Consider the following 72,089-nt stretch of genomic DNA (forward strand, 5'->3'; position numbering starts at 1 on the left):
ACCCAAATTTCATTAATTTCTGAAAAACTAATAATTTTACTCCCCATACAGATTTTATTTTGATTCTGTAGGGGGCGCTGTAATGCCGATTTTCAAAATTTAAATGTCAGTGTGTCCAGGAAGGAAGAATTAATCAGTGTTTAACATTTGGTTTGGATTGGAGTCATTATGTAGAAATGGCAGCCATTTATCACACTGAAAAAATGGCAAAATTTGACATCAAATTTGCGGCGTTGCCACGCGGAAACCGTAATCTGAAGATTTGTGAATTGGATAACTTTTAATTGTCTACTCGTTTAGATGGTGTCCACCAAATTTCAGCTCATTAGGACAAGCGCACGATCAAAACGAACATTTTGTACGACGTCCTGGAAAACGCTGACTCAGCATTTTTGAAAATTTAATCCCATATAGCTGCTTTCCTGCTGTTTTGAGGACGGGGTCATAATAATATTTTTTGTTTGTCCCGACAACACGCATGTGTATACCGAATTTTGTGGCTGTACGACAAAGTTTTTTGCGGACCCCCTCCCATTGACGCAATGCATTTTGGGTTTTGCAGGTGGCGCTGTAGAGCCAATTTTTAAATCCCAATATTGAAACACATATTAAAAAAAATTTTTCACCGGAACTGAATTTTATGCAAAATTTGGTGAGTTTTCGAGCATGTTCAGGGGGTCAAATTCCAGTTTAAAGAGCAGAAGAAGAAGAAGAAGAAGAAGAAGAAGAAGAAGAAAGAAAGAAAGAATTAAAGCCGCGAGCGGCGTCAAAAGGCCCTCGCCCGCCGCTTACCTGACCCGCCCCGTTTTATTCTTTCAGTGATGTTTGTCAAATTTGGCACATTTCCATGGCAACAAGTACATTTGATTTGATGGGAGATTTTTCACTTTGGCCCATTAGAATAACATGGGGAACTTCAGCCATCGCCACGGCAACACCGTTGAAATTACAACATGGTTACCCTTTGCTTTTCTGATCGGGACGACATGACGGAATTATCACCCAAATTCCATTAATTTCTGACAAACTAATAATTTTACTCCCCATACAGATATTATTTTGATTCTGTTGGGGGCGCTGCAACGCCGATTTTCAAAATTTCACTGTCAATGTGTCCAGATAAGAAGGGTCATTAAGTGTTTCGTATTTGGCTGAGATTGGAGTCATTATGCACGAATGGCAGCCATTTATCACACTGAAAAAATGGCAAAATTTGACATCAACTTTGCGGCGTTGCCACACGGAAACCGTAATCTGAAGATTTGTGAATTGGATAGCTTTTAATTGTCTACTTGTGTAGATGGTGTCCACCAAATTTCAGCTCATTCGGAGAAGTGCACGATCAAAACGAACATTTTGTACGACGTCCTGGAAAACGCTGACTCAGCAATTTTGAAAATTCAATCCCAGCTCGCTGCTTTCCTGCTGTTTTGAGGTCGGGGTCATAATAATATTTTTTGTTTGTCCCGACAACGCGCATGTGTATACCGAATTTTGTGGCTGTACAACAAACTTTATTGCGGACCCCCTCCCATTGACGCAATGCATTTTGGGTTTTGCAGGTGGCGCTGCAGAGCCAATTTAAAAATCCCAATATTGAAATTCATATTAAAAAAAATTTTTCGCCGGAACTGAATTTTGTGCAAAATTTGGTGAGTTTTCGAGCATGTTCAGGGGGTCAAATTCCAGTTTAAAGAGCAGAAGAAGAAGAAGAAGAAAGAAAGAAAGAAAGAATATTAAAGCCGCGAGCGGCGTCAAAAGGCCCTCGCCCGCCGCTTACCTGACCCGCCCCGTTTTATTCTTTCATTGATGTTTGTCAAATTTGGCACATTTCCATGGCAACCAGTAAATTTGATTTGATGGGAGATTTTTCACTTTGGCCCATTGGAATAACATGGGGAACTTCAGCCATCGCCATGGCAACACCGTTGATAATACAATATGGTTACCATTGGCTTTTTTGATCGGGACGACATGAAGGAATTATCACCCAAATTCCATTCATTTCTGATAAACTAATAATTTTACTCCCCATACAGATATTATTTTGATTCTGTAGGGGGCGCTGTAAAACTGATTTTCAAAGTTTCACTGTCACTGTGTCCAGGAAGGAAGGATTAATCATTGTTTAGAATTTGGTTTGGATTGGAGTCATTATGTAGAAATGGCAGCCATTTATCACACTGAAAAAATGGCGAAATTTGACATCAACTTTGCGGCGTTGCCACGCGGAAACCGTAATCTGAAGATTTGTGAATTGGATAACTTTTAATTGTCTACTCGTGTAGATGGTGTCCACCAAATTTCAGCTCATTTGGAGAAGCGCGCGATCAAAACGAACATTTTGTACGACGCCCTGGAAAACGCTGACTCGGCAATTTTGAAAATTCAATCCCAGACAGCTGCTTTCCAGCTGTTCTGAGGTCGGGGTCATAATAATATTTTTTGTTTGTCATGACATGGTGCATGTGTACACCGAATTTTGTGGCTGTACGACAATGTTTATTGCGGAACCCCTCCCATTGACACAATGTATTTTGGGTTTTGCAGGTGGCGCTGTAGAGCCAATTTTTAAATCCCAATATTGAAATTCTTATTAAAAAAAATTTTTCGCCAGAACTGAATTTTGTGCAAAATTTGGTGAGTTTTTGAGCATGTTCAGGGGGTCAAATTCCAGTTTAAAGAGCAGAAGAAGAAGAAGAAGAAGAAAGAAAGAAAGAAAGAAAGAAAGAATAATATTTTTTGCAAAAACAATATGCTTTTTTTTTTTCTGCCATTATTTCGCCCACATGTTATATATTTTCGGAAAGGTCTCGACAAGCCCGACGCGTCCGTGAGGTGTTTGAGAGTGCGAATGTCTGTGGTCGAGCGCTACGCGCTCGACAATTCATGTTTGTGTGTGAGAGTGTGTGTGCGTTTTTTGTATTTGTACACGTGTGTATGAGTGCATGTCGGTGTGTATGTGTCTGGACATGTTGGCCTATGTCTGAGGTCGAGCGCTGCGCGCTCGACTTGTCATTTTTGTACGTTTGGGGGTGTGAAAGGCCTGTGGTCGAGCGCTGCGCGCTCGAAAAATCGTGTGTGTGTGTGCGTTTTTGTGTTTGCACACGCGTATGTGTGAGTGCGTGTCGGTGTGTGTGTGTCTGGACATGTTGAATGATGTCTGTGGTCGAGCGCTGCGCGCTCGACTTGTCATCGTTGTGTGTTTTGAGAGTGTGAAAGGCCTGAGGTCGAGCGCTGCGCGCTCGACTAGTCGTTGTCTGTGTTGCAGAAACAATAGGCCCTTCGCCCTTGGCAGGCCAGGGGCTCGGGCCTAAATATTTTTTGCAAAAACAATATGCTTTTTTTTTTTCTGCCATTATTTCGCCCACATGTTATATATTTTCGGAAAGGTCTCGACAAGCCCGACGCGTCTGTGAGGTGTTTGAGAGTGTGAATGCCTGTGGTCGAGCGCTACGCGCTCGACAATTCATGTTTGTGTGTGAGAGTGTGTGTGCGTTTTTTGTATTTGTACAGGTGTGTATGAGTGCATGTCGGGGTGTGTGTGTCTGGACATGTTGGCCTACGTCTGAGGTCGAGCGCTGCGCGCTCGACTTGTCACTTCTGTACGTTTGAGTGTGTGAAAGGCCTGTGGTCGAGCGCTGCGCGCTCGAAAATTCGTGTGTGTGTGTGCGTTTTTGTGTTTGTACACGCGTATGTGTGAGTGCGTGTCGGTGTGTGTGTGTCTGCACATGTTGTATGATGTCTGAGGTCGAGCGCTGCGCGCTCGACTTGTCATCGTTGTGTGTTTTGAGAGTGTGAAAGGCCTGAGGTCGAGCGCTGCGCGCTCGACTAGTCGTTTTCTGTGTTGCAGAAACAATAGGCCCTTCGCCCTTGGCAGGCCAGGGGCTCGGGCCTAATAATATTTTTTGCAAAAACAATATGCTTTTTTTTTTTCTGCCATTATTTCGCCCACATGTTATATATTTTCGGAAAGGTCTCAACAAGCCCGACGCGTCTGTGAGGTGTTTGAGAGTGTGCATGTCTGTGGTCGAGCGCTACGCGCTCGACAAGTCATGTTTGTGTGTGACAGTGTGTGTGTGTTTTTTGTATTTGTACACGTGTGTGTGAGTGCATGTCGGGGTGTGTGTGTCTGAACATGTTGGCGTACATCTGAGGTCGAGCGCTGTGCGCTCGACTTGTCATTTTTGTACGTTTGAGTGTGTGAAAGGCCTTAGTCGAGCGCTACGCGCTCGAAAATTCGTGTGTGTGTGTGCATTTTTGTGTTTGTGAACGTGTGTGTGAGTGCATGTTGGGGTGTGTGTGTCTGGACATGTTGAATGATGTCTGTGGTCGAGCGCTGCGCGCTCGACTTGTCATCGTTGTGTGTTTTGAGAGTGTGAAAGGCCTGAGGTCGAGCGCTGCGCGCTCGACTAGTCGTTGTCTGTGTTGCAGAAACAATAGGCCCTTCGCCCTTGGCAGGCCAGGGGCTCGGGCCTAATAATATTTTTTGCAAAAACAATATGCTTTTTTTTTTTCTGCCATTATTTCGCCCACATGTTATATATTTTCGGAAAGGTCTCGACAAGCCCGACGCGTCTGTGGGGTGTTTGAGAGTGTGAATGTCTGTGGTCGAGCGCGTAGCGCTCGACAAGTCATGTTTGTGTGTGAGAGTGTGTGTGTGTTTTTGTGTTTGTACATGTGTGTGTGAGTGCATGTCGGGGTGTGTGTGTTTCAACATGTTGGCCTGCATCTGTGGTCGAGCGCTGCGCGCTCGACTTGTCATTTTTGTACGTTTGAGCGTGTGAAAGGCCTTGGTCGAGCGCTGCGCGCTCGAAAATTCGTGTGTGTGTGTGCGTTTTTGTGTTTGTACACGTGTATGTGTGAGTGCGTGTCGGTGTGTGTGTGTCTGGACATGTTGAATGATGTCTGTGGTCGAGCGCTGCGCGCTCGACTTGTCATCGTTGTGTGTTTTGAGAGTGTGAGAGGCCTGAGGTCGAGCGCTGCGCGCTCGACGAGTCGTTGTCTGTGTTGCAGAAACAATAGGCCCTTCGCCCTTGGCAGGCCAGGGGCTCGGGCCTAAAGATTAAAGCCGCGAGCGGCGTCAAAAGGCCCTCGCCCGCCGCTTACCTGACCCGCCCCGTTTCGTTCTTTCATTGATGTTTGTCAAATTTGGCACATTTCCATGGCAACAAGTAAATTTGATTTGATGGGAGATTTTTCACTTTGGCCCATTAGGATAACATGGGGAACTTAAGCCATCGCCACGGCAACACCGTTGATATTACAATATGGTTACCATTTGCTTTTTTGATTGGGACGACATGAAGGAATTATCACCCAAATTCCATTCATTTCTGATAAACTAATAATTTGACTCCCCATACAGATATCATTTTGATTCTGTAGGGGGCGCTGTAATGCCGATTTTCAAAATTTGAATGTCAATGTGTCCAGAAAGGAAGGATTAATCAGTGTTTAAAATTTGGTTTGGATTGGAGTCATTATGTAGAAATGGCAGCCATTTATCACACTGAAAAAATGGCAAAATTTGACATCAACTTTGCGGCGTTGCCACGCGGAAACCATTATCTGAAGATTTGTGAATTGGATAACTTTTAATTGTCTACTTGTGTAGATGGTGTCCACCAAATTTCAGCTCATTTGGAGAAGCGCGCGATCAAAACGAACATTTTGTACGACGCCCTGGAAAACGCTGACTCGGCATTTTTGAAAATTCAATCCCAGATAGCTGCTTTCCTGCTGTTTTGACGATGGGGTCATAATAATATTTTTTGTTTGTCCCGACAAGGCGCATGTGTATACCAAATTTTGTGGCTGTACGACAAAGTTTTTTGCGGACTCCCTCCCATCGACGCAATGCATTTTGGGTTTTGCAGGTGGCGCTGTAGAGCCAATTTTTAAATGCCAATATTGAAACACATGTTAAAAAAAATTTTTCACCGGAACTGAATTTTGTGCAAAATTTGGTGAGTTTTCGAGCATGTTCAGGGGGTCAAATTCCAGTTTAAAGAGCAGAAGAAGAAGAAGAAGAAGAAAGAAAGAATAACAATTAAAGCCGCGAGCGGCGTCAAAAGGCCCTCGCCCGCCGCTTACCTGACCCGCCCCGTTTTATTCTTTCATTGATGTTTGTCAAATTTGGCACATTTCCATGGCAACAAGTAAATTAGATTTGATGGAAGATTTTTCACTTGGGCCCATTAGAATAACATGGGGAACTTCAGCCATCGCCACGGCAACACCGTTGAAATTACAACATGGTTACCATTTGGTTTTCTGATCGGGGCGACATGACGGAATTATCACCCAAATTTCATTCATTTCTGACAAACTAATAATTTAACTCCCCATACAGATTTTATTTTGATTCTGTAGGGGGCGCTGTAACGCCGATTTTCAAAATTTCACTGTCTATGTGTCCAGGAAGGAAGGATTAATCAGTGTTTAAAATTTGGTTTGGATTGGAGTCATTATGTAGAAATGGCAGCCATTTATCACACTGGAAAAATGGCGAAATTTGACATCAACTTTGCGTCATTGCCACGCGGAAACCGTAATCTGAAGATTTGTGAATTGGATAACTTTTAATTGTCTACTTGTGTAGATGGTGTCCACCAAATTTCAGCTCATTCGGAGAAGCGCGCGATCAAAACGAACATTTTGTACGACGTCCTGGAAAACGCTGACTCAGCAATTTTGAAAATTCAATCCCAGCTCGCTGCTTTCCTGCTGTTTTGAAGGTGGGGTCATAATAATATTTTTTGTTTGTCCCGACAACGTGCATGTGTATACCGAATTTTGTGGCTGTACGACAAAGTTTATTGCAGACCCCCTCCCATTGACGCAATGCATTTTGGGTTTTGCAGGTGGCGCTGTAGAGCCAATTTTTAAATGCCAATATTAAAATTCATATTAAAAAAAATTTTTCACCGGAACTGAATTTTGTGCAAAGTTTGGTGAGTTTTCGAGCATGTTCAGGGGGTCAAATTCCTGTTTAAAGAGCAGAAGAAGAAGAAGAAGAAGAAAGAAAGAAAGAAAGAAAGAAAGAATAATATTTTTTGCAAAAACAATATGCTTTTTTTTTTTCTGCCGTTATTTCGCCCACATGTTATATATTTTCGGAAAGGTCTCGACAAGCCCGACGCGTCTGTGAGGTGTTTGAGAGTGTAAATGTCTGTGGTCGAGCGCTACGCGCTCGACAAGTCATGTTTGTGTGTGAGAGTGTGTGTGCGTTTTTTGTATTTGTACACGTGTGTATGAGTGCATGTCGGGGTGTGTGTGTCTGGACATGTTGGCCTATGTCTGAGGTCGAGCGCTGTGCGCTCGACTTGTCATTTTTGTACGTTTGAGCGCGTGAAAGGCCTTGGTTGAGCGCTGCGTGCTCGAAAATTCGTGTGTGTGTGTGCATTTTTGTGTTTGTACATGCGTATGTGTGAGTGCGTGTCGGTGTGTGTGTGTCTGGACATGTTGCATGATGTCTGAGGTCGAGCGCTGCGCGCTCGACTTGTCATCGTTGTGTGTCCTGACTGCGTGAAAGGCCTGAGGTCGAGCGCTGCGCGCTCGACTAGTCGTTGTCTGTGTTGCAGAAACAATAGGCCCTTCGCCCTTGGCAGGCCAGGGGCTCGGGCCTAAATATTTTTTGCAAAAACAATATGCTTTTTTTTTTTCTGCCATTATTTCGCCCACATGTTATATATTTTCGGAAAGGTCTCGACAAGCCCGACGTGTCTGTGAGGTGTTTGAGAGTGTGAATGCCCGTGGTCGAGCGCTACGCGCTCGACAATTCATGTTTGTGTGTGAGAGTGTGTGTGCGTTTTTTGTATTTGTGCACGTGTGTATGAGTGCATGTCGGGGTGTGTGTGTCTGGACATGTTGGCCTATGTCTGAGGTCGAGCGCTGCGCGCTCGACTTGTCATTTTTGTACGTTTGAGTGTGTGAAAGGCCTGTGGTCGAGCGCTGCGCGCTCGAAAAGTCGTGTGTGTGTGTGCGTTTTTGTGTTTGTACACGTGTATGTGTGAGTGCGTGTCGGTGTGTGTGTGTCTGGACATGTTGAATGATGTCTGTGGTCGAGCGCTGCGCGCTCGACTTGTCATCGTTGTGTGTTTTGAGAGTGTGAAAGGCCTGAGGTCGAGCGCTGCGCGCTCGACTAGTCGTTGTCTGTGTTGCAGAAACAATAGGCCCTTCGCCCTTGGCAGGCCAGGGGCTCGGGCCTAATTAAAGCCGCGAGCGGCGTCAAAAGGCCCTCGCCCGCCGCTTACCTGACTCGCCCTGCTTTATTCTTTTACTGATGTTTGTCAAATTTGGCACATTTCCATGGCAACAAGTACATTTGATTTGATGGGAGATTTTTCACTTTGGCCCATTAGAATAACATGGGGAACTTCAGCCATCGCCACGGCAACACCGTTGATATTACAATATGGTTACCATTTGCTTTTTTGATCGGGACGACATGAAGAATTTATCACCCAAATTCCCTTCATTTCTGATAAACTAATAATTTTACTCCCCATACAGATTTTATTTTGATTCTGTAGGGGGCGCTGTAACGCCGATTTCCAAAATTTCACTGTCAATGTGTCCAGATAAGAAGGGTCAATAAGTGTTTAAGATTTGGTTGAGATTGAAGTCATTATGTAGAAATGGCAGTCATTTATCACACTGAAAAAATGGCAAAATTTGACATCAACTTTGCGGCGTTGCCACGCGGAAACTGTGATCTGAAGATTTGTGAATTGGATAACTTTTAATTGTCTACTCGTGTAGATGGTGTCCACCAAATTTCAGCTCATTTGGAGAAGCGCGCGATCAAAACGAACATTTTGTACGACGTCCTGGAAAACGCTGACTCAGCAATTTTGAAAATTCAATCCCAGCTCGCTGCTTTCCTGCTGTTTTGATGACGGGGTCATAATAATATTTTTTGTTTGTCCCGACAACGCGCATGTGTATACCAAATTTTGTGGCTGTACGACAAAGTTTTTTGCGGACTCCCTCCCATCGACGCAATGCATTTTGGGTTTTGCAGGTGGCGCTGTAGGGCCAATTTTTAAATCCCAATATTGAAACACATATTAAAAAAAATTTTTCACCGGAACTGAATTTTGTGCAAAATTTGGTGAGTTTTCGAGCATGTTCAGGGGGTCAAATTCCAGTTTAAAGAGCAGAAGAAGAAGAAGAAGAAGAAAGAAAGATTAAAGCCGCGAGCGGCGTCAAAAGGCCCTCGCCCGCCGCTTGCCTGACCCGCCCCGCTTCATTCTTTCATTGATGTTTGTCAAATTTGGCACATTTCCATGGCAACAAGTAAAATTGATTTGATGGGAGATTTTTCACTTTGGCCCATTAGAATAACATGGGGAACTTCAGCCATCGCCATGGCAACACCGTTGAAATTACAACATGGTTACCATTTGCTTTTTTGATTGGGACGACATGACGGAATTATCCCCCAAATTTCATTCATTTCTGATAAACTAATAATCTTACTGCCAATACAGATTTTATTTTAATTCTGTAGGGGGCGCTGTAACGCCGATTGTCAAAATGTCACTGTCTATGTGTCCAGGAAGGAAGGATTAATCAGTGTTTAAAATTTGGTTTGGATTGGAGTCATTAAGTCGAAATGGCAGCCATTTATCACACTGAAAAAATGGCAAAATTTGACATCAACTTTGCGGTGTTGCCACGCGGAAACCGTGATCTGAAGATTTGTGAATTGGATAACTTTTAATTGTCTACTTGTGTAGATGGTGTCCACCAAATTTCAGCTCATTTGGAGAAGCGCGCGATCAAAACGAACATTTTGTACGACGCACTGGAAAACGCTGACTCAGCATTTTTGAAAATTTAATCCCAGCTAGCTGCTTTCCTGCTGTTTTGACAGCGGGGTCATAATAATATTTTTTGTTTGTCCCGACAACGCGCATGTGTATACCGAATTTTGTGGCTGTACGACAAAGTTTATTGCGGACCCCCTCCCATTGACGCAATGCATTTTGGGTTTTGCAGGTGGCGCTGTAGGGCCAATTTTTAAATCCCAATATTGAAACATATATTAAAAATAATTTTTCACCGGAACTGAATTTTGTGCAAAGTTTGGTGAGTTTTCGAGCATGTTCAGGGGGTCAAATTCCAGTTTAAAGAGCAGAAGAAGAAGAAGAAGAAGAAGAAAGAAAGAAAGAAAGAAAGAAAGAAAGAATAATATTTTTTGCAAAAACAATATGCTTTTTTTTTTTCTGCCATTATTTCGCCCACATGTTATATATTTTCGGAAAGGTCTCGACAAGCCCGACGCGTCTGTGAGGTGTTTGAGAGTGTGAATGTCTGTGGTCGAGCGCTATGCGCTCGACAAGTCATGTGTGTGTGTGAGAGTGTGTGTGCGTTTTTTGTATTTGCACACATGTGTATGAGTGCATGTCGGGGTGTGTGTGTCTGGACATGTTGGCCTACGTCTGAGGTCGAGCGCTGTGCGCTCGACTTGTCATTTTTGTACCTTTGAGCGTGTGAAAGGCCTGTGGTCGAGCGCTGCGCGCTCGAAAATTCGTGTGTGTGTGTGCGTTTTTGTGTTTGTACACGCGTATGTGTGAGTGCATGTCGGGGTGTGTGTGTCTGGACATGTTGTATGATGCCTGTGGTCGAGCGCTGCGCGCTCGACTTGTCATCGTTGTGTGTTTTGAGAGTGTGAAAGGCCTGAGGTCGAGCGCTGCGCGCTCGACTAGTCGTTGTCTGTGTTGCAGAAACAATAGGCCCTTCGCCCTTGGCAGGCCAGGGGCTCGGGCCTAATTAAAGCCGCGAGCGGCGTCAAAAGGCCCTCGCCCGCCGCTTACCTGACCCGCCCCGTTTTATTCTTTCATTGATGTTTGTCAAATTTGGCACATTTCCATGGCAACAAGTAAATTAGATTTGATGGAAGATTTTTCACTTGGGCCCATTAGAATAACATGGGGAACTTCAGCCATCGCCACGGCAACACCGTTGAAATTACAACATGGTTACCATTTGGTTTTCTGATCGGGGCGACATGACGGAATTATCACCCAAATTTCATTCATTTCTGACAAACTAATAATTTAACTCCCCATACAGATTTTATTTTGATTCTGTAGGGGGCGCTGTAACGCCGATTTTCAAAATTTCACTGTCTATGTGTCCAGGAAGGAAGGATTAATCAGTGTTTAAAATTTGGTTTGGATTGGAGTCATTATGTAGAAATGGCAGCCATTTATCACACTGGAAAAAATGGCGAAATTTGACATCAACTTTGCGTCATTGCCACGCGGAAACCGTAATCTGAAGATTTGTGAATTGGATAACTTTTAATTGTCTACTTGTGTAGATGGTGTCCACCAAATTTCAGCTCATTCGGAGAAGCGCGCGATCAAAACGAACATTTTGTACGACGTCCTGGAAAACGCTGACTCAGCAATTTTGAAAATTCAATCCCAGCTCGCTGCTTTCCTGCTGTTTTGAAGGTGGGGTCATAATAATATTTTTTGTTTGTCCCGACAACGTGCATGTGTATACCGAATTTTGTGGCTGTACGACAAAGTTTATTGCAGACCCCCTCCCATTGACGCAATGCATTTTGGGTTTTGCAGGTGGCGCTGTAGAGCCAATTTTTAAATGCCAATATTAAAATTCATATTAAAAAAAATTTTTCACCGGAACTGAATTTTGTGCAAAGTTTGGTGAGTTTTCGAGCATGTTCAGGGGGTCAAATTCCTGTTTAAAGAGCAGAAGAAGAAGAAGAAGAAGAAAGAAAGAAAGAAAGAAAGAAAGAATAATATTTTTTGCAAAAACAATATGCTTTTTTTTTTTCTGCCGTTATTTCGCCCACATGTTATATATTTTCGGAAAGGTCTCGACAAGCCCGACGCGTCTGTGAGGTGTTTGAGAGTGTAAATGTCTGTGGTCGAGCGCTACGCGCTCGACAAGTCATGTTTGTGTGTGAGAGTGTGTGTGCGTTTTTTGTATTTGTACACGTGTGTATGAGTGCATGTCGGGGTGTGTGTGTCTGGACATGTTGGCCTATGTCTGAGGTCGAGCGCTGTGCGCTCGACTTGTCATTTTTGTACGTTTGAGCGCGTGAAAGGCCTTGGTTGAGCGCTGCGTGCTCGAAAATTCGTGTGTGTGTGTGCATTTTTGTGTTTGTACATGCGTATGTGTGAGTGCGTGTCGGTGTGTGTGTGTCTGGACATGTTGCATGATGTCTGAGGTCGAGCGCTGCGCGCTCGACTTGTCATCGTTGTGTGTCCTGACTGCGTGAAAGGCCTGAGGTCGAGCGCTGCGCGCTCGACTAGTCGTTGTCTGTGTTGCAGAAACAATAGGCCCTTCGCCCTTGGCAGGCCAGGGGCTCGGGCCTAATTAAAGCCGCGAGCGGCGTCAAAAGGCCCTCGCCCGCCGCTTACCTGACCCGCCCCGCTTTATTCTTTCATTGATGTTTGTCAAATTTGGCACATTTCCATGGCAACAAGTTAAAATTGATTTGATGGGAGATTTTTCACTTGGGCCCATTAGAATAACATGGGGAACTTCAGACATCGCCACGGCAACACCGTTGATAATACAATATGGTTACCATTTGCTTTTTTGATCGGGACGACATGAAGGAATTATCACCCAAATTCCATTCATTTCTGATAAACTAATAATTTTACTCCCCATACACATATTATTTTGATTCTGTAGGGGGCGCTATAACGCCGATTTTCAAAATTTCACTGTTAATGTGTCCAGATAAGAAAGGTCAATAAGTGTTTAAGATTTGGTTGAGATTGGATTTGTTATGTACGAATGGCAGCCATTTATCACACTGAAAAAATGGCAAAATTTGACATCAACTTTGCGGCGTCGCCACGCGGAAACCGTTATCTGAAGATTTGTGAATTGGATAACTTTTAATTGTCTACTTGTGTAGATGGTGTCCACCAAATTTCAGCTCATTTGGAGAAGCGCGCGATCAAAACGAACATTTTGTACGACGCCCTGGAAAACGCTGACTCAGCAATTTTGAAAATTCAATCCCAGCTCGCTGCTTTCCTGCTGTTTTGAGGTCGGGGTCATAATAATATTTTTTGTTTGTCCCGACAACGCGCATGTGTATACCAAATTTTATGGCTGTACTACAAAGTTTTTTGCGGACCCCCTCCCATCGACGCAATGCATTTTGGGTTTTGCAGGTGGCGCTGTAGGGCCAATTTTTAAATCCCAATATTGAAATTCATATTAAAAAAAATTTTTCGCCGGAACTGAATTTTGTGCAAAATTTGGTGAGTTTTCGAGCATGTTCAGGGGGTCAAATTCCTGTTTAAAGAGCAGAAGAAGAAGAAGAAGAAGAAGAAGAAGAAAGAAAGAATAATATTTTTTGCAAAAACAATATGCTTTTTTTTTTTCTGCCATTATTTCGCCCACATGTTATATATTTTCTGAAAGGTCTCGACAAGCCCGACGTGTCTGTGAGGTGTTTGAGAGTGTGAATGCCTGTGGTCGAGCGCTACGCGCTCGACAAGTCATGTTTGTGTGTGAGAGTGTGTGTGTGTTTTTTGTATTTGTACACGTGTGTATGAGTGCATGTCGGGGTGTGTGTGTCTGGACATGTTGGCCTATGTCTGAGGTCGAGCGCTGCGCGCTCGACTTGTCATTTTTGTACGTTTGAGTGTGTGAAAGGCCTGTTGTCGAGCGCTGCGCGCTCGAAAATTCGTGTGTGTGTGTGCGTTTTTGTGTTTGTACACGCGTATGTGTGAGTGCATGTCGGTGTGTGTGTGTCTGGACATGTTGAATGATGTCTGTGGTCGAGCGCTGCGCGCTCGACTTGTCATCCTTGTGTGTTTTGAGAGTGTGAAAGGCCTGAGGTCGAGCGCTGCGCGCTCGACTAGTCGTTGTCTGTGTTGCAGAAACAATAGGCCCTTCGCCCTTGGCAGGCCAGGGGCTCGGGCCTAAAAATTAAAGCCGCGAGCGGCGTCAAAAGGCCCTCGCCCGCTGCTTACCTGACCCGCCCCGTTTTATTCTTTCATGGATGTTTGTCAAATTTGGCACATTTCCATGGCAACAAGTAAATTTGATTTGATGGGAGATTTTTCACTTTGGCCCATTAGAATAACATGGGGAACTTCAGCCATCGCCATGGCAACACCGTTGAAATTACAACATGGTTACCATTTGCTTTTTTGATCAGGACGACATGAAGAATTTATCACCCAAATTCCATTCATTTCTGATAAACTAATAATTTTACTCCCCATACAGATTTTATTTTGATTCTGTAGGGGGCGCTGCAATGCCGATTTCCAAAATTTCACTGTCAATGTGTCCAGGAAGGAAGGGTTAATCAGTGTTTAAAATTTGGTTTGGATTGGAGTCATAATGTCGAAATGGCAGCCATTTATCACACTGAAAAAATGGCAAAATTTGACATCAACTTTGCGGCGTTGCCACGCGGAAACCGTGATCTGAAGATTTGTGAATTGGATAACTTTTAATTGTCTACTTGTTTAGATGGTGTCCACCAAATTTCAGCTCATTTGGAGAAGCGCACGATCAAAACGAACATTTTGTACGGCGTCCTCGAAAACGCTGACTCAGCATTTTTGAAAATTTAATCCCAGATTGCTGCTTTCCTGCTGTTTTGAGGTCGGGGTCATAATAATATTTTTTGTTTGTCCCGACAACACGCATGTGTATACCGAATTTTGTGGCTTTAGAACAAAGTTTATTGCGGACCCCCTCCCATTGACGCAATGCATTTTGGGTTTTGCAGGTGGCGCTGTAGAGCCAATTTTTAAATCCCAATATTGAAATTCATATTAAAAAAAATTTTTCACCGGAACTGAATTTTGTGCAAAATTTGGTGAGTTTTCGAGCATGTTCAGGGGGTCAAATTCCAGTTTAAAGAGCAGAAGAAGAAGAAGAAGAAGAAGAAGAAGAAGAAAGATTAAAGCCGCGAGCGGCGTCAAAAGGCCCTCGCCCACTGCTTACTTGACCCGCCCCTTGTCAATTTTTCATTGATGTTTGTCAAATTTGGCACATTTCCATGGCAACAAGTAAAATTGATTTGATGGGAGATTTTTCACTTTGGCCCATTAGAATAACATGGGGAACTTGAGCCATCGCCACGGCAACATCGTTGATAATACAATATGGTTACCATTTGCTTTTTTGATTGGGATGACATGAAGGAATTATCACCCAAATTCCATTCATTTCTGATAAACTAATAATTTTACTCCCCATACAGATTTTATTTTGATTCTGTAGGGGGCGCTGTAATGCCGATTTTCAAAATTTAAATGTCAATGTGTCCAGTAAAGAAGGATTAATCAGTGTTTAAAATTTGGTTTGGATTGGAGTCATTATGTAGAAATGGCAGCCATTTATCACACTGAAAAAATGGCAAAATTCGACATCAACTTTGCGGCGTTGCCACGCGGAAACCGTGATCTGAAGATTTGTGAATTGGATAACTTTTAATTGTCTACTTGTGTAGATTGTGTCCACCAAATTTCAGCTCATTCGGAGAAGTGCACGATCAAAACGAACATTTTGTACGACGTCCTGGAAAACGCTGACTCAGCATTTTTGAAAATTCAATCCCAGCTCGCTGCTTTCCTGCTGTTTTGACGGCAGGGTCATAATAATATTTTTTGTTTGTCCCAACAACGTGCATGTGTATACCGAATTTTGTGGCTGTACGACAAAGTTTATTGCGGACCCCCTCCCATTGACGCAATGCATTTTGGGTTTTGCAGGTGGCGCTGTAGAGCCAATTTTTAAATCCCAATATTGAAATTCATATTAAAAAAAAATTTTCGCCGGAACTGAATTTTGTGCAAAATCTGGTGAGTTTTCGAGCATGTTCAGGGGGTCAAATTCCAGTTTAAAGAGCAGAAGAAGAAGAAGAAGAAGAAAGAAAGAAAGAAAGAAAGAAAGAAAGAAAGAATAATATTTTTTGCAAAAACAATATGCAATTTTTTTTTCCGCCGTTATTTCGCCCACATGTTATATATTTTCGGAAAGGTCTCGACAAGCCCGACGCGTCTGTGAGGTGTTTGAGAGTGTGCATGTCTGTGGTCGAGCGCTACGCGCTCGACAAGTCATGTTTGTGTGTGAGAGTGTGTGTGCGTTTTTTGTATTTGTACACGTGAGTATGAGTGCATGTTGGGGTGTGTGTGTCTGGACATGTTGGCCTATGTCTGAGGTCGAGCGCTGCGCGCTCGACTTGTCATTTTTGTACGTCTGAGTGTGTGAAAGGCCTGTGGTCGAGCGCTGCGCGCTCGAAAATTCATGTGTGTGTGTGTGTTTTTGTGTTTGTACACGCGTATGTGTGAGTGCATGTCGGTGTGTGTGTGTCTGGACATGTTCAATGATGTCTGGGGTCGAGCGCTGCGCGCTCGACTTGTCATCGTTGTGTGTTTTGAGAGTGTGAAAGGCCTGAGGTCGAGCGCTGCGCGCTCGACTAGTCGTTGTCTGTGTTGCAGAAACAATAGGCCCTTCGCCCTTGGCAGGCCAGGGGCTCGGGCCTAAAGAAGAAGAAAGAATATTAAAGCCGCGAGCGGCGTCAAAAGGCCCTCGCCCGCCGCTTACCTGACCCGCCCCGTTTTATTCTTTCATTGATGTTTGTCAAATTTTGCACATTTCCATGGCAACAAGTACATTTGATTTGATGGGAGATTTTTCACTTGGGCGCATTAGAATAACATGGGGAACTTCAGCCATCGCCACGGCAACACCGTTGAAATTACAACATGGTTACCATTTGCTTTTCTGATCGGGACGACATGAAGGAATTATCACCCAAATTCCATTCATTTCTGACAAACTAATAATTTTACTCCCCATACAGATTTTATTTTGATTCTGTAGGGGGCGCTGTAATGCCGATTTTCAAAATTTCACTGTCAATGTATCCAGGAAGGAAGGATTAATCAGTGTTTAAAATTTGGTTTGGATTGGAGTCATTATGTCAAAATGGCAGCCATTTATCACACTGAAAAAATGGCGAAATTTGACATCAAATTTGCGGCGTTGCCACGCGGAAACCGTGATCTGAAGATTTGTGAATTGGATAACTTTTAATTGTCTACTTGTGTAGATGGTGTTCACCAAATTTCAGCTCATTTGGAGAAGCGCGCGATCAAAACGAACATTTTGTACGACGCCCTGGAAAACGCTGACTCAGCAATTTTGAAAATTCAATCCCAGATAGCTGCTTTCCTGCCGTTTTGAAGGCGGGGTCATAATAATATTTTTTGTTTGTCCCGACAACGCGCATGTGTATACCGAATTTTGTGGCTGTACGACAAAGTTTTTTGCGGACCCCCTCCCATTGACGCAATGCATTTTGGGTTTTGCAGGTGGCGCTGCAGAGCCAATTTTTAAATCCCAATACTGAAAATCATATTAAAAAAAATTTTTCGCCGGAACTGAATTTTGTGCAAAATTTGGTGAGTTTTCGAGCATGTTCAGGGGGTCAAATTCCAGTTTAAAGAGCAGAAGAAGAAGAAGAAGAAGAAGAAGAAGAAGAAGAAGAAAGAATTAAAGCCGCGAGCGGCGTCAAAAGGCCCTCGCCCGCCGCTTACCTGACCCGCCACGTTTTATTCTTTCATTGATGTTTGTCAAATTTGGCACATTTCCATGGCAACAAGTAAAATTGATTTGATGGGAGCTTTTTCACTTTGGCCCATTCGAATAACATGGGGAACTTCAGCCATCGCCACGGCAACACCGTTGATATTACAATATGGTTACCATTTGATCTTTTGATCGGGACGACATGAAGGAATTATCACACAAATTCCATTCATTTCTGATAAACTAATAATTTTACTCCCCATACAGATTTTATTTTGATTCTGTAGGGGGCGCTGTAACGCCGATTGTGAAAATTTCACTGTCAATGTATCCAGGAAGGAAGGACTAATCAGTGTTTAAAATTTTTTTTGGATTGGAGTCATAATGTAGAAATGGCAGCCATTTATCACACTGAAAAAATGGCAAAATTTGACATCAACTTTGCGGCGTTGCCACGCGGAAACCGTTATCTGAAGATTTGTGAATTGGATAACTTTTAATTGTCTACTCGTGTAGATGGTGTCCACCAAATTTCAGCTTATTTGGGGAAGCGCGCGATCAAAACGAACATTTTGTACGACGCCCTGGAAAACGCTGACTTGGCATTTTTGAAAATTCAATCCCAGCTCGCTGCTTTCCTGCTGTTTTGAGCTCGGGGTCATAATAATATTTTTTGTTTCTCCCGACAACGCGCATGTGTATACCAAATTTTGTGGCTGTACGACAAAGTTTTTTGCGGACTCCCTCCCATCGACGCAATGCATTTTGGGTTTTGCAGGTGGCGCTGTAGAGCCAATTTTTAAATCCCAATATTGAAATTCATATTAAAAAAAATTTTTCGCCGGAACTGAATTTTGTGCAAAATTTGGTGAGTTTTCGAGCATGTTCAGGGGGTCATATTCCAGTTTAAAGAGCAGAAGAAGAAGAAGAAGAAGAAGAAAGAAAGAAAGAATAATATTTTTTGCAAAAACAATATGCGATTTTTTTTTCTGCCATTATTTCGCCCACATGTTATATATTTTCGGAAAGGTCTCGACAAGCCCGACACGTCTGTGAGGTGTTTGAGAGTGTGAATGCCTGTGGTCGAGCGCTACGCGCTCGACAAGTCATGTTTGTGTGTGAGAGTGTGTGTGTGTTTTTTGTGTTTGTACACGTGTGTATGAGTGCATGTTGGGGTGTGTGTGTCTGGACATGTTGGCCTATGTCTGAGGTCGAGCGCTGCGCGCTCGACTTGTCATTTTTGTACGTTTGAGTGTGTGAAAGGCCTGTGGTCGAGCGCTGCGCGCTCGAAAAGTCGTGTGTGTGTGTGCGTTTTTGTGTTTGTACACGCGTATGTGTGAGTGCGTGTCGGTGTGTGTGTGTCTGGACATGTTGTATGATGTCTGAGGTCGAGCGCTGCGCGCTCGACTTGTCATCGTTGTGTGTTTTGAGAGTGTGAAAGGCCTGAGGTCGAGCGCTGCGCGCTCGACTAGTCGTTTTCTGTGTTGCAGAAACAATAGGCCCTTCGCCCTTGGCAGGCCAGGGGCTCGGGCCTAATAATATTTTTTGCAAAAACAATATGCTTTTTTTTTTTCTGCCATTATTTCGCCCACATGTTATATATTTTCGGAAAGGTCTCGACAACCCCGACGTGTCTGTGAGGTGTTTGAGAGTGTCAATGTCTGTGGTCGAGCGCTACGCGCTCGACAAGTCATGTTTGTGTGTGAGAGTGTGTGTGCGTTTTCTGTATTTGTACACGTGTGTATGAGTGCATGTCGGGGTGTGTGTGTCTGGATATGTTGGCCTATGTCTGAGGTCGAGCGCTGCGCGCTCGACTTGTCATTTTTGTACGTTTGAGTGTGTGAAAGGCCTTGGTCGAGCGCTGCGCGCTCGAAAAGTCGTGTGTGTGTGTGCGTTTTTGTGTTTGTACACGCGTATGTGTGAGTGCATGTCGGTGTGTATGTGTCTGGACATGTTGAATGATGTCTGTGGTCGAGCGCTGCGCGCTCGACTTGTCTTCGTTGTGTGTTTTGAGAGTGTGAAAGGCCTGAGGTCGAGCGCTGTGCGCTCGACTCGTCGTTGTCTGTGTTGCAGAAACAATAGGCCCTTCGCCCTTGGCAGGCCAGGGGCTCGGGCCTAAATATTTTTTGCAAAAACAATATCCTTTTTTTTTTCCTGCCGTTATTTCGCCCACATGTTATATATTTTTGGAAAGGTCTCAACAAGCCCGACGTGTCTGTGAGGTGTTTGAGAGTGTGAATGTCTGCGGTCGAGCGCTACGCGCTCGACAACTCATGTTTGTGTGTGAGAGTGTGTGTGTGTTTTTTGTATTTGTACACGTGTGTATGAGTGCATGTCAGGGTGTGTATGTCTGGACATGTTGACCTATGTCTGAGGTCGAGCGCTGCGTGCTCGACTTGTCACTTTTGTACGTTTGAGTGTGTGAAAGGCCTGTGGTCGAGCGCTGCGCGCTCGAAAATTCGTGTGTGTGTGTGCATTTTTGTGTTTGTACACGCGTATGTGTGAGTGCGTGTCGGTGTGTGTGTGTCTGGACATGTTGAATGATGTCTGTGGTCGAGCGCTGCGCGCTCGACTTGTCATCGTTGTGTGTTTTGAGAGTGTGAAAGGCCTGAGGTCGAGCGCTGCGCGCTCGACTAGTCGTTGTCTGTGTTGCAGAAACAATAGGCCCTTCGCCCTTGGCAGGCCAGGGGCTCGGGCCTAAAGAAAGAAAGAAAGAATAATATTTTTTGCAAAAACAATATGGTTTTTTTTTTTCTGCCGTTATTTCGCCCACATGTTATATATTTTCGGAAAGGTCTCGACAAGCCCGACGCGTCTGTGAGGTGTTTGAGAGTGTAAATGTCTGTGGTCGAGCGCTACGCGCTCGACAAGTCATGTGTGTGTGTGAGAGTGTGTGTGCGTTTTTTGTATTTGCACACATGTGTATGAGTGCATGTCGGGGTGTGTGTGTCTGGACATGTTGGCCTACGTCTGAGGTCGAGCGCTGTGCACTCGACTTGTCATTTTTGTACCTTTGAGCGTGTGAAAGGCCTTGGTCGAGCGCTGCGCGCTCAAAAATTCGTGTGTGTGTGTGCGTTTCTGTGTTTGTACACGCGTATGTGTGAGTGCGTGTCAGTGTGTGTGTGTCTGGACATGTTGAATGATGTCTGTGGTCGAGCGCTGCGCGCTCGACTTGTCATCGTTGTGTGTTTTGAGAGTGTGACAGGCCTGAGGTCGAGCGCTGCGCGCTCGACGAGTCGTTGTCTGTGTTGCAGAAACAATAGGCCCTTCGCCCTTGGCAGGCCAGGGGCTCGGGCCTAAATAATATTTTTTGCAAAAACAATATGCTTTTTTTTTTTTCTGCCGTTATTTCGCCCACATGTTATATATTTTCGGAAAGGTCTCGACAAGCCCGACGCGTCTGTGAGGTGTTTGAGAGTGTAAATGTCTGTGGTCGAGCGCTACGCGCTCGACAAGTCATGTGTGTGTGTGAGAGTGTGTGTGCGTTTTTTGTATTTGCACACATGTGTATGAGTGCATGTCGGGGTGTGTGTGTCTGGACATGTTGGCCTACGTCTGAGGTCGAGCGCTGTGCGCTCGACTTGTCATTTTTGTACCTTTGAGCGTGTGAAAGGCCTTGGTCGAGCGCTGCGCGCTCGAAAATTCGTGTGTGTGTGTGTGCGTTTTTGTGTTTGTACACGCGTATGTGTGAGTGCGTGTCGGTGTGTGTGTGTCTGGACATGTTGAATGATGTCTGTGGTCGAGCGCTGCGCGCTCGACTTGTCATCGTTGTGTGTTTTGAGAGTGTGAAAGGCATGAGGTCGAGCGCTGCGCGCTCGACTAGTCGTTGTCTGTGTTGCAGAAACAATAGGCCCTTCGCCCTTGGCAGGCCAGGGGCTCGGGCCTAAATAATATTTTTTGCAAAAACAATATGCTTTTTTTTTTTCTGCCATTATTTCGCCCACATGTTATATATTTTTGGAAAGGTCTCGACAAGCCCGACGCGTCTGTGAGGTGTTTGAGAGTGTGAATGTCTGTGGTCGAGCGCTATGCGCTCGACAAGTCATGTTTGTGTGTGAGAGTGTGTGTGTGTTTTTTGTGTTTGTACACGTGTGTATGAGTGCATGTTGGGGTGTGTGTGTCTGGACATGTTGGCCTATGTCTGAAGTCGAGCGCTGCGCGCTCGACTTGTCATTTTTGTACGTTTGAGTGTGTGAAAGGCCTTGGTCGAGCGCTGCGCGCTCGAAAATTCGTGTGTGTGTGTGCGTTTTTGTGTTTGTACACGTGAATGTGTGAGTGCATGTCGGTGTGTGTGTGTCTGGACATGTTGAATGATGTCTGTGGTCGAGCGCTGCGCGCTCGACTTGTCTTCATTGTGTGTTTTGAAAGTGTGAAAGGCCTGAGGTCGAGCGCTGCGCGCTCGACTAGTCGTTGTCTGTGTTGCAGAAACAATAGGCCCTTCGCCCTTGGCAGGCCAGGGGCTCGGGCCTAATGATGTATTAACCTGTTATTTACTGTTCATCGTCACATTATATGCCATGCTCTTTATGTTAATTGTCATTTATTTCAGAGGAACCACTTGAAAACGAGATGGTGCATCTCAAGGGGCTACTCCTCTATAAATAAAATGTTACATAAATAAATAAACTTTGTGGTACTGAAGGCACAAAAATATTTAAAATACAAACACCACACTATTAAAGTGTTTGTTCTGATAGAACAATACTGAAGCTTATATTCAAATAAGACATACTGTAGCTTCCTGCCACAGTGTTCTGACCTGTATGAACGATAGTATTGTACACTGACACTCATTAGTTCAGCTGCTGTCACTTTATCTGTGTTTGACTTGTTTGGGTTTCAGCAGGAATGTATTTATGGAATGGGAACTGCTCTTTTGAGCCATATGATTTTTGTGAGTCTCGGACTGTTGGTGTCTCACTTCATATTCACCTCCATGAGAAACGGAAAAACTGATCTGACGAACATCACAGAAAGCTTTGGTGCAGTCACCCTGCACTGGTCTTACCAGGAGGAGGAAATGGTGTCCCATTCTTTGCTGCATTTTCTTTTCTTGTACGAGTCGCGTCTTTATCTTTTTCCTCCATGTCTGCTGCTGCAGCCGAAGCGACGCTGTTGTTTGAGGCGGGGCGGGGTCAGGCAGCGGGCGCACACCCGCGTCTGGCTTGATTGACAGGACAACAGCCTGGCTCAGAGAAAGATTTGAAGGTGTCATTGACGACGTCCTTCAGCTCCTCGACACGGTCCTTCAGAACCGACCAGGAATGTTGTCCGTTGTGGCTGCTTTGTGAGTGTTGATCCTGGAAAGGGTCCTTCTCACTGCTGGCTGGAGTCAGATGTATGGCCTGCTTATCCAGGAGAGGAGTACTATTCTGTGCAGGTGTGTTGAAGAGACCAAAGAAATCATTGCGGCAGTTCAGCATTGTGGCGTTGTGCTCACTGGATCATGATGGAGGTTTATATTCTGTGAGTGATTTGAAGATGCCAGAGAGACTGTACATCTCTGGTGCTGATCAAGTGATCGCATTTTGTTGCTGTACTGTTGCTTCGTTTCCTTGATTTCTTGGCACAGGTTGACTCTGGCTGCTGCTTATCAGTTTGTAGTGCTGAAGCAGTCTTTCAGAGCATTGGGAAAAGTCCCCTGTGGCCACACACACACCTTATTTTGGGTTGGTGTTATGGTTCTCAGTGCAGTTCTGTATTTAGGTTTCAGCATGATAATGATGTTATCTAAGAGGCCCGGGTGGGGGAAAAGGGAGGCCATGCATACGACTTTGCAGGTAGTGTAAATCAGGTCCAGTCAGTTGTCTCCTCAAGGAGGAAAATTCAAATATTGGTGAAGTTCGGGCACCTGTGATGTGATGAGGAAGAGACTAAAAACACAATATTGTGTGTGCGTGTGTGTGCGTGTGTGTGTTTGTGTGTGTGTGTGTGTGCAAACCCAGACACACAGCAGAGTCTTCAGGATCCAGCAGGTTGTCTCTGAAGAGTGGCTGGTCCAATGATATTCCACCAAACTTCAGTGGTGAACCTGGACCTTCAGAGACAAAGTAAGAAACTCTTTGTTTCCTTTAATTTCCTCAAAACCAGAGTTAAAGTTTTCATACTCACTTTCAGATTCAGTTCCAATATTTTGAAGCAGTTTGAGAGTTGAAGCTGGATCTTTGTGTCTCTGCTGTGTGTCGTGCTGCTCAGAGTAAATGTTTCTTGGTGTCCACAGAGAGAAGAAGAGCAGTGATGTCTGTGAGGAGCAGCAGGACCAGGGTTCTTCATCAGGACTGCAGCAGCTTGTAGAAGAACATAAGAAGAGACTGAGGAGGAGATGTGAACGTGTGACTGAAGGAAGTGATGAAGCAGGAGGAGGAAGCCTCCTCAACAGGATCTACACTGAGCTCCACATCACAGAGGGACTCAGTGAGGAGCTTCAGAGGGAACCTGAGCTGAAGCAGCTGGAGACAGCTTCCAGGAAGGAGAGCCTCCATCACACTGCCATCAGGGTTCAGGACATCTTCAAAGCCTCGGCCCAGCAGCTCCGACACATCCGAGTGGTTGTGACCAGCGGCGTGGCCGGCAGCGGAAAAACCTTCTCGGTGCACAAGTTCACTCTGGACTGGGCCGAGGGCCTGGAGAACCAGGATGTCAGTGTGCTGGTTGTTCTCTCCTTCAGGGAGCTGAACCTGATCAGAGAGCGGCCGTACAGTCTTCTCACGCTGCTCCATGTTTTCCATCCGGCGCTCCAGAAGCTGACGGCAGAGGAGCTGGCTGTCTGCAAGCTGCTGTTCATCTTTGACGGTCTGGATGAAAGCAGACTTTCTCTGGACTTCAGCAGCAAACAGCGGCTGGTTGACGTCTCCCAGCAGTCTTCAGTCAGCCTGCTGCTCACTAACCTCATCCGGGGGGATCTGCTGCCCTCAGCTCGGGTCTGGATCACTTCCAGACCTGCAGCGGCCAATCAGATCCCTCCATCATGTGTGGACAGACTGACAGAAGTGCGAGGCTTCACTGACGCCCAGAAGGAGGAGTACTTCAGGAGGAGGCTGAGTGATGAGGAGCTGAGCAGCAGAATCATCTCCCACATCCAGACCTCCAGGAGCCTCCACATCATGTGTGGAATCCCAGTCTTCTGCTGGATCACTGCTACAGTTCTGGAGCACATGTTGAGCAGCGAGCAGAGAGGAGAGCTGCCCCAGACCCTGACTGACATGTACTCCCACTTTGTGCTGGTTCAGACACACAGGAAGAAGCTCAAGTACCATGAAGGACCTGAGACGGGTCCACAGGAGCTGACGGAGGCTGACAGGAAGCTTCTTCTGAAGCTGGGCAGGATGGCCTTTGAACATCTGGAGAAAGGAAACATCCTGTTCTACCAAGAAGATCTGGAGCAGTGTGGTCTGGATGTGACTGAGGCCTCGCTGTTCTCTGGAGTTTGTTCTCAGATCTTCAAAAGAGAGTCTGTGATCTTCCAGAAAGCCGTCTACAGCTTCGTCCATCTGAGTGTTCAGGAGTTTCTGGCTGCAGTCTTCATGTTCCACTGTTTCACCAACAGGAAGACAGACGGACTGAAGACCTTCCTCAATGAGGACCAGAAACTCATGCGACAAAAGAAAAAATCTTTTCGTGATAAGTTGTCAAAGTTATTCAAACAGGATGATGGTGAGGATGATGGTGATGATGCTCTCTCATCTCTGGACGAGTTCCTGAAGAAAGTTCTGCAGAAATCCCTCAGACGTCAGAACGGCCACCTGGACCTGTTTGTCCGCTTCCTTCATGGCCTCTCTCTGAAATCCAACCAGAGACTCTTAGAAGGTCTGCTAGGTCGGACAGAGATCAGTCCAGAAACCATCCAGAGAGTCATCCAGAACCTGAAGGAGATCAACAGTGATGAAATGTCTCCTGACAGAAGCATCAACATCTTCCACTGTCTGATGGAGATGAAGGACCTCTCAGTGCATCAGGACATCCAGAAGTTCCTGAAGTCAGAGAACAGATCAGAGAAACTCTCTGAGATCCACTGCTCAGCTCTGGCCTACATGCTGCAGATGTCAGACCAGGTCCTGGAGGAGTTTAACCTGAAGGAGTACAACACATCAGAGGAGGGACGACAGAGACTGATCCCAGCTGTGAGGAACTGCAGGAAGGCTGAGTGAGTCCACATGTCATCATGATCAATGTCTCAGTGATGTTTGTAGAAAGTAGTTCCTGTAGTTCCTCTGTGGAGATGCTCCTCAATGATCTGTCATGAAGAAACACGTGGCTCAGCACTGTGTGTCAGACTCTGGATGCACTGATCATACTTGTGATGAAGATCAGAGCTCAGTGACGGTTTATATTTCTTCATGAGGTCTGATTATTAGAAAAATCCAGATAATGACCACAGATGATCATTTTGATTAAATTCTTTGATTTGAGCTTTTTAAAACCATTTAAGTCAAAGTGTTACGTGTGTGTGTGTGTGTGTGTGTGTGTGTGTGTGTGTGTGTGTGTGTGTGTTTGTGTGTGTGTGTGTGTGTGTGTGTGTGTGTGTGTGTGTTTGTGTGTGTGTGTGTGTGTGTGTGTGTGTGTGCGCAACACATGAAGTATTGGATTCAAACCCACAACATTCCTGCTCTCAGGCACTAACCTCTACTGCTCCTTGACTCCAGAACTCCATGTTCTCTCCTTCATGAGGCCAAAGTCAAACCAGAGAAGAAGATCTGAAGCTCTGATGTCAAACAGTCCAACAAAGTGTCCTCTCTCATAACGTCCTGTCCTCTCTGTGTCTCATTACAGTCTTTCTGGCTGTGGACTCTCTGATTCTCACTGTGAAGTGATCTCCTCAGCTCTGAAGTCTGACCCCTCCCATCTGAAACATCTGGACCTGAGTTACAATGAGCTGAAGGATTCATCAGTGAAGATTCTGTGTTCTGGACTGGAGAGTCCAAACTGTAACCTGGAGACTCTGAGGTCAGTTCACTGTCTGAAGTTAGAATCTGTTGGAGTCAAATGACTGAGAGGAGTTTAGGAGGATTCCAGATGTTGGAGAGACAGAGAGTGGACTGAGCTCTGCAGCATGTTAGTGATCAGCATGTTGATGAGAGCTCTTCTCCTCCTGGTGGCTTCAGCTGTTTGGACTTTACATTTCTAAACTCTTCCAGTCTGAACCTTCTTCAGCTCCTAATGACTTCAACGTCAGACTTTGTCCTCTAATCTCTTCTTTCCCTCTTTATTCAGGTTTGAGGACTGCAAGTTGTCAAAGATCAGCTGTTTTTCTCTGGCCTCAGCTCTGAAATCCAACCCCTCCCACCTCAAACGTCTGAACCTGAGCTTCACCCAGCTGCAGGATTCAGGAGTTGAGCAGCTGTGTGGTTTTCTGGAGAGTCCACTCTGCAGTCTGGAGACTCTGAGGTGAATGGGAAGCATGGACCATGTCACACAATGGTGCATGTAAAATCATCTTTACATTAACCCTGATAAAACAAAGGAAATGCTCTTTAATCCACCCTCTCCCAGCCTGAACCATATCTCCATTAACAGCAACGCTATAGAACAGGTGAACACATTTAAATATCTTGGAATCACCCTGGACAATAATTTCACCTTCGAGCACCACACCATGGACATTCATAAACGCTCACAACAAAGACTTCATGTTCTCCGTACACTCAGTGCTCTCCATGTTGCTCCTCACCTTCTGCTGCTGCTGTATAAGAGTATCATTCAGTCCATTCTGCTGTATTGTTCTTCCTGTTTTTACACTATGCTGTCACTCTCCAATAGAAGCAAACTCCTTAAAATCACTCACACAGCATCTAAAATAATCTGCTCTCCTACTCCAAACATTTCAGAACTGAATGACAGAGCAATAGCCCGGCTTGCCAAATCAATAGTTTCAGACACAGATCACCCTCTTCATAACTTCTTCCAGCTCCTCCCCTCCGGGCGCAGATATCGGACTCTTAAATGTAGACAAGCCCGCTTTAACAAGAGGTTTGTTCTATCAGCTATTGCTGTACTGAACAAGGTACCTCGCTGACTTACTTGCCAATTTCTGTTAACTGCTGTTTGTTGTTCTTTGTTGTATATTCTGTTTTTGTAATTGTCTTATTGTCTTACTTGTGGTGTATGTGATGGTGTCCATAACACTTGAACTGACATGAAGGCTGTGGAAACAAATTTCCCTTCACGGGAAAATAAAGACTTATCTATCTATCTATCTTTATACAAACACACACACGCTCACACACTCTGGGCAGCAGCTGGCAGGCACAAAGGAAAATTTCCTCTGGAATATTTTCATTTATTCTGTTGTTTTTCTCTGTGTTTAGGTTGCTTGACTGCAGTTTGTCAAAGATCAACTGTTCATCTTTGACCTCAGCTCTGAAGTCCAACCCCTCCCTCCAGAAACATCTCAAGCTTCTGGACCTGGGTTACAACCAGCTGCAGGATACAGGAGTTGAGCAGCTGTGTGGTTTTCTGGAGAGTCCACTCTGCAGTCTGGACACTCTGAGGTCAGACTCCATGTTTTGTTTTGTGTTTCGTGAAAGCTGTGTTGACAGTGAAGTGCAGACACTCTGCTGATCAGAGTGATCCACACTGAGGATCTAAACGAGAAACTGAGACTTCTTCTTGAGCCTTTACTTCCTTGACTGTGGCAGAACAATGTGGAGCTCCACATTTCAAAGCTTGGTAGAAGAAGAAAGGTGCTGCAGGGGATGATTGGCTGTGAACCTCTGACACGCTCCATGTTGACCTTCAGCTTTTAAAGCAGGCTGATCTCTCCTGGATCAAACTGTCACTCACAGAACTGGCATGGACCCAAAAGCAGATGGAGACTGAACTGCCATTTTCTCAAAGTTTATAGAATACATCACCACTTGGCAGAGAGATCTGAGAGGGAGTAGAATGACACAGAGTTGGGTAGACAGGCAGGTGGTCAGAAACCGGGAAGGCAAACACAAACTTTACCCAATGAGTTGTGTGATGATGGCATGGAAGCTCGACCAACTGGCAACCGGGTGGACAGATGGAAGATTAAATACACTGGGAAGAGGTGGAAGACAAGACATGATAGGATAACAGATTGATTGAAAGAGTGAGGTGAGGGAGCTGGGCAGAGTGAAGGACACAAGAGGGAGGGTAGAAACAAAGAGAGATCAAGGAAGACCCAAAGCAGTACAGGGGGGTGGGATTCCCATCATGCACTCGAACAGGGGCTTCCCAGTGGACAAGCATGGCAGGGAATTGTGGCAACTCTCCCAAGTGAGAGCTGGGGCACTGGAGAACCCCGAGCTCAGGATTGTTTCCATCCCGGGAGTCTGTGGTTCGTCCAGGTCATGCTAGCGATGATGTTATTGAGCTGTTCGGGCAAGCCCAGTGGAACCAACTTGTCCTGGAGAGGCCGTTGGTGAACGTGCTGCAAAGGACGGAATGGGCCTAACTAGTCTTGACAGCCAATGTGTGGAACTGGATGGAGTAATCCAGAATGTGATGTGAACCATGACAGAGATTGGTGAGAGTTTGGATGGTCTCCAAACCCACAGTTTGGGCTTGGAAGTCCCACATGAAAGCTCCAGAGAAGGATTGGTCGGAGTTGGATGCTGGCATCCAGCAAGACAACTCTGCAGTGGCCCAAGTTTCAGCATTGCCCTTCAGGTGGGAGATCATGAACACCACCTGAGAGCTCTCCAAACACACAGAGAGTGAACATGGAGCATTGCGTGACCACGGCTGACCACAGCTGGCAGCTAGTTGAATGGCGAGATGGGACTAAATCCTCTGAGAAGAGGGGGAAAAACCAGACACGGCAGAAGAATGATTGAAAGAGTAAGGTAAGAAAACCAGGGAGAGACGGGAACACAGGAGAGATGAGAGACACATGGAGCGATCAAGGAGGAACTGAAGGAGCAGGGGAACCCTGACGGTCATCAGTCTCCCAGCTGGAGCTCCAAACTGTCACAAACTCTGCAAACTCTTGACTTGTTGGCTCAATGTCAGGTCACCTAGGCTGATGACATGTCCTCCCAGTGGACTCTGCTTTTGTTTGGTGTTCACATATATTTAGCTCTCCAAAAGAACAAAGATCAAATCAGTGAGAACAGCAATCACAGTTCTTCTTTCAGCTCCTCAGAGCTCCAACTTTCTTCAGAATAAGAAATAGACGAAGGATCAGTCTGATCAGTCTCACCCCAATAGGATTAACTCCTCTTTTCAACTCGAATTTTTTAGCCAAAGTTGGAAAAAATTCAGGAAACAAATGTTGAACGATTTTGAGTTCTGTACAGAAAAGTTGGAATTATATATTCACTCTTGTGAAACATACAAAGAACAGTAACTGTATCAACCGTTTCTAAAAAAAAAATAAATAAATAAAATAAAAAATAATGACAATCAGTCAAAACACAGTATCTAAACTACTGTGGGTGTGTGTGTGTCTGTGTGTGGTGATCCAGATGTTGGAGGGACAGAGAGTGGACTGAGCTCTGCAGCATGTTAGTGATCAGCATGTTGATGAAAGCTCTTCTCCTCCTGGTGGCTTCAGCTGTTTGGACTTTACATTTCTAAACTCTTCCAGTCTGAACCTTCTTCAGCTCTCAATGACTTCACCATCAGACTTTGTCCTCTAATCTCACTTCTTTCTCTCTTTATTCAGGATGAAGCACTGCAAGTTGTCAAAGATCAGCTGTTCTTCTCTGGCCTCAGCTCTGAAGTCCAACCCCTCCCTCCTGAAACATCTGAAACATCTGGACTTGAGTGAGAACCAGCTGCAGGATTCGGGAGTTGAGCAGCTGTGTGGTTTTCTGGAGAGTCCACTCTGCAGTCTGCAAACTCTGGGGTCAGTTGACTGTCTGTTACTGTTGAAGAAGGAGAAATGTGTGTGAGCAGCTGTGATCTGAGACTCTGATCCTGCAGTGAGAGAGTGGACTGAGCTCAGCAGTGCCACAACCATGGTTCTTAAAGAATGTGACAAAGGAGGGAGACCAAACATAGTCTGCAATGGTTCGTCGTAGAGCACAAGACTGCAGTGCAGCTCAGCTTTCAAGCCTCCCAAGCCCAGTCTCCTTAGGTGTGCTACATCACTGGCAATCTCATGTAAGCTCTACCAACTGCTAAATGCCACAAGAAAACAAAGCCAACAAAAGAGGAAGGCAGAATATCAGAACTCCAGCCCTTCGGCCATCATAGCAGCAGGTTACTGATGTGTGTGGACATGAGGTGTGTGAATGTGATATGGATGATGTGAGTGATGAAGATCCACAACAACAGTTCCAGCTCATTGATCAGGACACAGTCATGTGGAGCTGCTCATCTGATTGATTCCTCCTGATTTGTTCAGCTGCTTTCTCTCTTTATTCAGTTTGAGGAGCTGCAGTTTGTCAAAGACCAGCTGTTCTTCTCTGGCCTCAGCTCTGAAGTCCAACCCCTCCCACCTAAAACTGCTGGACCTGCGCAAAAACCAGCTGCAGGATCCAGATGTGAAGCAGCTCATTGATCTTCTGAAGAGTCCAGACTGCAGCCTGAAGGGTTTCTGGTTAGTAAATGGTTGGAGTGAGTTCATGCCACTTTCAGCTGGTTTGTATGGGGTCAATATAATGCCATAAATGTTTTGCATCAGTAAATGATGATTTGAATGATGACCAATGATTTTCACATAATTTCACTTTGTATTGGTAAATCGTGCTTTGAAAAGCTGTGAAAAAATGATGAAAAAAATACTCTGTAAATGTGCAGAAAAGGAAGGATTTGCATGACTGTAAAAAAAAAAAAATTTGCATTTGTGAAAAATAGAAATTAGCATAAAAAGCAAAAAAAAATAAATAAAAAATTTGTGCTTGTCTCTGAATTTGTGGTTGTGAATTTTGATGTAGGCTTGACTCCTCTATCTGATTGGATAGTGACAAATGGATCTGTCCAATCAGGGATCAGACAGCTCCCTGTCCTCCGCCCTGCTCCAGACTCTTAAGGGGGAAGAGTTTCCACATGGACCGAGGAGGGAGCCCATCTGCAACTGTGGTTTATAATTTATGATATTGAGGGAATTAAAGTTCATATTTAATGTTTATGTTAAATTGTTTCTTGAATGCAGTTGTCTTACTATCTAACCGCCACAGTCCATGTTGAAACTCTACTCCCTCTTAAGAGTCTGCAGCAGGAGGACACACAGCCATCTGCTCCCTGATTGGACAGTTCCATTTGTCGCTATCCGATCTAGAATCGGAGTCAAGGCCATGCCAAAATTCCCAACCCCAACTTCAAAACTCAAAACAGGATGTTTGCAAAGGAACTTTTGTTTCTTTTCACAAATGCATTTTCTTTGCAGTCATGCTAATCCTTTTGTACACATTGACAAAGTTGAATTTTTCATTTATATGACTGCTGCTCTGAACAGGACTGAAGTCCTCGCTGCTCTGATCAGAGACTCTGATCATCTCCTCTCATCTCTCTGCAGGTGGAAGAAACAGATCCACTGAGAGCAGAGAAGACAATGTGTGTCCTGAAGATCTACTGAGGAGAGCAGAGCTTCATCCAGACTGAGTGACAGAGGAACCACCAGAAGATCTGCTGAGTGTCAGTGGAGCTGAGAGAGTCCAGCATCGAACCATGGTTCCTCTGGATGTGATGCAGAACCATCACTGTGTCGACTGAACCTCCTCCTCTTCATGTTGTTTCCTTGGAATTTGTTGAGATTTTTTATTTGTTTTTTCTAAATTCTTTGTTGACTTTTGAACCATGTTCCTTCATTCTGGACCTTAACAAGTCCCCTTCAGAGGACAATGAGACTCTGTAACCTTCAGAGAGTGAACTGGTCTGTGTGGAGTTTCTCAGCTTCTGTAAAGTGGACCAGGAGCTGCTCAACACTCCATCAAGCTGTTCACCACCTTCACCTCCATCAGCTGAGGATTTGTCCACAGCACAGAGAGTGAGCTGCATGAACAGAGACACTTCCTGTTCCAGTCGGCTCTGACTGTGTCTTGAAAGTGAAATGAATCCTCTGCTCCCCCAATCCTGTCAGGACTCTGTCAACATGGACGGTGTCAGATCCTTCCAGCTGAAAGTCCACATCTTTAGTGAGCCACTTATAGCAACAGATACTGGCTCGTTGAGCATCAAACATGAACTTCAATCATGTCAACTTTTTGCCTTTACATTAATATGTATGTATATTTTTTGTCTTTGATGAACTTAAAGGTCCATGTTGCTCTTTTGTTCTGCATCTTGCAATCCTAAAGAGTCTTCAGCAATCCTCAGTCGGCCTCTTAATCCTGGAACAACAGGAATCTTCAAACCTGCCTCGACTGAGAGAATACACACTTGAAGACAACAAGAGATAGATTAGAGAAGATCTTCCTCTTCTGATCTTACAGTGTGTGGTGTGTTCCGGAGTGCAGATGTTAGCAGCTGGGAAATAACGCTCAGTTCCTGCTACAACATCTGGGGGGAAAATGGGTTATTCTGCAGAACTTTTTGAACAAACCTCTTAGTGGGGCGAAAGAATGTTTTTGTTTTTCACAATGATTCTTTCTTTATGTTTTTGTTTGGAGTTACCAGAACTTTTAACTTCTAACATGCAGACAAAGCATGACAGCTGATCTTCTGCCATTTCTTTAACAGCTTTACAACTCAACACTCCAGCACGACCTCCATGGCTCTGGGCCTGTATGTCCTCCATGGCATCCTGGGTAAAGGAGTTCTTATCAAACTATATTCACAGCAACACAGTTCTCAGAATTTAAAACCACCGGTATATTTGTGTGATGAATGGAGAGCAGAGAATAAAGAGGACCCATGTCTGATAAACAGACATGTGAGAAAAAGCAGGGTGCTAAAGCAAACAGGGGAAGTTGCTTCGTTTGCTCACAGTGACTGAAGTCTCACGGTTTTCTAAAGTGACTGTTTTTCACCCTGTGGTGCTGAATTGTGATGATTGAACTGTCATGACAGCCCTCCAACATCTTCCTCTGACATTACAGTCAGACTGAACTTTACAATAACTCAGCACCACCCAGTGCATTATGGGACATTTCATTACAGGTTGGGTTCCAATGCTGTTTGTGCAAAAACTCAAAATCTTACAATGCTTTTTTTTCCACTAGTCAGTCAAAATGTCTGATTCCACTTCATTTAAGATAAATCCACTTCAAAAGTATATTTCAGCAAGATAAAGAATCTTGTTTCAAGACAATGCTTCTTAAATCAAGATGGTTTTCATTTGTTCTGTTGGCAGAAACTTTTCCAATACACCAAATGGATTTATTTTAAATCAAGTGGAACAAGACATTTTGACGTAAAACAAGTCTAAAAAAAATAAGAATTTGAGCTGTTGTGCTAAAGTCAAACAGATGTGAAGCACTGAGCTGCATGAATGAGCCTCTCACACCCCAATGAGCTGGAGATGCTGGAGACATTTTGAGGAATTGTCCTTTTGACACCAAATCAGGGAGGTGGGAGACTTCTTGAAACAACTTCCCTTTTTGACTTCAGATCAAGAGGAGAGAAGACTTTGAGAAGCAGTGACTCTGATTCTGTTCATATTTCAATTGATTTGACGACTTGAACTGTAGCTGATCAGCTGGAATACACACATTTGGTGAGAAACTTTTTTACAATTGACATTTTGACTTTAGATGTTTGTTGAAATGCATCATGTGTCTTTTGAACTCTTACATAAAGAATTAAGACTGTATCGCCAACATTTTGTTCTTCAGACCGGTATCAGAATGTTTCTGTGATTCAAAAGAGAGATAGATTCAATGTTGCTTTGAATACATATTGAATACGCAAGATACATTTTTTGTAAATATCATTGTTTATTGAAAGAACGGGACCGGATGTCTTGTTTTCTTTTCATGGGTCTTTAAATGAGCTGTATCATGATTTTTGGAGACTGTCAAAGGCAGCTTCAGGCTGCCTTTGACAGCAACAAAGAGGCTATTTTAGCAGCTGTGGCACAGTGGAGTATTAGTAATTCTACACATCAACACAGAGGTCCAAACGACTCAACTTCACAGAACCAGGCCTTGGAATTCAGTATGGAGAAATTCCTGTTTGCAGCATGCAGGTTGGACTTACTGGTAGAGTCTGTCCATCTGGTGGCTTTAGTCTAGGAATTGCACCACTTTGTCGATCTTGCAGAATCCATGTTGAAACTGGTTGAAACTGAAAATTTGTGAGGCAGTCCAGAGTGAAATGTTTGTCGCAAACCAACGAATAAAAAAGGGTTTGTTTTGGTATACTCTCCATTCCAAAATCGACCCACTTTTGATGACCGTGCTCTTCTTTTGGAGGGGTAAACAAATTCTTTGAGCAAACAAGCAAACTGAGTGTTTTGCTATGATGTGACGCTCGTGTGTTTGGCGCTTCATTATTGGTGCCAGACATTTGAAGGGAGGGTAGAGCTTGGACTGAATATTCATATAGATTACTCAAATATGTGTAAATGAAGAGAAATAATGACTTGGATTAAAATTTCCTGAGGTAATCACACACAATGTTAAAAGCTCATTAAAGTCCATTTTTCATGACAGGGCTCCTTGAACATGTTCACTGTGTGAAAACAGAGTTTTTTCCTTGACATGAACTCATGAGAATCTGTAAAGTGATGAAAGTGAAAAAGATGAAATGGAAAAACTGTTGTACGTCTGTATGTCAAGAAAAAGGTTGTGAACTCTTGCTGCACAAGAAGCATTTATAATGTGGAAAATATGGACCCAAACACAGAACCCTGCAGAACTCCACTTACCGTAGTCTGAGCTGCATGAAGGAAGTGGAAATTTTGTGAGACAGGTCAAATAAAATAGAAATAAAAACAGGAATACAATTGTGAGTTTTCAGGGGGGTTTTTTTTGTTTGTTTTTTTTAGTTCAACTTCTTCGTTCAATCAGCTCCACAGTAATCCACTCCGTGTGGTTTCCACGCGCTGTTATGTTGCAGATCCTTCCTCTGCTGTGTTGTTGTGGTTTTTTCGGACTTGACGGCTGCAGGTTCAACATGTCGGCGTCTCTCAGAGGGATTCAACCCGCGGTCGGAGTTCTCCGTCCGGCCGGCTGCAGCTCGCTGCTGCGGGGGAGAGAGCCGAGGAGGGGTCCGGGGGTCGGGCGCTGGATGTCGGACTCGCTCACAGGTACGGACCGCTGCCTCCGGAGCTCCCCGCCGCGTGTCCGCTCCGTCACCGGGGATCAACAGGCTGGTTCCACCGGGGACTCCTGCAGGGGGAACCGGCTGCTCACAGAACCGGCTGCTGACAGCCTGGGACTGAGGATGGATCTGTGAAAGTTCCTACACAGACCGGAAATGAGCCTCTTTAGAAGCGGCTGCAGGAACTTTAATCCACAGTTCGGTTTATATCTAAAGACACAGGAAGTTCCAGAGACTGGAAGTTCGATCTGAACTGTGGAAAGTCTTGGTGTGGGGATGCTCTGGTCCTGGTCTTCACTACAACATGAAAAGACTCATGTTCATGATTCTCCCTTTGTTTTTGTTTTTCTCAGGAGAAAACCTCAGACCACTAGAGGGCGTCAGAGTCCGGGACTTGACAAGGTGAGATCAGTTACCGGCACTCTACTGATATGTCCGGATGTGTGTGTTCTGGCCGATCCCTTCACCATTATGAAACTCGGACGCGGAGCTGTCTGTGGTGCTGAAACGCCTCTCTCTCTCGTCCACACCCGAGATCCACGTTTCATGAAATAATACGTCAAAGCAACAACAAAAAAACCAAAACAGGCCTATTATCAAAGCCTTACTTCACCTATGTGTCTTTAATTCATGCTATTCACACGGTTATCTAGCTGGTATCCACTATTAACAATAACACATTTGACCACAATCACCATATGGCTCACGCAATAAACACCGCCATCAGGAGAGAGTTCAGACTTACTTTAGTTGAAGATTAAATCCATTCACTTATCCTTTTTGACAGCGTTCTTTGCCACAGAGTTGTAAAACTCCTCTGATCACCTTCAGTTTAATGAGCCTCTCTTCTCAATGAACATCAGATCCAGAGGTGAAAGTCTCCCCTGCTCTGTCCTCTTGTGGCTGCAGACCTCTCCACCGATGCTGTGGTGGCCTGAATGGTCAACGCCAACTTCAGGAGTTTTGTTGCCACTGGAATCGTGCGTTCAAAGGTCATTTTCAACTGCGAAAGCAAGCAGTTGACGACGCAGTGATCTCGCACATTTCTGACTCTTGCCACATATTGCAGATTATCTCAGACTGTTCACATATAACACAGTACCAGTAACCTGTACTGGTACTGTATTACAGTACCCGGTAACGTGTAATTTTTTAACCTTCCTGATGATTCCAGCTTACTTTTGATTTTAGTCTTGAAGGTTCTGTTGAAGTTATACAGTTTTGTTAAACTCCTGACTTTCTTTGTTAGACACCTATTTATGATTATCTCTCTGCTTAACAGTGTAGCACACTGATGTATTTACTGAAGAGAGAAATGAATTATGCTCATGATGTGTTTAACTATATGATGTATATTAGACTCATGTGAAACAGTTCATCATGAAGACCTGAGCAGATGGATGAAAAAAGACACACAGGTATGACAGGCAGTGAAACATAGAGTTAAATAATTGTATTTGTAGAAATGTCTGATCACCTGCTTTTCTTCTGAGCTCAGTTCCAAGTAGTTAAACGGTAATTGAAAGGCTGTTCAGGAGGGCAGGTAGACTAGAAGTAAGAGGAACACTGTATTGGACACAACATTTATGTGACAGAATAAGTACAAGCAATTTTGCCACATTTTTCTACAGTCTAGATCATCCTGTATTGCCATTTTGATGTTTTTCCAATGTTTAATACCGTGACTTGCTATATAAACTTGTTCCACACCAACTACTCTTTTCCACTAATACTTCCTGATCACTGGCCCCACTATAAACACTCATGTTTCTTTTTATTAATATTTTAATGTATGGATGATTTGAATACTAACAGATATTGGCGTTGTAAACACACCATGATGTTATCAAGTACGCTGGTTCCAAGTGCGCATTAACTTCCATGCGTTCTCTCCTCGCCACAAGTCTGTGCTCGAACTATGACTAACAAGTGTGTTCTCACAAAGTACACAATACACACTTGAGTAGTAAGAATTGAGAAACGGCCTGTGTCTTGCACTGCACTGTTTGGGTCAGAGAACTGAATCATTTCGTGGTTGCCAATAAAGTTTAGCTAAATAGAGTATCCAAACCAACGGAGAGGCGAATAGCGCCACCCAGTGTATCGGAATATGTTCACAAGCTCTTCAGCAATCCATGATCTGGAGTCGATTTGCCTTGACTTGATGGAAGGGTAACCAATCAGGTGTTAGAATCCGCCCACCGACTTTGACAGGCAAGGTTGACAGATAAAATAAATTCATGATCCACTGCAACACACGGACCATGAATTAATTCATGAAATTGTGAAATAATAACATGTTTTTTACATAAAATGCATTATTATTTTAATAAATTAATGAAATATATAAAAACACATTCATTTATTTAATTCTGCTTTTAATTAATCAATGACATTTAACTAAGTATTTAATGCAGTATTTATTTAATTTAGGCCCTTTTAGCCCTCCATAGTTTGACCAACCACCTGTAAAGATGAATGTTTTAAAGTGATAAGAAGTTCATCTCTTTACTTTCTGTTTTACACTGCATCCAAAACACATGGGTCATTCTGATAAGCTGATTCCTGTCTCACAAACACGCCAAGAAGAGAAGAACTGAGTGAGTTCAGACTCTCAACTTTCAGTCGATTGTCAGAGAAGGAGGAGCAGGTGAGTGTTTGTCCAACTTTTGTGTTCTAATGTCAGTGTATTGAGTAAAAGAAACTGCGTGCGTGCGTGCATGCATGTGTGTGAGAGAGTTTGCTTCGAACTTCAGACTCAAAGTGAGTAACTGTCTATTTCCTCAAAACCACAGTCAGAGAAGGAGCGATCATGGAGATACTTTCACTTTTGTCTCCAGACCTCCTCCCTTCAGACATAGTCTGCTCTCTCCGTCCACCAGTTTTTCTCTACAGTCTGATGGCTTCATACAGTCACTTTTCAAAGTTCGTGTCCATCATGGTTTTTTTGCTGTGGCGCGCACGCCCAACGCGGACACAGAGGAGTCTGATCGCTGACAGTGAGTCTTCAGCAGGTTTCACAGCTTTGTTCTTGTTGCTGGTTTCTCTCTCAGCCTGACTGAAGATGAGTGATGTGGGTGAAGAGGAGGACAGAGCAGAGTCTGTGGACAGGGAAGAGACGCCAAGAGAGTCCAGGTACAGAATCCACAAAGACACCAAACACAAGAACAGATGCGGCTCTCATTGTTTCTGCTAGCTCGAAGTGAGCTTCACTCATTGGAAGGAAGTGGATGATATCAAGAAAATCTATGAATGTTGCAGGAGCCATTTATTGTTTCTTTAGTTCAACCACCAGGGGGGCTTCACTTTCATCTTCATTATTTCATTTTAAGTGTTTCGCTGCCAGCTGGTTTCAGATCAGCAAACCCTTCAATTTTAACTGATGTTTCAAGACTCATATAATATTTGAGTTACAGGATTATGTAAACATTGAAACTACCAAATGAAAGAGTAAACTCTCTTCTTTGATCAGGGAAAAAAAGCTGGTTTGTACCTTTTAGTGTTTTTGAGTAATCAGCAGTACAACATCAGGTGGTTTCACCAAAAACAGATCTCTCTGAGCAAAAAATGGAGAAAGTGAGTTTTTTTACTTCTGAAAAACACATTTAAATTAAAACAGTGACTCACTTGGTCATATTTTTATTAATTTTGGGACACCTCAATCATCTGGACAGTAGTTTTCTTCTATAACCAAAAAAACAATACAGAAAGGGAATTTGACTGCAAAATAATTATTAATTTACAGATATTCATGACAAAAATGTCAGAACTTTTCACAGTTATGAAAAATAGAACGGAGCGGGCGCGCTGCAGAGCGCGAGCTGGTCCCCTGCGTGTTGTCTGCAGGCAGTCAGATACTGTAGGTTAACATGGGAGGCGATCAGAAACTCTGTGCGTGGCGCTTCCGTGTCCAGTGCGTTCCCCCTGTTAGGCCTGTTGCAGAGCCTGCAGCGACTATGGGTGAGGCAGTTAGCGGTTAACTGTTATTGTTAGCTTCAGCTAAATCTTTTAACAGTTTATCGGTTTAGCGTTATAGAAGCTAACTTTTCAGTTAGCGGAAGAACAGTTATCGAAGCTAACTTTTTGGTTAGCTGTGCCCACCACTGGTATTGGATTACTAAAAGAATACCGTAGATTACCGAAGGCAATTATTTAATTTTAGTAGTTTTATTAAATTGTGAATTTGAGTAAATTGTGATTTAATGGTAAATAATTACAGTGTGTGTGTGTGTGTGGTGTTTACAGGAGCAGACACACAACAGAGTCTTCAGGATCAAGCAGGTTGTCTCTGAAGAGTGACCGGTCCAAAGACAATCCACCAAAATTCAGTGGTGAACCTGAACCTTCAGACACAAAGTAAGAAACTCTTTGTTTCCTGTTGTTTACTCCAAACCAGAGTGAGAGATGTTTTGCTCATGTTCAGATTCAGTTCTTTATTCTGAATCAGTGTGAGAGTTGAAGCTGGATCTTTGTGTCTCTGCTGTGTGTCGTGTTGCTCAGAGTAAATGTTTCTTGGTGTCCACAGAGAGAAGAAGAGCAGTGATGTCTGTGAGGAGCAGCAGGACCAGGGTTCTTCATCAGGACTGCAGCAGCTTCTAGAAGAACATAAGAAGAGTGTGAGGAGGAGATGTGAACGTGTGACTGAAGGAAGTGATGAAGCAGGAGGAGGAAGCCTCCTCAACAGGATCTACACTGAGCTCCACATCACAGAGGGACTCAGTGAGGAGCTTCAGAGGGAACCTGAGCTGAAGCAGCTGGAGACAGCTTCCAGGAAGGAGAGCCTCCATCACACTGCCATCAGGGTTCAGGACATCTTCAAAGCCTCGGCCCAGCAGCTCAGACACATCCGAGTGGTTGTGACCAGCGGCGTGGCTGGCAGCGGAAAAACCTTCTCGGTGCACAAGTTCACTCTGGACTGGGCCGAGGGCCTGGAGAACCAGGATGTCAGTGTGCTGGTTGTTCTCTCCTTCAGGGAGCTGAACCTGATCAGAGAGCGGCCGTACAGTCTTCTCACGCTGCTCCATGTTTTCCATCCGGCGCTCCAGAAGGTGACGGCAGAGGAGCTGGCTGTCTGCAAGCTGCTGTTCATCTTTGACGGTCTGGATGAAAGCAGACTTTCTCTGGACTTCAGCAGCAAACAGCGGCTGGTTGACGTCTCCCAGCAGTCTTCAGTCAGCGTGCTGCTCACAGACCTCATCCAGGGGAATCTGCTGCCCTCGGCTCGGGTCTGGATCACTTCCAGACCTGCAGCGGCCAATCAGATCCCTCCATCATGTGTGGACAGACTGACAGAAGTGCGAGGCTTCACTGACACCCAGAAGGAGGAGTACTTCAGGAGGAGGCTGAGTGATGAGGAGCTGTGCAGCAGAATCATCTCCCACATCCAGACCTCCAGGAGCCTCCACATCATGTGTGGAATCCCAGTCTTCTGCTGGATCACTGCTACAGTTCTGGAGCACATGTTGAGCAGCGAGCAGAGAGGAGAGCTGCCCCAGACCCTGACTGACATGTACTCCCACTTTGTGCTGGTTCAGACACACAGGAAGAAGCTCAAGTACCATGAAGGTCCTGAGACGGGTCCACAGGAGCTGACGGAGGCTGACAGGGAGCTTCTTCTGAAGCTGGGCAGGATGGCCTTGGAACATCTGGAGAAAGGAAACATCCTGTTCTACCAAGAAGACCTGGAGCAGTGTGGTCTGGATGTGACTGAGGCCTCGCTGTTCTCTGGAGTTTGTACTCAGATCTTCAAAAGAGAGTCTGTGATCTTCCAGAAAGCCGTCTACAGCTTCGTCCATCTGAGTGTTCAGGAGTTTCTGGCCGCAGTCTTCATGTTCCACTGTTTCACCAACAGGAAGACAGATGTACTGAAGACCTTACTGAGGCAGAAAAAGACTTTTCGTTATAAAGTGTTGAGGTTATTCAAAAAGAATGATGGTGGTGTTGATGATGATGATGATGGTGATGAGGCTCTCTCATCTCTGGATGAGTTCCTGAAGAAAGTCCTGCAGAAATCCCTCAGAAGTCAGAACGGCCACCTGGACCTGTTTGTCCGCTTCCTTCATGGCCTCTCTCTGAAATCCAACCAGAGACTCTTAGAAGGTCTGCTGGGTCGGACAGAGATCAGTCCAGAAACCATCCAGAGAGTCATCCAGAACCTGAAGGAGATTAACAGTGATGAAATGTCTCCTGACAGAAGCATCAACATCTTCCACTGTCTGATGGAGATGAAGGACCTCTCAGTACATCAGGACATCCAGAAGTTCCTGAAGTCACAGAACAGATCAGAGAAACTGTCTGAGATCCACTGCTCAGCTCTGGCCGATGTGCTGCAGATGTCAGACCAGGTCCTGGAGGAATTGAACCTGAAGGAGTACAACACATCAATGAAGGGACGACGGAGACTGATCCCAGCTGTGAGGAACTGCAGGGTGGCTGAGTGAGTCAACATGTCATCATGATCAATGTCTCAGTGATGTTTGTAGAAAGTAGTTATTGTAGTTCCTCTGTGGAGATGTTCCTCAAGTTGATCATGCAACAGAAGCTCCTGATGCTGTTTGGTTTAATAAGACCAGAACACAAGCTGCATGTGCTGCCATGTCTTCTTAGTGTATTTCTGTGGTAGAGTTACAGCGGCCTGGTGTATGTGCTGCATTGTGTTTAGTTTTCATGATGTCCGGGGATAAAGTAAGAAAGTAAGTAATTTTTATTTATATAGCACCTTTCACAGGCAAAGAGCCACAAAGTGCTTCACAACATATATAAAAATAACAATAAAAACAACAGTCAAATACAGATAAATAGTCAACATTAAAAGGAGATCAAAACAGGCCCGAAAAACTAAGCAAATGCTTGAGCAAACAGAAAGGTTTTAAGTTGTGATTTAAAAGCGTCAACAGATGCAACTGAGCAGAGAGAGAGCGGGAGATCATTCCAAAGCCTGCGAGCAATGGCCTGGTATGATCGGGCTCCTCTGGTGTTAAACCGAGTACGTGGCACCTTTAGCAAGTTTTAGCAAGCATGTATTGACTTCTCCCAGGGGGGAAGGAGCATTTCACTGAGTATGACAAAAGTGCTTTTGGACAACATTGCCTACCCTATCTTTAAAAGAACAATAGAGCTGGATGTCATCGGCATACAAGTGGTAAGAAACATCGTTAAACCTTTGGATGTTCTTACCCAGGGGGATCAAGTACAGTAAAAAAAAAAAATAGGGCCCAGGACGGAGCCTTGAGGCACCCCACACACTAGATTCATTCTCTCTGATTTTATCTGGTTTGTTGACACACAAAAGCTACGTCCAGACAAATATGAGGAGAATTGACCCACTGGAGAATTGACCCCGACAGTCCCACATGGTCCCTCAGTCGACGTATCAGGACCTGATGGTCAACAGTGTCAAAAGCGGGGCGACAGTAGCTCAGATGATAGAGCAGGTCATCTTATAACCGGAAGGTTGGCGGTTCGATCCTTGCTCCCGCAGGCGTACAACTGTCGTTGTGTCCTTGGGCAAGACACTTCACCCACCTTGCCTATGAAAGTCGTGTGAGAGTGAATGGTTGGTGGTGGTCGGAGGGGCCGATGGTGCAGATTGGCAGCCTCACTTCCGTCAGTCTACCCCAGGGTAGCTGTGGCTACAATAGTAGCTTACCACCACCCAGTATCGAGTGAAAGAATAATGTAAAGCATCTTTAAGTGTCCTATAAAGCGCTATATAAAACCAATGCATTATTATTATTATAAAGTTGAGGACAGATCCAAGAGGACTAGCACGGTGCATTTACCCAAATCGGCAGACATCATTATGTCACTGGATACTTTCAGTAGGGCTGTTTCTGTGGAGTGGTGCTTATGGAAGCCAGATTGAAATTTGTCAAAGAAGTTACGTATGTTGGTCAAGGTAGGAAGACAGCTGATTGCAGACCACCTTCTCAAGAATCTTTGACAAAAATGGCAGCTTAGAGATGGGCCTATAATTATTTTGGTCTGCCGGGTCCAAACCTCTTTTTTTTTTAGTAAAGGCTCCACAATGGCATGTTTGAAGGCATTCGGAAACACACCTGATGACAAAGAGAGGTCAGGGACCGACTGCCTCCAGTACTTCTAAGAACAGTCTGCAGGGGATGACATCAGAGGAACAGGATGAGAGTTTCATCTTGGTTACCAGAGCCAAAACATCAGCAAGAGTTACAAACTCAAAAGTGAACCACATACTGGAGATAGACTCAATAACAGCCGAGGCACCACACTGAGGGGGTGGCATATTATCCTTGAGCTTCTTGATTTTATCTGTGAAAAAATTCAAGAAAGCATGGCTATCGGCTTCAGTGAAAACAGGAAGTACAGGCGCAGCAGGGCAAACAAGAGAATTAATTGTGTCAAACAGCACTTTGGGGTTTTTCTTGTTCACTGCCACCATTTGACAGATGCAGTTGTACCTGGCATTCTCAACCATTTCATTGTACGATGACTTGAGATCCCTGAGATGGAGCCTGTGTACCTCAAGGTTAGTGGATATCCACAGGCGTTCAGTCTACACAGTGGTCATCGAAACACTGGATTAGGTCATCTACACCAGAGCAGTTTGTTGAAAGAAGAGGATCAAACAAAACAGAGAACCTTTCTGCAGTATTAGCAGTGAGCAGTGCGTAGAACCTTTACGATAGTGAGCTTTCACAGGAGACCAGTAAGGGGCCGCACGAGAGCAAAAGTACTGCTTTAACAGCTAAGCTTTATAAATTCTGTACCGCTCACTAATCGTAAGCAGTGACAGAAGACTTGACAGAAGATGGCGGTGGCTCAAGGCTCAAAGCTACTTTTGCACCTTTTTATATCTCACCTGCCCTTTTTGTGTCTTTTTATTCTTTTCGTGACACAGCCGTGTCATAGCGACCACTTGTACAGCCACCAAGACCTGATAGACATCAGTTTTCAGGCAAAAATGGTTATTACAAGCGCGTTCTCACAGACACACAACATCCCACCGGAGATAACAAGATCACCGGGCCCCCCGTGGATTGTTGTTGGGACAGCAAGCATTGGAGACGGCGCAGGGAGAGGAAGCAGAAACACAGACGCCGGGCAGGCCTGCTAGCTCAGCTCAGGAGACGACCGCACAGACCACCGCTTCCATCCATCTTCCTAACAAATGCCAGATCCCTCGCAAATAAGATGGATGAGCTACAATCACAGATTGCCTAAAACCGATTTGATTATAATCTTCTGATTATAAGCGAATCCTGGCTGCGCCCGCATAGCCCCGATGCTACAATCCAGCTAGTAGAACGCACCATCCACCGCCATGACCAGACCGAAGCCTCCAGTAAGAGCATGGGAGGGTGCCTCTGTGTTTCCGTGCTTGAGGACTGGTGCTCGGACAGCAGAGTGATAGACACCCACTGCTCACTGGATCTAGAGGCCATGTCCGTGCAGTGCCGTCCTTTCCAGTTGCCACGGGGGATAATGGTAGCCATCGTCACCACGGTCTATATACCCCCCGATGCTAACATTAGCACGGCACTCAACCGGCTTCAGTTTATCATCTCACAACAACAGAGGGCCCATCCAGATGGTATAAACATCGTCGTGGGGAATCTGACAACATCAGGGCCCTGGTCAAAAAGGCTCAGCAGCGGCTACACTTCTACGTGTCCTCAGGAAAAACAACCTGGACACAAAGCTGCCGCTGGCCTTCTATCATTCCTCTGTGGAGAGCGTGCTGACGTACTGTCTGAGTGTGTGGTACGTAGGCTCCACAGCTGAGGACAGGAAGGCGGTGCAGAGGGTCATTAACACTGACCAAAAGATCATGGGCTGCCCCCTGACCAGTCTGGAACACATCTCCACATCCTGCTGCCTTAGGAGGACCAAAGCCATCACAGGAGACCCCTCACACCCTGCCCACCCCCTGTTTGACCTTCTGCCCTCTGGGAAATGCTACAGGTCGATAAAATCACACACTGGCGGACTGACAAACAGCTTCTTCCCCTGCATACGCACTGCAAGCACCCACGGATACAGAGATAGACACTCACTTATGAACAGTCTCCCATAACACCCCCCCTCCCCCCAGCCCATGGACTAAATCACCCTAACTACCTCCTCCCTCTTCCCTCGGCACCTTAAACAGCCTGTGCCTTCATGCGGCACGGTCACCACTTAAATGTTGAAACTGTTATTGATTTATTATTCGTGCATCTTGTGGATGCGCAGTTGTAAATTATTCTTGTCTTTTGTATTGTTTCTGTTCTCATCAAAATGCCTATTATTTTTCTCTTTAGTCCCTTATCTCTCTATATCCCCTGTCCTTGACCTTTTTACTGAGGTGAATTGTAGCTCTACATGAGCACCCACGAAATTTGGTTGTACCCCCACTGTACAATGACAAAGTCTATTCTATTGTAATCCTAATCTGAGTAATCTGAGTTACTGTGTGGAAGTTAGGGGAGCCTCCTACCAATCCTCACTCCGACCATTGTGCATACTCCAGGAAAGAACCATCAGGTTCATGGCCTCACCAATGCCTTATTTTGAAAACCCAGCTCACTGAAACAACCAAATTATGCACAAAGCTGGAAACAAACAACTATCAGACAACATTCAGAAACCTTTAACTGACAGGGAGGGGGTTATAACTACTGGAGGAATCTGGACTTCAGAACTAAGAGTATTTGAACTGCAATGAGGAGGATGAGCCCTTCAATCAGTGGAGCGAGGATTTGGAGTAGTCAGCCAAGAACTGAAACAATGTCAAAGCATGAGACTATTTAAAAAAAGGTTTAGACTGAATATTACCAACATGTACAGGGATGACGAGCAGTCAGGATTCCTCATGTTGTCACTATCACAGTAAACCCGTCAGTGCACGGTGAAGGCTGAGATGTCTTCATGGTAGTATTTGGTGATATTAGGTTCTTTGGGAAGGGACGCACTGTCTGGGTTCCTTTTGGACTGAAACTTAAATTAATTCTGTATGCTGCTCTGTCTGTAAATATATGATTGAATAACGGGGAGCTAATACTGGAGAGCTGGTATTAATAAGCTTGTGCTTCTCCCTCCTACTTTACCAACATATTGTATATTTATTTTCTCGAACCCATTGAATTTTGTTGAGTATTTTTTTCTTATTTTCAAAATAAATTCAGTTACAAAAATATAGATATATTTCTAAATCAAAGTACTTCAAATACAGCCAACAGAAACATACATGAGATCAACCAGAAATGTATTAATCTTTAACTGAAATTATTTGTATATTTTCCACTTATATAAGAAAAACTAAATGTCATTCATTACACTAGTAGAAGGATGAAAGCTTGTTTCAGTGGCTGTGGTCGAGGACGGAGTGACCACATGTACATCTTGACTAGTAGATCTACAAGAGAGCAAACATCCACCAGCAGAGCTGACAGACAGAAGATTCAAACCTCAACAACACAAAATAAGCACACAACTCAGGTCAAAATCTAAAATGATGCAAATTTTGGGTCAATAAATGTATTCTTCTGCCAAATTAAAGTCAGAAGCCACTTGTCTGGAGGACAAGCAGCTGAAAATGTTCTTACCAACTCCTGTCAGTGATCTGTCATGAAGAAACATGTGGCTCAGCACTGTGTGTCAGACTCTGGATGCACTGATCATACTTGTGATGAAGATCAGAGCTCAGTGACGGTTTATATCTCTTCATGAGATCTGAGTATTAGAAGAATCCAGAAAATGACCACAGATGATCATTTTGATTGAAGACTTTTGATTGACATTTTTTAAACCAGAGAAAGAAACTCAGAATGAGGTGAACAAAAATCAGTTAAGTCACTATTATACACACACTCACACACACACACGCGCGCGCGCACAGTCTTGTATTTCTATCCTTGTGGGGACCTTCCATTGACTCCCATTCATGTCTAGCCCCTAACCCTGACCCTTACCCTAACCCTAACCCACACCACAACAAAGCCTAACCCTAAAGAAATGTTTTTGCACTTTTACTTTTTTCAGTAACAACAACATGGTCAAGAAAACACTGTTTCTCCTACTTAGGACCGGAAAAAGGCAGAGGTGGGAGATTGGAGCCTGATCAAGTCATCTCCATGCCATGTTTTTGCTCTGACCATGTCTCACACCAGGTGAATCTAATCAACCCTGCTCCTCAGCTTGTCTGTGGTACATGGTGAGGGCAAAAACATGGCATGGAGATGACTTGATCAGGCTCCAACCTCCCACCTCTGGAAAAAGGTCCCCACAAGGCACGTCGTTCCACGTTTTGCTATCCTTGTGGGGACATTTGGCCCCGACAAGGATAGAAATACAAGAACACACACACACACACACACACACACACACACACACAGATCATCCTAACAGAGAAGATAAAACCTACACCCTTCCTGCTCTGAGGCACTAACCTCTACTCCACCATGCGGCCCGTCAGTCTTCACTGCTCCATGACTCCAGAACTCCATGTTCTCTCCTTCATGAAGCCAAAGTCAAGCCAGAGAAGAGAATCTGATGTCAAACAGTCAAACAAAGTGTCCTCTCTCATAACGTCCTGTCCTCTCTGTGTCTCATTACAGACTTTCTGAATGTAGACTCTCTGATTCTCACTGTGAAGTGATCTCCTCAGCTCTGAAGTCTGACCCCTCCCATCTGAAACATCTGGACATGAGTGCAAAGAAGCTGCAGGATTCATCAGTGAAGATTCTGTGTTCTGGACTGGAGAGTCCAAACTGTAACCTGGAGACTCTGAGGTCAGTTCACTGTCTGAAGTTAGAATCTGTTGAAGTCAAATGACTGAGAGGAGTTTAGGAGGATTCCAGATGTTGGAGGGACAGAGAGTGGACTGAGCTCTGCAGCATGTTAGTGATCAGCATGTTGATGAGAGCTCTTCTCCTCCTGGTGGCTTCAGCTGTTTGGACTTTACATTTCTAAACTCTTCCAGTCTGAACCTTCTTCAGCTCTCAATTACTTCAACATCAGACTTTGTCCTCTAATCTCACTTCTTTCTCTCTTTATTCAGGTTGTTTGGCTGCAATTTGTCAAAGATCAGCTGTTCTTCTCTGGCCTCAGCTCTGAAGTCCAACCCCTCCCTCCTGAAACATCTGAAACATCTGGACCTGAGTTGGAACCACCTGCAGGATTCAGGAATTAAGCAGCTGTGTGGTTTTCTGGAGAGTCCACACTGCAGTCTGGAGAGTCTGAGGTCAGTTTGAGTTTGTGTTTTGTGAAAGTTGTGTTGACCCTGAGGTGCAGACATCAGGCTGATCTGAGAGTGATCCACACTGAGGATCTGCATGAGAAACAGACTTCTTCTCAGTGCTTAATGCCGAGCGCCCACATACTGCGGAACGGCTCCGCTGCGCTGCGCCGCGCAGGTCGCAGCACTCACGCAGCCGTACTAGAGCGCCCACCTGATGCGGTGCAGCTGCGCCACAGCACTCCGCCTTTTGACCAGACATGCGCTCAGCGCATGTCTGGGATTATGTTTCCATGACGATCTCCATGAAAACATGTTTGATCAGGCACTTTATATCGTTACAATTTACTCACCACTCACGCCAATAACTTCAGCTATTGTTGCCCGAGTGTTCTCCTTTCTGCTGGTGTCTTTATAAAAAATTATTACTGGTGTCAGAGAGGATTTTATGCTCTTGTTCCTCCAGGATCAGTTTCTCTTCGTCAACCATGCTGCTCGAGTTTAAAAACTTCCACTACTCCTTTGTTTTGCGACGCCAGAGCGTGTTCAGGTTTCAAAATAAAACCCTCATCCATAAAAGTGTATATTTACGCTTTTATTTACATGTAAAAACATGTGTGACAGCTTCTACATATATATATATATATATATATATATATATATATATATATATATATATATATATATATATACACACATATATAAAATAAAACGGATGTTGCACTGTTTTGGTTTCCTGTCGGTGCTTTGACATTATGGGAAATTGACTCCGGCTCCACTGCGCCTCCGGCATAAATAGAACTGGACCGAATTTGTGCGGAGAGCTCTCCGCAGTACGACGGCGGGCGGACGCTCGACGCAGCCCTCGCGCAGGCAGTGGGCGCGCTCTGCCTGCGTCTTCATTGACTTCAATGGGTGCGTAATTGCTGTGGAGTGCTGTGGAGTGCTGCGAACTGCGCGGCGCAGCGCAGTGGAGCCGTTTCGCAGTATGTGGGTGCTGGCCTTTAGTCCTGTGACTGTGGCAGAGCCGTGTGCAGCTCCACATTTCAAAGCTTGGTAGAAGAAGAAAGGTGCTGCAGTGGATCATTGACTGAACCTCTGATATGCTCCATGTTGACCTTCAGCTTTCAAAGCAGGCTGATCTCTCCTGGATCAAGCTGTCACTGACCTCCCAGCTGGAGCTCCAAACTGTCACAAACTCTTGTGACATTTTTAACTTGTTAACTTTATGTCAAGTCACCTTGGCTGTTGACATGTCCTTCACTGAACTCTGCTTCAGTTTAGTGTTTACATCAGTTCAGGTCTCGTAAAGAACAAAGATCAAATCAGTCAGAATCATTTTGTTTCATCTGTTTTTATTTGTAAGTGCACAAAAATATTCAAATAGAATCGAATAGAATCGTTTTATTGATGTCACGGTGGAGAAATGTACAGGTGCACGATAGGACACAGATGGGGGGTGCAAGAAGTGATGATAGGTGCAAATAAAGAATAAGAATTAAAGCTGCAAACAGCATTGGTCAGGACCGAGCCCACCCGCCGGCCTGCGACTGAGACCGCCCTTCTACTAGGGCTGGGCGATATGGCAAAAAAAAAAAAAATGATCACGATTTTTTTTTTCATATCATTCGATCTCGATTAAAATCACGATATGCTATATTGTTTTTAAACCAGTTTTAAAGCATCTGCACTGAAAACTAGAAGTATAGAATAGTTTAACATTTTATTAACAAACCAAGCAAATAGCAATGCAAATTAAATAATATAAACATAGAAAAATATAACAACAATTTCATTTAACAGTGCAGTAAATGGAAAAAAAAATATCTAGCACCAAGATAATAAAATCTTGCGATGCTCTGTTTTTTCAGAAAAAGAGAAGAACTGAACGATCGTTAGTTAAAGTGTGACAGTTTACAGCCCTGAGGATTTTTGTTGTTATAAAAGATTAAAAAACTAAAGAAACCGCCTGGGGATAATGAAGGTGCTTTAGAATGTAAACATTATTTTCAAGTTATGATGCTAAATATGCTGCTGCCATCATTAATGCTTGCATCAAATGTACAAAATTTAAATAACAATCTAGATTGGACAGATTAGATTTAAAATGTAACAGTACAAAACTACAATAATATAAAAAAAATGGACAAAAGTAATCGCGCGTGTGATCTTTTTTCTCCTCTTAGAATGTTGCTCGTATGGTGCAGTGGCTTGAAAAGATGAGGCTGGCTATGTTTACATGCAGTTAATATTTGTGTTAAAATAAATATTCTAGTTTCTGAAATATTTGGAACAACCCCAGGGAGTTCCCTATTCAAACGGCGCACAGACGACGCCATGACTGCATTTGCACTTCATGCCACTAGGTGTGCTGTTTGCATGTTCAACCTTATTTTACACAGACACCACAGAGGAAGAAGGATGCTGCAGGCTCTCTCTTCATGTTGTTAGGAAAAGAGTGTTAGTGTGGCGCCCCTAAAATAGGGTGACACCACATTTATTTATTTAGCTGACCATATTTAATTTATTCATGTCGGAAATTATTCTGTTACTATTTCAATTTCTCTACTTTTGTGTAATTGAGGGGCGGAACTTTTGTTTTCTCTCGCTGCGCTGGGAACGGTTAAGGGGCGGACACTTCTGCCGTTCATTCAGACGTTATTCGGGAGTTAAACAAGATGCCTCTCGTCTTCTGTCTCCTCTTTTCACCTGCTTAAAACAGGTTTGTGAGTCACCTATGAAACACAGTTAATTCATGATATTGTCTCAGCGATCTTCTGTATATTTGATGTTATTTGTGTCAGTTTAAAATCCATATAAAGCAACTTCCTGGAGTAGGTTTACCCATGCGGCCGCCATTTTGGGTCAAATAAGCGACAGTTGCTGGGCAGTTTTTTTTATTAATGGCTCCTGTGTGTTTGTGGTGTGCAGAATATTCATGATTTAATGTTAAATAAGTATCTCATTCTTATTCTAAACTGATGTGATTTTGTTTTATTCTGAGTCGGTTATTTTAAAAGAAAATGTTTTATAGTTCATACAAATACCTTAGAAACTGCTTCTTTCAGTTACCTGTATATTGTCAGAAGACTATTTTCTATTAATTCGAGTTAAGAAATGATTTCTTGTGGAATACATGTTTTATTTCATGTTTAAGACCCATAGAGAACTGTGATCAGAAACTGTGTGACTTTATGCACAATGATTGTAATGTGATTACATGGTTATGGAGATGTGTTCATCTCAGTTACAGAGGCGATGAGAAAGAATATGAAATGTGATTGAATGTGGAACAGTGAATGTGATAAGAATGCATAGGAACTGTAGAAGAACCGCTTATGGAAGTGTGAACCAACAGAAATGAAAAATGCAGGCATGATTTATGAAATGTAATGTTTATTAAAGATTCAGACGTTATTCGGGAGTTAAACAAGATGCCTCTCGTCTTCTGTCTCCTCTTTTCACCTGCTTAAAACAGGTAATATTTTTGTTACTGTGGTCATCATCACCCTGAGACCCGTAACAAATCTTGGGGGCTCGTCCGGGATCGACGCCACCTGCTGGTTCGGAGCCGATCCATTAATGACATCTGGGACCAATGCTGATGCTGGTGTAGAGCCGTGAGTCGAATCGGAGACGGAGCTGTCTGTGAGCTGAGTGATTCCATCGAAAGGGAGGAGGAGTTGCCATGGCCGCGAGTGGGAGGAAGAATCTGGTGTGGAACATCAGGAGAAGCCTACTTACCTTGTCAGCGGAGGAACTCTTCAGGATTGCCAAAGATGTGGACACAGCTGCAGGACAGGACTCGACAAAGCTCGAAGAGGGAGACCAGGAGGGCTGTTTCGACTACATCAACTCTTTCATGTATAGTAAGCAATTGCTTGAGGCAGAGGACAGTGGGATGGTTGAGCTATTGGTTTTAAAGGATTGTATCGATGCTGTTATTCGGGACAGAGATGTATCACGTGTGTCTGATGACAGAGAGGATTTCAACCTGCAGACCATTCAGATTCCCACCCAAACAATAGCTGCACCCCACAAAACTGGTGTTGCTGTCACTGGTCCGCCAGAAGCGATGCAATTAACCCATGACACAACCATGCAACCTCAGACTGTCGAGGCAATCAGCCTTACTAATGTCACTGATCTCACAAATTCTGAGTTGCGAGACATGCTCACTAGCTATGAGGAGCTGGGTAGGAGGCTAAGGCAGTCCATGTTGTCACCCACCGAGCGAGTACTTGGGCACTCTCCACTAGATCAAACTTCTAACTTCAATGAGGAGCCAGCCCAAAGAGGACCACCCCACCACCCCATGACCCCAGTGTCCCGTGAGGGTGTCATCTCCTTAAGAGATCTGTCCTATCTCCAGAGGAGAGAGTTCAAAATTCAAGGTGGTCAGGTGGGAGACCATTCATCTGACATCAGCTACAATAACATCTGTAAGCAGATTGATGAAGGGATCAAGGAAGGCTTCCATGACACAGAAATAGTCCGAGGTGTACTCAAAATAATCAAACCTGGTATTTTCAAGGATATGCTCATCAATAAGGATGACCTTACTGTGACAGAACTGAAAGGATTCCTCCAGGCTCATCTGAGAGAGAAGAACAGTACCGAGTTATTTCAGGAGCTAATGTGTGCAAGGCAGGATGATAATGAGACACCACAACAGTTCCTCTACCGTGTGATAGGCCTGAAGCAACGTGTCCTTTTTACATCTAAACTTCCAGACACTGGCATACAATATAGTCCAGCTACTGTTCAGGATGTTTTTCAGCACACAGTATACCAGGGTCTCGGGAATAAGTTCAGTGACATACGACGAGAGTTGAAACCGCTTCTTTCAAGTGGAAAAGTAAGTGATGAAACAATACTGCGTCATGTGATGAGAATCACTAATGAGGAGAATGAGAGACAGAAGAGGATTGGGTCATCACGTCGCCAGGTTTCCACAAGTGCACATAGTGTCCAGCTTCAGCCTGGAATAGCTCAAAAACGTAGTGATGAGCAAGAGAAAGCAGCTGTGAGATCAAAAACTGACCAAATTAAACAGCTTACAGACAAAGTCGAAGAGCTCACTAGTTTAGTGGAGTCATTGAGACAAAGCCAGTCACGAGCAGTAAATGTGCCTCAACACACCCAGAACAGAATGAGAGTGAGAAGGGATAAACCATTTGGGTGCACTAACTGTATTGAACAAAATAGATCAGATTGTTGCCATTGCTTCTCATGTGGAGAAGAGGGCCACAGGGCTGTAGGCTGCCTAAAGAAACAGAAAAATCAGGGAAACGCGAACTGGTCACTGCAGCGGGGCACACAGTGATCAGATCAGAGCGAATGCCCCAAAGTCAGTGTGCAAGTAAGACAGGGGTTCCAGCTAGGTCCAACAGTCAACGAACAGGCTCTGACTGGCCCTCTTCCCCTGAAGTAGCCACTAACAGTCAGGTTGAGACCGCATCACTGTCCAGCGTTGAGTCATTTGGTACCAGACGTGGAGCTGTTGCAAAGTTAATTGGAAAAAAGGCCCTGATTCAGTGTAACTTAAGTGGCCTGGCAGTAACTGCATTGATGGACACAGGCGCACAAGTAAGCATGATCAGCCGTGCATGGAAAGAAAGATACTTGCCTGATCTTAACATACTCCCATTATCAGAAATCATTGGAGAAATGGATGAGTTAAAGGTACATGCAGTTACCGGGGAACCTATCCCATTTGATGGCTGGGTACCCTTAAAGATCAACCTGCCTGGGAGTGAAGATCCCAGCCTCTCTATTCGTGTCCCAGTCCTAGTGAGCAGTTTGCCCATGGACAGACCATTGATTGGTTTTAATGTTTTAGAACAACTCATTGAGGGACAGCCAGAACAGTTAATCCCAACCTTGACTACATTGATCCATAATGCCATATCCGTATCCCCTGATCAAGCAGAAGCACTCGTGAGTTTTGTCCAGAAAGCGGAGCAAAACACACATCTCGGGCGCCTCAGAACAGGTGGGAGGGATACAGTTGTCCCTGCTGGACAGGTTGCCTGGTTGAGATGCTGGGTTCCTCCCACCATGAACCCCTCTGATCACCTGGTGTTGTTTGAGGCAGATGAGTGTAGCCAGCCTCTAGAGCAGCTTGATGTAGGGACAGCATTAGTTGAGGTACAGAACTCAGGTAAGCCTTATGTTAGGATTGCTGTTGGCAACAGCACTAAGCATGATGTTACACTACCCAGAGAGACAACCTTAGGCACCTTGCAACTCATTGAACGGGTCGTGGATGCAGACTCCCCAGATGGCTTCACCTCTGTATCAGTAGCCGCCAGTGAGGCTACTGTTCAGCCTAATGAGCCAGGTGAGTCGAGCCAGTCTCTCTGGCATCCACCAGTAAACCTTGAGCATCTAAAGGGAGAACAACAAGAAATTGTTAAGAGAATGTTGTTTGAAGAGTCTAAGGCATTCGCAAGAGATGGGAACGACATCGGTTGTAATCCCAGTCTACAGATGGTAATCAGTTTAAAGGACGAGATCCCAGTGCAGAGGGCGTACACTTCCATCCCAAAACCACTATTTAAAGAGGTCAAAGAATACATCCAAGACCTCCTTGTAAAGGGATGGATTGTTAAATCTAAATCCTCTTATGCTGCCCCTATTGTGTGCGTGCGTAAGAAGGATGGCACATTGCGCCTCTGCATCGATTATCGTCTGTTAAACCAGAAAACTGTGCCAGACAGACACCCACTGCCCCGAATAAGAGACTTGCTTGACACTTTGGGGGGTAACACCTGGTTCAGTATCCTGGACCAAGGAAAAGCCTACCACCAGGGGTTTATGGCTGAAGAGTCGCGTCATTTGACTGCCTTCATCACCCCCTGGGGGCTTTACGAGTGGGTCCGAATCCCTTTTGGTCTCTCAAATGCTCCTGCAGCATTCCAGAGGAGCATGGAAGAGATGCTGAGCACTCTGAGGGATGACTGCTGCATACCTTATCTTGATGACATTCTCTGCTACTCACAGTCATTTGAGGCTCATGTGGAAGTGATCCGAAAGGTACTCCAGGCCTTACAGAGCTATGGCGTGAAACTCAGGCCTGAAAAGTGTGAGATGTTTAAAGGGGAAGTTCGTTATGTGGGGCGCCTAGTCAGTGCTGAAGGTGTCCGAATTGACCCAAAGGACCTGGACGCTGTACTGGCCCTGAAAACAAAAGCCCCACAGACCATCGGTGATCTGAGAAGGGTCCTTGGGTTTCTCAGCTACTACCGATCGTACATTCAGGGTTTCTCCAAAATAGCTCAGCCACTGTATGAGTTACTTCAGGGGAAGTCGTCAATGCTCCCGGTCCATGGCCGTCATGGTAAAAGCAAAGGGCCTCAGTTGCCATCTAGAACACCTATAGAATGGACTGCTAGGCATCAAAGTGTACTGGAAGAACTGGTTGACGTGTTGACTCATCCTCCGGTCCTAGCTTACCCAGATTTTGACTCGCCATTTATCTTACACACAGATGCATCTGAGCGTGGCCTTGGGGCTGTCTTGTACCAACATCAGAATGAAAAGTTGCGAGTCATTGGCTATGGATCGCGCACCCTAACGCCCGCAGAACGAAGCTACCATCTGCATAGTGGCAAGCTAGAGTTCCTGGCTCTCAAGTGGGCAGTGTGTGAGAAATTTAGGGATTATCTCTTTTATGCTCCATACTTCACAGTATATACTGACAATAACCCGCTCACATATATCATGAGCACGGCTAAGCTTAACGCTGTAGGTCACCGCTGGGTAGGAGAACTATGTGATTTCCATTTCAACATCAAATATAGGCCAGGGAAAGCTAACATTGATGCAGACACCTTGTCTCGTATACCGCTTGACATGACACACTACATGGCCTCATGCACGGAGGAACTGTCTCGGGAAGTTGTGAGTGCTTCCTGGGAGGGAACGCGAGTGGCCCAGCAAAATGAAGTGGCTTGGGTGGCAGCCCTCGTTGCCTCCTCCCTTGATACGGTCCTGTCACCTTACACACCCTTCCAGGAGATCAAGCAGGATGCCTTGATCCAGGCCCAACGGGAGGATCCCACATTTGGAGAGGTCATAAGACTCAAAGAGACTAACGGAAAACTAACAGATGACATTCGGAGGTCAGTGAAGGGACCGGCTTGCAAACTCCTCCGCGAGTGGGATCGACTCCACCTTGAAAATGGAATACTGTATCGACAGACACCCACAAGAAAACAGTTAATCTTGCCTCATAAATACCATGACGTAGTGCTGAAACATCTTCATGATGACATGAGACATGTGGGGACAGAAAGAGTACTCCATCTCGCCAGGGAAAGGTTCTATTGGCCTCACATGAAGGACTATATTGAGGACTATGTGACTAAGAAGTGCAGCTGCATAAAACAGAAAAAGCCGACAACTCATGTGCGAGCACCAATGAGCAGCCTAAAGTCTAATTCACCCCTCGAATTAGTTTGTATTGATTTCTTGCACCTTGAGAAGAGCAAAGGAGGTTATGAGTATATTTTAGTAGTGGTTGACCACTTCACAAGATTCGCTCAGGCCTACCCTACCAAAAACAAGTCGGGGCGGACAGCAGCAGAGCGGATTTATAGTGACTTTGTGCCTCGTTTTGGATTCCCTCACAAACTCCACCACGACCAAGGGAGGGAATTTGAAAATGAGCTCTTCCGAACTCTTGGCCAGCTGTCTGGGGTAGGGCACTCCCGCACAACACCATACCACCCCCAAAGTAACCCAGCTGAACGATTCAATCGGACATTGTTGCAAATGCTACGTACGCTGACAGACAGAGAAAAAGAAGCATGGAAAGAACATCTCCCACAGGTCATACATGCCTACAACTGTACACGACACGAGTCTACAGGTTATTCACCTCATTTTCTGCTTTATGGGAGACATCCCCGTCTTCCAGTGGATTTTCTGTTTGGATTGGCTGGAGGATCGGACCCAGAGACGCACAGAGGATATGTGGAGAAGTGGCAGAAAAGGATGACAGAAGCATATCGTGTTGCTAACAGTAACAGTCTGTCGTCTAGCGCCAAGGGAAAGTCTCATTATGACAAGAAAGTGAGGGGGGTGATCTTAAAGCCTGGAGATAGAGTGTTGGTTAGAAACTTGGGTGAGCGTGGTGGGCCAGGTAAATTGCGTTCCTACTGGGAGAGTAGAGTTTATGTGGTCAAAGAGCAAGTTTCAGACAACCCAGTATATGTTGTCTATCCTGAAAGTGATGAAAAAGGGAGAACAAGAACTTTACACCGGAACCTGCTCCTACTGGTCAATGATCTGCCGGTAGAGTTCCCATCACAGAAAACACGAACACCAGCAACAGAGCCAACACGAAAACAAAGAACGGCTCAGACAAGGACAAGTGACAGGAAAGATCAGACAGGGAAGACTGAGACCTCAGAATCGGATGATGAATCAGAAGGTGGATACTGTTTAAGAATACCAACAAGATGGGTTGAACCGAGGTTCACCACTAACCCACAGAGGCCAGTCAATAATCAAAGGAAGGATGCGTCCACACGTGAGACACGGGTCCCCTCTGGAGGAATGTCCACTTTAGCAGGAAAGAAATGTGTTGGAGTGCAGGAGGAGCCCTCACCAGGTGTGCCTGTGAAGGGGAGGCAACACGGAGGTGAGAGTCCTCCTGGAGCACACAGAGGCAGCCAGATGGGGGTGGAGACCCATCCTGTGACTGAACCAGATTCTGAGCCTCTGGAGGATGGGACAGTTGATGGGAATGATGTACAGGCACCTCAGAATACGCCTTCTCATGAGGCGCCAGAGTTGCCTCAGCATGGATACTCTGAGGAGCAGATACCAGACATTATTGACTCTCCTGTACCACTGCGACGGTCCACCCGACAGAGACGACCAGGTCAAATGCTAACTTACCCATCTCTAGGACACCCAATATACCAGTCATTTCCCTCAGTAAATGCAGTGGATACTTGTGTGATTCCCCTCAGCAATCTTTGGCACACACAGGCATGCCTACCACCATTCCAAAATCTACCTCTTCTCCAGTACCAGTGTTTACCCTTACCCTACCCAGTACCGGGTTATTAGAAAGTCACAGGGTACACAGGAACTCGGAACACTGGTGATTAAGACTTTTTGACTTTTGTATATATTGTATATATTTGAAAATGCTGAGAATTTCTGTGTACATAAGGTGTTAAAAGTGTTTAGAAATTTATGTTAAGTGCCAGGAGTCACTTCTGTTGTCGGGGAGCATGTGGCGCCCCTAAAATAGGGTGACACCACATTTATTTATTTAGCTGACCATATTTAATTTATTCATGTCGGAAATTATTCTGTTACTATTTCAATTTCTCTACTTTTGTGTAATTGAGGGGCGGAACTTTTGTTTTCTCTCGCTGCGCTGGGAACGGTTAAGGGGCGGACACTTCTGCCGTTCATTCAGACGTTATTCGGGAGTTAAACAAGATGCCTCTCGTCTTCTGTCTCCTCTTTTCACCTGCTTAAAACAGGTTTGTGAGTCACCTATGAAACACAGTTAATTCATGATATTGTCTCAGCGATCTTCTGTATATTTGATGTTATTTGTGTCAGTTTAAAATCCATATAAAGCAACTTCCTGGAGTAGGTTTACCCATGCGGCCGCCATTTTGGGTCAAATAAGCGACAGTTGCTGGGCAGTTTTTTTTATTAATGGCTCCTGTGTGTTTGTGGTGTGCAGAATATTCATGATTTAATGTTAAATAAGTATCTCATTCTTATTCTAAACTGATGTGATTTTGTTTTATTCTGAGTCGGTTATTTTAAAAGAAAATGTTTTATAGTTCATACAAATACCTTAGAAACTGCTTCTTTCAGTTACCTGTATATTGTCAGAAGACTATTTTCTATTAATTCGAGTTAAGAAATGATTTCTTGTGGAATACATGTTTTATTTCATGTTTAAGACCCATAGAGAACTGTGATCAGAAACTGTGTGACTTTATGCACAATGATTGTAATGTGATTACATGGTTATGGAGATGTGTTCATCTCAGTTACAGAGGCGATGAGAAAGAATATGAAATGTGATTGAATGTGGAACAGTGAATGTGATAAGAATGCATAGGAACTGTAGAAGAACCGCTTATGGAAGTGTGAACCAACAGAAATGAAAAATGCAGACATGATTTATGAAATGTAATGTTTATTAAAGATTCAGACGTTATTCGGGAGTTAAACAAGATGCCTCTCGTCTTCTGTCTCCTCTTTTCACCTGCTTAAAACAGGTAATATTTTTGTTACTGTGGTCATCATCACCCTGAGACCCGTAACATTAGCGGCAAGACGTGGTAATATGTTCAATGATGCGATGCACCGTTTTTTCAGTAAAAGAGAAGAACTGAACCATCGTTAGTTAAACTGTATCACAAGTAGTTCCTGGACTCAAAGGAATTCCTTGTGGATCGGTGTGCTAACAGCGGTGCGGCGTGGAGTAGCCTTTCCTGTCAACAGTAGCCTCATCTTAAGAGGATAACGCCGAGGCATGGCTGACTTCATCTGATTCGCTGCCCTCGGCTCCACGTTCAGCTCCATCTTTGTTTACTTCTCAGACAACTTACAGGCGGAGGTTGAGCAGGAAAAAGTCGACTGTGATTGGCTGTGGTCACGCACATTTCTGCCATGTCTGATCGAGTAAATGTGCTCACAGCTGATCACAGTGATCGACTGGAAATTAATCGTGATCTTAATCATGAAATCATGATCATATAATCGCCCAGGCCTACCTTGTACCTTCCTGACCGAAGTCCAGGTCACCTGGAGCCTTGCTACTCCATAAACATCCATTTTCATGATTTCACCTCAATTTCTGTTGTCAAAGGGCTTTTGTTTTGAAGGAGTCTTGGCTTTTATTTTGGAAAGGTGGTACATGCTGTCATTAACACTGATTGATCCTTAATTATCCATTTGTTTGGTTGTAAATGTTGATTTTTACACAAATTTGACTTTTATTTTGAAAGGGTCTCAGGCTCTTATTTTGACAGACAGATCTCCCCCATTCTATCCATCCATCCATCCATTTTCCACCGCTTCTCCGGGGCCGGGTCGTGGGGCAGCAGTCTCGGCAGAGATGCCCAGACTTCCCTGTCCCTAGACCAGGGGTGGGGAATCCTGGTCCTGGAGGGCCGCAGACCTGCATGTTTTCCATGTCTCCCTGCTTCAACACACCTGAATCGAATCAAGATTCATGGCCAAGTCCAGCAGAAAGCCAGATAACGAGCCTCGTTGCAATCAGCTGTGTTGCATTTCAGTTTTTTAGTTTTGTTTCGTTTTAGTTAAAATTTAGTCTGTGGAAATTAGTTTTACTTTTAGTCTTAATTTTAGTCTTCATGAAATTTGACAGTTTTGTTGTACTGTACTGTACTGTAGATAGGTAGATAGATAGATAGATAGATAGATAGATAGATAGATAGATAGATAGATAGATAGACAACTTTATTGTCCCAGTGGGAAATTTGTCTTGGGCAAAGTGTAAAGCACTACATCAACATACAGTACATATACAAATAAAAACAACACAACATAAAACCACAGTAGCAGAAGTGCAAAAGGATATTTGTCACAGTTTTAAAAACTCCATTGTAAGCATATGTTTAGATATTTAAATTTAGAATGTATCATATAACTGGTATCATAAATGCGTATATCTAAGGCTTGTTAGAAAAAAATTAAAATACATGAACTTCAGATTTTTTCAGTAAAGTCTTACAACAAATGACAACCTGCAGGAAAAAAGTTCCAATCATAATGACCAGCAGATGGCGGTAATGCAACCAACGTGATGCAAGCTGCCGTAAAACATCACAGAAGAACAAGAAGAGAAGCACAACAATGAACACGGCACTGAGTGACAGTGCTGCGGTCCGGCGTGACCCCCGGATCCCACAGCACGCGTTTTGGGAGCGCTCGGCCGCGTTGCGCTGCGTCGCGCTGGCCGCAGCAAATAGGTTGCCATTGTAGTGGTCAGGAGCAGTTCCACATCCAGCGTTCGCTCGCGTGCATCACCGACGCGAGCGGCGTGCTCAGCCGCGTCCTGGATAAAAATACACGTCCCACCTATTTTTGGCCGCGGCCGCACGTGAGCGCTTCAAGCCCCGCTGTTCGGATAGCTCCAAACAGGAAAGAGAACTGAAACAACTTCTGTGTTTTCAAAATTAAATAATTTGAAACCTTTACATTTTTGGTTATTGTCAGAGATGTTTATTGAAGTGTCTTTGTATAATCTTCAGTACTTATATTGTGCCAAGTCACAAGTTTTGGTTAGTCATATAGGTTAGTCATACATCTATTTGTAATAATTTTTTTTATATATGCATTTTGTCATAAATAAAGCTCATTACAAATATCCAAATTATGGAAAATGTGCATTTTTCGATATTTGAATACATTTGTGGAGTCAAAAAATCGCATATGGTTTGTTTTCCATGCAGTGGTAATGTTTGTCCCCTTAATACAGTTCGTTTGTGTGCTTATTTTATTGTGAAAGGGTAATGGAGTTAAATGCGCAGCACAGGCGGAGTGGGTCGGGTCTGTGTTTACTTCCGGATGCGCAGCTAAACTATCGCCATGGATAAGGCGATAGTTTAGAAGAGAGATTCATTGTGGAAGTTGAGAAACTGTTTGGCAAAGAAACGACGAATGAGTTGTTGTTGTTGTTGCTCTGGCTCTTAGTACTCTCAGTATATTACGGGATCTTGAACATCTCGCGCATGCGCTTCACAATGTTTTTGGCGCTCTGTGACGGAACAGAGCGCAGGAGAACGCGTGCAGTGTGTGTTGACGCGCGCACACATAAACGGACGTGAATGCACAGCGGCGCACCGCATGTAGACGCGTGCTGTGGGATAAGGGGGTAGTAACCCAGCTTGTCTGGCGGCCAGTGTCAGCTTTTTCATCACATTGTTACTCGTCAGTTCATAATGTCCAGAGGTTTTGTTTTAGTTTTTGTTGTCATTGCTTATTAAATTTACGCTCTAGTCACAAATTAGTCACAAAGAATCCTGTGAGCTTTGGGATGCTATTCTTTTTCTCGTGATTCTTTCTCACGAACCACCTTTTGCTTGTGAGCACCACTCTCAAATTTCTTTTTCCCCATCATTTTCCACCTGTGACTCAAGGGGTGAAGCTTGATAGACGTAGAAATGGTCAGTAAACAGGGAGGTGGGGCGGGTCTAGCGAAGGGTTAATTTGGATCAATCAGCAGCCACAAACGTGAAGTATAAAATGACTGACAGAAAACGAGAATTTTCCAGCTTATCGATAGGCCCTTGAACTTGGTAGGCCCCTGGGCTTCAGCCCAGGTAAGCCCGTGCATTAAAGCGGCCTTGCCGATCAGCTCTGAGCCGACCTGTCCTGATTGGCTGAACAGCTCCATCTCACCAAGGTGCCGCTGCTTAAAAAAATCCCGTCTCAGCTGTCAGAGCTGGAGACATGAATATATGTCTGTGTAATATATTCACTATATATGACAGTGAAACAGAAAAGTCAGAACTCCTAAACTCATCGGTGCAGAAAGTGAGTGGTTAATCCTATCGCTCCTGGATGAACTGTATTTCCTCCATTCAGACCCAAACTATGATCTAATACATTCATCTGCATCTCTGCCAGTCCTGCAATAATCCCGATGTTTTAATTAATCTCCATTATCAACCATCACGAAAGAATGGGGGAAAAAATAAAAACTTTCCACTCACTCCATGCCGTCAGAGCAGACAGAGCGGATATATCATGAAATTAGTAGTTACTGGACATAACTCCAGTTCTACGAATAAGTGCGTGCCCGCCTACGGGCTTCGCTATGGGGACCTCAGTCCTCGACCTATCACTGAAACAATAAAGAAGCTTGACGCACCAATCCCCTACGCACGATGGTATAATCTCGAGGGAGCCTTCTGCAAATCCTTCTTCTGACGAAAAGTAAGGAAGCAGACAGCTGGGCCAGCAGGTAGGCGGGTACGCACTTATTCGTAGAATTGGAGTTACGTCCAGTAACTACTAATTCATAAGTGACCATTAGACCAACATAAAATAATTGAGCTGTTGGCTCCATGAATCCGAGCTGCTGATAGTTCCAGTTGTGCGATTTCTTTGAATGACCGGAGCCACTGCCCCACACTCAGAGGTTGTCTTGTTTTCCAGCGGCATGCAATCATCTTTTTAACAGCTGTAAGACCAGCTAGAAAATGATGGCGTTGATTAATGGTTAGTTTCAGATTTGTTGTGTCGTTGAGTAAGAGTAGCCTCTGTGTGTGGGGTATATGGATTTCCATGATCTTTGATAAAACATTAGCAACATTTCTCCAAAGATTATAAACCTCTGGACATTGCCACACCATGTGGAGGAAAGTGCCAATGGTACTGTCCGTGCAGAAATCGTAATAAGGGTTGTCTTTCAACTTCATCATGTGTAATCTCCTAGGATATAAATAAGACCTGTGAATAATTTTATGGTGAATCATTTGGTGGTTTGGGTTTCTGGATGACAGAGAAATATTAGACCAAATATTGTCCAGTCCCACTCAGTTTGATCTTTTAGCTCTGATTTCCAGAGTTGCTGAATGGACAGATGCTTGTATGATTCATTAGTTATAGTTTTATATAGATCAGACACAATACCATAGCGTTTTTCTACACTTAAAGTGATGTGGAGGGGATGGTCTGCAAGGGCACATCCCTATGGGACGCCTTGGGCACGCATAGCTGCTCTGAGCTGCAAATAGAAAAAGAAGGATGTAGCAGGTAAATCATAGGCTTTCTGAATATCCTGAAATTCTCTTAATCCACTTTGATCAATTATGTTATGTAGTGTAAAAACACCTTGGCCTTCCCATGGGGAAAAAGCAATTGGTTTCTTGTCTATTGTTAACAATTCGTTATGAAAAATTGGAGATTGCATAAAATATTTGTCGTTAACTTTCTTAAACCGATTAACTTTGTGCCAATCCATCAAGAAATGGGCAATAAATAGGGCCATATTTGCATTTTGCTGCCTTGGTGGGTATATTAGAATACAAGAAACACTGCAAATCATAGGACTTTAGTAAGGTCTCTTCTATTGGTCTCCATGATACTGGAATAGAAGGTTTGAACCATACAGTAAATGCACGTAATGTAAAGCACCATGAATTCAAAATTAGGAAGACTGATGCCACCTGATGATTTAAAGCGATGTAATGTTGAAGCTTTAATTCTTGGCTTCTTTTTATTCCAAAGATAAATGCTGACAATAGAGTGTAATTTCTTCCAGAATCCTTGTGGGGGAGTCAGAGGCAACATAGAGCTTACGAAGTTTATGCGAGGTAAAATATTCATTTTTATGACTGAAAGGCGAGACTGAAAGGATGTTGGAAGGGAGCACCAATGATTAGAATCATTTGTAATAGAGTTTAGAGTTTTGTTAAAATTATTCTTTGCCACTGCGTCTATAGTGGGATATATGGAGATCCCAAGATATTTAAAGCTTTTGACAATAGGGATTTGTGAGGGTGGCAAATCGGCTGTGGTGTCACTCAAGGACATCAGAGCTGACTTCGTCCAATTCACTTTATATCCAGAGATTTTCCCAAATTGTTCAAAAGTTTGGAGTAGATTGGGTATTGACATATCAGGATTACTTGTATATATCAAAATGTCATCAGCATAAAGTGAGATATAGTGAGGAGTATCGTGTACCATGATTGGCGCTAGTCTTCCAGATGTTTTAATAAGTTGTGCTATGGGCTCTAGTGAGAGACAAAACAAAAATGGCGAAAGGGGACAACCCTGACGAGATGAGCGTGATACAGTAAATCTGGATGAGCAAGTATTGCCAGTTAATACAACAGCTGTAGGGTTTGCATACAGTGTTTTAATCATAGATATAAAACCTTTGCTAAAGCCCATATGAAAAAGTACAGACTATAGATATTCCCATTCAAGCCAATCAGATGCCTTCTCGGCATCAAGTGAAAGGACAGTATTTGGATCGGATGATTTGGATGACGTGTCTAGGACATAAAGTAAGCGACGTATATTATCAGAAGCAGACCGTGACTTCATGAACCCTGTCTGATCATGATGAACAAGGTGCAGCATGTGTTCCTCCAGCCTCATAGCTAAAACTTTAGCATAAATTTTTATTTCAGTATTTAAGAGGCGAAGGGGTCTGTAGGAAGCACACTCAGCAGGTGGTTTATCTTTTTTAAGGAGTAAAGAAATAATAGCTACATTGCAATTGTCATTAAAAGAACCTTGAGAGATAGAGAAGTTTAACATTTCCAGGAGGAGTGGACCAAGCTGCGGTCAAAATACAATATATAATTCAGGAGGGATCCCGTCTAAGCCAGGTGATTGGCCTTTATTCATATTGTTTATTGCTTTGGTTAATTCTTCTAATGTAAATGCTTTTTCTAGTGCGCTTGCTGCATCAGAGGGAATTTGGGGCAAATGAAGCGATTTTAAGAAAGAGCTGCAAGTTTCTTGGTTGTGCGTGACTTCTGAAGTATATAGCTGTTGATAGAATATTTTGAAGGTATTGTTCATACAGGTGGGATCAGAAGTTCTAACGCCTTCTTCTGTCCTGATTGCAGGTATACTTGCGAGTTGTTCACTGTTCCTAATTTTGAGGGCTGGAAGACGGCTTGGGCGAGCATCATTTATGTAATATTCCTGACGTGTCCTGTATATCTGAAATTCAGTCTTCTGCCTCAATAGTTCACTTAGTTGTTCTAAAATTTTCTGGCGTTTTGGAGTCATTTCGGGTGTGATTCTATTTGACTTATCCCTTTCCATGATGACTAGCTCTGATTCTAATTGATCAATTTCACAATTCTTTTCTTTGTTTAATCTTGAAGCGAGTGTGTTTCTAATGCAGCCTTTTATTGCATCCCATAGGATCCTTGGGTCCTTCACTGAATGCTTATTCATATTGATAAAAAAATCTAGTTCTTGTTTGAGTTTGTGTTTAAAGGCTTCATTCTGGAGCAGTGATGTATTAAAGCGCCAGCGTGAAGCCCTCGGATGCCCAGTTTTGATTTGAAGAGAGCAAAAAACAGCCCTGTGATCAGATAGTGGAAAAGGTATCATCTCTGAGCAGCAGATTTCCTCAAATAAGGGTTTCAAAATGAAAATATGGTCAGTTCTCGAGAATGTTTTGTGTTGTGCGGAAAAGTAAGAGAAATCTTTAACAGAAGGGTTGATAAGTCGCCATAAATCAATTAAACCAAATTCGTTTGCCATTTTCTTCAGTGCAGTGGAAGCAAATTTTGGTCACTCCCCTCTTGACCCCCTGTCCTGTCCATTTCATGAAGCCATGCAGCGTTAAAATCTCCACCTATCAGAAGCTGAAAATCACATAGATCAAAAAGCATACAGTTTAAACTGGCAAAGAAATTTTCGTCAAAATTGTTTAGAGCATACACACAGACTAGTGCAATTTTCATTCCATTATAGGAAATTTTACAGTAAGTGATGCGGCCATTGTCACTTCCTCCTGAATCCAAATTGATAAAAGATAGATTTCGTTTAATCGCATTGAGAACTCCGTTGCTCTTTTTGGTATAACAGGAAGAAGCCACCACATTGTAATGTTTGTTAGAGAATCTGTGTGTATCAGTTTCTAGAAGATGAGTCTCCTGAATGAAGGCAAAGTGTATATTTTTCCTTTCTAATAGATGTAAAACACTGAAACGTTTTTGTGGAGCGTTTAACGCTTTGTGGAACATTTAACGTTTTGCGCATTTAACAGTAGTACATTGAATTTATTCATTTCATAAGAAGACCTTTGCAGATAGTAAGTGCAATGAGAAAAATACATAACACACACGCCTGGACAGCCTACCCCCCCCCCCCCCCCCCCTAAAAAAAAAAAAAAAAAAGGAAAAAGAAAACACGTCCCATTGAACCCTTTCCCATCAAAATTGTACCGGTAACAATGGGCACAACCAAATCCTCCACCCTCTCATCACATTAATAATCCAAGGTGTGAGAGTAAGTCTTAAAGTCTTGTTCACCATGTTTCATGTCAAGGCCTCTAGGTGATAATAAGTAACTCATAATAGCAGCAGATATATTTTATTATTGCCTTTTGAAATAAGAGGAGCTGCTGACTTCCTAGAAAAAAAAGAGAGAAAAAAAAGAGATAAAAAAGGAAGAAGAAAAAAAATAGGATGTCAGTCCTTGTGTAAACTAAAAAGAGTCAAGAGGCACTGCAAGACAGTCCTCAAAACAAGTTCCATGTTCAGTTAAGTTTTGTCAGCGTCTCATTTTGAAGAAGCCAAGAATCTTTCCGCCTCACCTGGCTCTCTGAAGACGTGGCTCTCGCTGCCCTGCTGGAGTTTTGATGGTGGCGGAGTACATGAGGAAAACCGCGAATCCCTGATTGCGAGCCTCGTGCATTACCCTGTAGCACGGTCTCGGCCGTTTGGATGTGGCCTTGCTTTAGTCCGCGGCCCACTCCAGGAGTTTCCCTGCCACTTCGGGAGCACTTTTGCGAGACTCCTTGAGCAAAAGATCTCGGTCTGTGCTTCATGATGACGGGACGCGGGCGTTGAGCTCTACCTGGAGCAGGAGCGGTCCTTGGTGCCGGGCCAAGCCTGTGCGCCTTCATGATCTCCGGGGGATGGCCGTGCGTAAAAGCCGCGAACCAGCGCGGGATGTGCTCCATCAGGTAGGACAGCAGGTTAGGGCCCTCAGCCTCCTCTTTCAGAATAAAGATGAGCAGGTTGTCCCTTCTGGCTCTGTCTTCCATGTCCACAAGTTTATCCTCCAGAGACTTAAGTTGTGTCTCGGTGTGCGCGACGCGCTCCTGAAGTTGCGAGGTATCGTGTGTCGGGTTAGCGTGGCGTACATGTTATCAAGCCGCTTCTCGAGTCTGTTATTCCTGGCTTCAGATTTCTCGTCGGCCTCTTTAAAATGTTTTGCGATGATCATCTCGATGGTTTTGGCCAGGGTTGCGTTCTCCACGCCAAGCTCTCTGTTTACCTCACTCATGGCAGCTTGCTTGGCAGCGGTCGCTTTTCTCGTACTGCGCATATGAAAAAGGTCAGGATTGTTGGGCTGAGAAGCACGCTGATAAAGTCCAAAAAAATTCAAACTGCAAAAATTCAAGTAAATCACACCATGAAGCAATAGTTTGAGTTAATTTGCGAAGGGTGACAGGGACGTGGTTGTCTAGGCTGCCCGGCCAAGACTTATCCTTTAACTCCCACATTAAACAGGTCTGTAGGACCTCCTCCTTTCACCTGCGTAATATCTCTAAAATCAGGAACATGCTGACTCAAAGCGATGCTGAGAAATTAATTTTTTCATTTGTTACCTCCAGAGTAGACTACTGTAATTCCTTGTGATCAGGGGGCCCCAATAACTGCTTAAAAAGTTTCCAACTCGTTCAAAATGCTGCAGCAAGAGTTCTCACAAGAACCAGTAGAAGAGATCATATCACCCCAATATTAGCTTCCCTTCACTGCTTCCTGTTAAATCTAGAACAGAATTCAAAATCCTCCTCTTAACCTATAAAGCCCTGAACAACCAGGCCCCATCATATCTTAAACAGCTGTTAGTCCCATACTGTGATAGAGTGGGACACTCTGTGGGATGTTGCTGATCTGATTGCTTCCTTCGACGGTGCTCCGGTCAGAGAGAATGGGCTCGGAGAGTGGGATCCATACAACACTTTATTCCAAGTTGGAATACATAGGTATATGTGCGTGTGCGTGTGGTCTAGAATAAAACAATGAAAAAACAATAATAGTACTGTAACTTAAGTATAAAGGCATAATATAATAATAAACATGGAAAATGTATAACGGCAAGTGAGGAAACTCAGTCATATAGATGATAATAATACAAGAGCAGTCAAACAAAGGGTTAAATAAATCAAATATGGGGTTCTGACTGACTTCACGGTCTCTTACTCCCTCTAGTGGACACATAGTGGTATAACAGTCTATCTCCGACACGAGAGATTCACATCACGTGAACTTAATTAACTACTGAAACATGCTGAACGGTCTTCAAACTGACATAAACACACATAATATGTCGGCGGTTAAACTAAGGAACATTGGGGGGGTTATATTCACAACATATCCCACAATCGGACTTACTTTTCTGTCATGGACACACACGATATGCACTCGTCGCTGGGGACGGCTTCAGAGCAGAGGACGCACTCAGTAAAGGAAGTGACATCACCATTGTGTGACTTCAAAGTAAAATACCCGCTAAACACAAAAGACTTTCTGACACAGCCGCCCCCAAATTTAGCGATAAATTTGAAACTTAAAGGAAAGTCCAACCTAAGCGGCGTCCTCTTCATCCTCCCAGGCTGGCAGCCGCACAAGGCGCACGACTGGTCTCAGGTAGGTATGTCCCTTTATTTTGACCTCGGCTGCCCTGACACGTCCATCTGTGCCGGGACAGGTCTTCACCACTCTCCCAATCGGCCACTGAGCTCTGGGTAACTGTGAATCAATCACCATTACCACCTGGCCAGTGGTAAGATTGTCAGTGTCCTTATGCCACTTCGACCGCTGCTGGAGGTCAGGAAGGTGACGACGGATGAAGTTCGACCAGAAATGATCTGCCAGGATCTGGCTGTGGCGCCATCTTCTTCTGCCAAGAAGATCACTGGATGCGTAGATCGCCTGTGGGAGTGATGCGTCACGCCGCCCCATCAGCAGTAGGTTTGGGGTGACAGGATCTGGGTCAGCAGCATCAGCAGAGAGGTATCTGAGTGGCTTAGCATTGAGTATTCCCTCCACTTCAATCAGCACAGTCTGCAGCACAGGCTCGGCCACAGTGTGATCCTGGAGGACGACTTGAAGAGCTGCTTTGATGGACTTGATCTCACGTTCCCACGTACCGCCGAAGTGTGGTGAACCCGGGGGGTTGAAACGGAAATCAATCTTCTGTCCTGCCAGCTGTTCCTGGAGAGGAATTTCAAGAGCAGCAAAGCTGGCCTGCAGCTCTGCAGCTCCCCCTCTGAAGTTGGTGCCCCTGTCAGCCAGGATCTCGAATGGCTTGCCTCTGCGAGCAATGAAGCGGCGAAGGGCCATCAGGAAGGCATCGGTGTCCATGCTCTCCAGTAGGTCCAAGTGCACACAGCTCGTCGTCATGCACTTGAAAATCAGACCCCACCGTTTCTCTGTGCGCCGGCCTATCTTGACATTGTAAGGGCCAAAGCAGTCGATCCCTGTCGACCAGAAAGGTGGCTTGTACAAGCGGAGTCTGGTTGGAGGCAGGTCTGCCATCTGAGGGATCACAGGGGTTGCACGCCACTTTTGACAATCAACACAGCTGTGCTGATGGTGCTTTATGGACTCTCGCCCACGAAGGATCCAGAATCTTCTCCGTATTTCAGCGAAAACTCTCTCAGGGCCAGGATGCAGCAGGTCGGTATCATATTTCTTAATGAGCAGCTTGGTGATGTGATGTTTGGGATCGAGGATGATGGGATGTATAGCATCTGGGTCAAGATCTTCTGCTCGACGCAGTCTACCACCAACTCTCAGCAGACCAACAGCTTCATCATACTCTGGGGAAAGCATGAGTAAGCGACTCTGTTTTGAGATGATCTTACCAGCAGCCAAGACTTCAACCTCCTCCGGGAAGGACTCACGTTGGGATTGCCTGAGGACATGCAGCTCTGCTGTTTGGGCTTCAGCTGCCGTCATAGGGGGTATGCTCTGGTTGTTAGCCGCCCCGTGAAGGCTCTTATGAGTGGCCTTGAGGAGACTGTCCCAGTTGTCTATGTCAGACATAGACGTCGTGGTTGGAGCACAGGTGGCGACTCCACAGAACACTGTCTTTCGAAGTTCATCCTCATCTGCTTCTTGAGCTTCCTCCCAACGAAGTTGTGGCCAGGTTTCTGGATGTTGTCGGAGGAAGTGTGGACCTTGGCTCCACAAGCTTGGCTGGCTGATCTCGAGCAGGGTTTTACCACGAGTGAGGTCATCGGCTGGATTGTCTGTGGTGCCGACGTACCGCCAGGTCGAACCTTCAGTGAGTTCTTGGATTTCTGCCACTCTTGTTCCCACGAAGATCTTGTAGCGGCACGAGTCGGACTTGAGCCATGTCAAAACTGTTGTTGAGTCAGTCCACAGCATGACCTGCTGGGGGGATAGCAACAGTTCTGTCATCAAAACCTTGGCCAGTTGGGCTCCAGCCAAAGCAGCACACAGTTCGAGGCGTGGCATAGTCAGCTGTT

General features: G+C 44.5%; 1 long non-coding RNA gene and 1 pseudogene across 1 annotated transcript; both read left to right on the top strand.

The window, feature by feature from the left end:
• Window positions 1–23,882: 23,882 nt before the first annotated feature.
• LOC115394190 (NACHT, LRR and PYD domains-containing protein 12-like) lies at window positions 23,883–35,314 on the top strand (annotated as a pseudogene).
• A 2,939-nt stretch (window positions 35,315–38,253) lies between these two features.
• LOC115394193 (uncharacterized) lies at window positions 38,254–40,260 on the top strand. The gene is made up of 4 exons (XR_003932038.1): window positions 38,254–38,326; window positions 38,730–38,811; window positions 39,922–40,032; window positions 40,202–40,260. It is a non-coding gene; the product is annotated as an uncharacterized LOC115394193 (long non-coding RNA).
• Window positions 40,261–72,089: the final 31,829 nt, after the last annotated feature.

The sequence above is a fragment of the Salarias fasciatus genome, chromosome 9 (assembly GCF_902148845.1).
Source record: "Salarias fasciatus chromosome 9, fSalaFa1.1, whole genome shotgun sequence".
Lineage (NCBI taxonomy): Eukaryota > Metazoa > Chordata > Actinopteri > Blenniiformes > Blenniidae > Salarias > Salarias fasciatus.